This window comes from Arvicola amphibius, chromosome 5 (assembly GCF_903992535.2).
Source record: "Arvicola amphibius chromosome 5, mArvAmp1.2, whole genome shotgun sequence".
Lineage (NCBI taxonomy): Eukaryota > Metazoa > Chordata > Mammalia > Rodentia > Cricetidae > Arvicola > Arvicola amphibius.
The window spans coordinates 128,045,139-128,117,227 of NC_052051.1; the positions used below are offsets into that span (position 1 = coordinate 128,045,139).

Genomic DNA, 72,089 nt, shown 5'->3' on the forward strand with positions numbered 1-72,089 from the left:
GTCATGGAACTCAGTATTTGTAAAGGCACCGAGAGACAGCATTTTGCTCCCAACAGGGCCAACATAGGCACGTCGTGAAATGTGAGAAACATAACTAGAGACCTGTGAACTAATTAGAAGGCAAATCTAAGGCTGTGTCTCGTTGACTCCACCGCGAGTCATTGACATCTTAGCTGCTCTTATGTCACATTAGGCCTGAGCATCTAGGTGACTACAGGAAATGTATCCAAATTCGAAACGCTCCAGTGCTGATAACATCCTTCAGTGTCTGTGGAGGATGTCGCTATTCATTTTCCAAGCATTATCACAAATTATTATGAAGGACTTCATGGTCCAATGGGATCTTTATGTGTGGAGTTTGCAGTGACCCCCAGAGAATGAGCAGTCCCACAGATGACTAACTCCTCTGGTTAGTCTTGTCATTCTGACACACCCAGGAAGAGGGAACCTCAACGGAAGCATTGCCTTCACCAGACTGACCTGAGCCCATGCCTGTGAGGCTTTTCCTAACTGGTGACTGAAGGAGAGGGCCCAGTCCACTGTGGGCAGTGCCATCTTTGGGCTAGTGGGCTTGGGTTACATGAGACTATTCCAGATGGCAAGCAGCTTTCCTCCACTGTCTCTATTTTGGTTCCCACTGCCAGGTTCCTTCCTTGAATTTATGCCCAGGTTTCCTTTCATAATGGGCTGTAGCTCCTCCCCCACAAATTAGCTTGGGTCTGAATTTTATTCTAGTAACTAAAAAGCAAAATAAGACACATACATACTCCAGTTATCTTCAAGGCAAAATAACTGTATATTTATTTCCTCATCCCTAGCCCTAGGAAACATTAATAATATATTCTTTTATCTTACCAAAATGGGTAATAAGGATAAACAGCTTGGTATGTCTTAAACATGTACATGCATACACCTGCTTGCACACACACACACATACAGTATGCATGTGCAGAGTGTATTGAGTTTCTACTCTGATGTTAGTAGATTATTCCCCCCTAGGAATAGAGGTGTGCTTTCCAATAATTATAAGCTCTTTCCAACTCTCAAGTTTTATGCATGAAGAACATTCCAGTATAGAATGGTACTGTAGTTACCTTAATATCTCTAAGTTCTTTTATACATGAAAACACATTTTAGATCTTTACTTCATATATATTTTTATTTTTATTTTTATTTTCGAGACAGGGTTTCTCTGTAGTTTCTAGAGCCTGTCCTGGAACTAGCTCTTGTAGACCAGGCTGGTCTCGAACTCACAGAGATCCGCCTGCCTCTGCCTCCCGAGTGCTGGGATTAAAGGCGTGCGCCACCGCCGCCCGGCTCTCATATATATTTTTAAATGTTGAAACTGAGCTGTGATAGCACATGCCTTTGACCCCAGCACTCAGGAGGCAGAGGCAGGCCGATCTCTGAGTTCGAGGCCATCCTGGTGCTCAGAGCCAGTTCCAGAACAGCCAGGGCTACACAGAGAAACCCTGCCTCAAAAAAAGTTAAACTTAGTTTTTAATGTGATTTAGAACATACTGTAGGACATATTAGAAAAATAAATTAGGCATAACTTCTACGACATCGAGGCAGGGAACTCCTTTTGAAAAACAGACAGAATATTGTGTGTGGTGGATGGGGCCTATTTTATATAGAAAACCCTTTCTAATGTCTAGATAAAAGGATTAGTAGTATAACAAGCAAATGCTGGGGACCTTTACTTTGCCAAAGAATAAGTTGTACTTCCGCATGAAAACCTGTGGCTAGCTCATCTCCCTCGGCTTCCTGGTGTTCAGTATTTTGGTCTAGTTCCAGGAGAAAGTGAAGGTCCAATCTACTCCTGCTTCCTTCACTCCTTGTTTTGGAGTCTACTGAGCAGTTGCTAGAGAGCCTGTCCAGTCCCTTCTGTTGACAGGTTGCCAGGATATATCCAGGCAACGGAAGTCAGGTGCCTTTGATGCAGCAACCGTGCCTTCTAACTCTCAGTCCCGCAAGGGAAATGTGAGTCTTGGCGTTCCCAGCTCTAACACCATCCTCCCTGGATCCTCAGAGGCGGTTGGAATGCCACAGTAAGGGCCAGACATCGAGTGGGGGGCAGGTGCTACAAGGTAAGCCTGTTAGAATACACGGCTCTTGTCTCAGAGCACCTCAGTCTGAAGCCTCACCCAGTCTTTAGTCATTGCCTTGATTTCCTCCCCAGCATCTTTTCCAGTGTGCAGTAAATATTTCTTTGTGAGAGAAAAGAAATTAAAATAGAAATTAGCCCTTATAAGAATGATATTTCTCAAAATAATATTTTACTTATTGTTATTTACTTATTATTATTAAATGCTGAGATGATTAAAAGATAAGCACATTTCATTTAAAAACACAGTCTAATAATTTTTTCAAAGTTAAGTATGCTTGTGACACTAATGCAGTATTAAATTTATTGACCAGCTTATCCACAATAAAAAAAAAACAGTGATAAAGGGTTCAGTTACTCAGATGAATTAGATTTTTTTTAAAAAAAAATCAACTGAGTAAACTATAATCAAACTGAGGTCTAAATTTTAAATTCCTAAAATCAACTAATTTAATAGAATACAGTCACACAGAAATCCTCTCAACCAAGGCAGGGGCATTGGTGGACACCATGACAGAAACCATCCTTATGTCTTTCCAGCCTGCCTTCCCTCCATGGTGCTGGCTTCTGTCACCAGAGAGTGATAAACCCTCATGAACTCTGTGTGTCTGTAGTCGTGCAATGTGTGCTCCAGCTTCTGCCTCCTGTGGAGGTGGAGAATGTTTCTGGGATGTTCTGTGCGGCTCTGTGTGCTGCTGGTCAGTTCTTTGATGTGCGAGCATACGCTGTGCTTGTTGTTGCACGTTTGCTTAGCTAATCTACCAGCTGGCGTTTGGTTTCTCTCCAGTTTGGACCTGCTGTAACCAAGCAGCAGTAAACATTCCTGTACAAGTCTCCTTTTTGCTTCAATTGCACTCCTTAAGTCTTCCGGCGTCACTGAGATTCATCTGACAAAATATCCATGCATTTAGGGACTATCAGGTGTTTTCATGAAGTATGCAGCAGGAAGTGATTGCCAGATTCGATCAAATTAAAGTGTCCATCACCAGTGTTCACCACATCCGACAGCGGTCTTGTTTGCATTGTCCTTTTTTGGTAGAAGGAATGCTTGTGATTCTCTATCTTGGTGCATTTCGGAGATAGACTGAAGCATCGTCTTCCACCAGTGTGGTTTAGATTAGGTCTCCAATAATGAAACTCAGCAATCTGGATCCTTTAACTGTGATCTTTCCTTTACTCCCAGGCTCCAGCTGCTGGTAACTACCACTCTACTCAAAATGACTGACAGGTCTGAGGGAAAAATGCTAAACATCCCCAATCATCAAGTGTCTGTCATAAATATCTACTTTGAGCCTGAAAATGGAAACAATACTTTGTGTTCTCTTTCCAACTTAGATTGTTTTAAATTAGTTGTGCTTCCCTGTTTATTTCAGAGCTTGAATCCCATATAATTGCCTCTAATAGAAATTTGAAAACAATAAAGAATATATACAGTTCCAGAACACCTCTCCTGAAGGAGTGGTGATGATTCCTTCAAGGTATTAAAGACATGGGGAGGTGTTCTCCAAATGGCAATAACATAGTACAGCAATGCAGGCAGAGTGTAAAAAGGCAATTTGCTAATGGGACAAACATGGTGACAAACTGTAAATTTTCTGTGCAGGGTTCAAGGAAGCCAAGCATTTATTTGAGAAAAGGCCAAGAGGATCCTGGAGAGAGTTGTGCACAAGCAAAACTTGATAGCGACTTGGTGTATTTTGAGTATGATTTTAAAATTCACAGTTATTAATGACTGCATGCTTCGCTTAAAATTTATCCCCAAGCATGTGCCTGCGTGAACATTCATGCACTATGTGCATGCGATGCAGAGGCCAGAAGAGGGAGTCAGGTCCTTTGGAACTAGAATTACAGATGGGTGTAGGCACCATGTGGATGAGGACTGGGAACTGAATCTAGATCCTCAAGAAGAGCAACAAACGCTCTTAACCACTGAGCCATCTCTTCACCCTGGACACTTCATTTTTAAATAAAATTCCATGTGTATGTTCCCATGCAGGGAGCACACATATTTCCCAATTATGTAAGAGTTGTAAACAATTTAGCTTTATAGGCCATAGAGTCTGCCATCATAAGGCGAAAACCATCAAAGACAGATATGTAAAAGAATAAACATAACTATTCTGCAATAAATATTTATCAAACAAGGCCAGGTTAGGCAGCTGGCCAAATCTGGCTTATGGTCTATAGTTTGTGCACCCATGACCTAATGTCTGAGTGACTCTGGTGAATTATCTTCCTCAAATCATACATTAAGTGTGAAAGTCTGTCCTTCCTCTGGGTATCAAGTACTCTGAGATCTCTTCAGAAGAGAAATGACTTTCAAAGAGAATTAAGTTTGAAATTCCTAGGGACCCATAACGCTTAGGTATAAAAGGGACTATGGATAAAGAGTTTCCAGGCACGAAAGAGAACATCCCTTTTGAGATTCTGCTTGAGTATGCTGTGCCCCGGCATGCTGACTAGCTGGCATAGGGCCACTCTTAGTGTCTCTGTCACTACCATCCTCTAATCCACTCTGGTCAGTCATTAATTTCTGAACAACTCTACCCTGAGGTATAGTTCTTGGTCTGGTACCTAGCCTATGGCTGGGGTCTTATTTGCCTTGAATTAATTATAGATAGATATCTCAGCCTAAATAGAATAATAATCCCTTTATGAAGAGGAATTAACAAGATTTAAATGCTCAAGTATTTCCAAGACTTAAAAAAATGCCACAAAAATCTTCATTTCTATTTTCTATTTAAATAAATGCCTTGAGTTCTGTTGAAAACGTAACGTAAAATAAAGCTAGTCTCATTCCACATAGGGTGTGTTTTGTCAGGCCTGGCAACAGGCCACGGGCTGTCAGTCCGACTGTAGAGAGCAAATAAGTCCCCAGTGCCTTGGAATCCATGTCCAAGTGAGGGAAATGGATACCACACGTGCAAACCCAAACAAAACCACATGTTGTACATGCAGTTCAGAAAACAAGCTGTGATTATCACTGAACAGAACTGGGGGTGGCAGCTGCAAAATCTGTACGTGTGTGCGCGTGACTGGCACGCTGGTGTGCGTACATGTGGTTGTATGTCTGAAAGAAAGTGACAAGAGCTCACAGAGGAAAAGCAGTCGGGGATGGCCTCGCGGGCTTATGAGATTTGCAGAGAGAAGTGAGGAGAGAAATGAGAAAGCCAGGCAAGGAACCAGAGGAAGGTTTTAGGCAGGGGAATGGTCACACGCAAAGCTATGCTCCAGCCACCACCGGAGTCTGTCGAGGGTGAGAAAGACGTTGCTTGTTTGAGGAATTGGAGGTGAAGTGAGTAGGGAGGAAGGGAACAGGGAACAAAGGTAGATCAGGGAGGGGAGGTTATAGGGATCTCCATGGTCTAGAGTCTGAGTTCTATTTTGAGAAAGGTGGGTAATTGTAAGCATCTAGTCTGGGTGGGGACACTAGGTTCTGGCTGTCATTTACTGAGGTAAATGTAGTTGCTAGGAAAATAAATGAATTTGAGGAGTCAAGGAAAATGCGGTCCTTCAACACCATGGCTGACACGGGGTATGAACGGTCGGACAGCTTTCTTGGCCGTGGGCTTCTGAGCGTAGGCAAACATTCAAAGGCATGTCTGGACATGTGTTAGATGTGGAAGTGTTTCCTTTGAGTGATGCAGTATCATAAGGTTTCCTATATCAGGTGGGTGGAATGGGGACAGAAGTGACATCATTTGAAAAAGGAGACACACCCAAACTCAAAAAAAAAAAAATGGACCACACAAAAAGTTACGCTCTTTCCTGTGAATTTAGTAGAAAATCCTGTAGAGGAGAAAAACTGTGGGTTTTTTTTGTGTGTATTGTTGTTGTTGTTGTTGTTGCCTTTTGCTTTTCTTTCTGTGTTCTTCTCATTGGTCCTGTGTCTCTCACACAAACCATGGTCAGACTGGGACTCTAACTGGAGAATTAGGACAAGGGAGAGCATCTTATCCAAAGTGAAAAAGCATGTCAAAAGATCACTTCAGAAGTTGTTGTGATATGAACAGAAAGAAAGAAAGAGAGAGAGCGAGACAGCGATCTAGAGATAGAAAAAATAAACAATTGGGGAAAACCTCAGATTTTATGTTTCAGCCAACAGCTGTCTTTGTTAGTACTGTGTGACCCGGCCACAACCCAGAATACCATCTGTTAGGTAAGAAGGCATCCTGGATCAAATAATTGCTAAACAAAGGTCAGAATTATTATGACCTCATTGCTTTACCTAGAAGGCATATGGAGAGGGAGGTATACATGTGTGGATAGTATGTGCTAGCAGCTTAGGAATTCTGTATTCCAAGAGGGGCAATTAACAGCAGAACACTCAATGATGTGATAATAGATATAAACAATAAACCTTTAGCTCATTGCTAGTCATATATATTCATTAAGGTATATAATAAACACAGAGTACTCATAAATATGTAATAAAAAGTTAATATACTATTTAACTCAGTTCATGGCATTTTCCCCTCGAAAATACTAGGTGATTGTGTAATGTTACAATCAGATAAATCTTGGATTGCTTTATCTGTTTATTTCCAAGTTAGCCATCTTATATATGAAACACATGACATTCAACAAACCACAATTAAAACCACATTTTCCTCATCAGTCAGCCATTCCTATGTAAAACACATATCAAGTGGAATTTAATTATCCTAACTATTGGGGCATGAATGAATGATAAGGCATTCCCAAATAAAGTCTTCTGCAGAGATTTCTGCGAGAAACTTATGGCAAATAGCAAGTGCTGTTTTAAATTAAAGTCACTTGAATGGACACTATCCATTCCTTCCCTAAACAAAATAGGTGGTGTTGTGGTACACTCCCAATCTGATTACCTCTAGCATGCCCAAATTAATTGTATTATTAATTTTGTGGCTGAAACTTCACAGTTAACTGAACTAATCGGGATTTGAAGCCTGAAAGTGTGCCATCCTTCATACGTTGTTTACAGGATAAGCTTCTCGTGTACCGTCTCGAACACTGACTCCAGAAAGCCTTGAGATATCTCCAGACACTCTATGTATGCACTCTTCCCATATAATGTGAAGCTTAAAGCTGCTGGATCTTGGATGATGGCTCTGAAAGCAGGTACCATGCTGGCATGAGGACTTGAGTTCAGATCCCCCAGAAACCACAGGCAAAACAAAAAACACCACGAGGGTGCTGTAACCCACCTACAATCCCAACTCTCAGAAGCCAATGTGAGTCCTGAATTCACGCCTGAGAGCTATGTAGCCACGCACCATCGAACTGAACTCAGATGAAGAGCTAGGTTAGATGTAAGATTGAAGATACTAGGATGGGTCCATCTTCTGTGCATGAAGAGAGCGGAGAAGATCATCAAATATCAGCATAGCAAGAGCAGACTCTGCAACCCTGAGAAGACTGTGGCCTTGGTATTGCTTAGCTTTTGATCACCTCCAGACTTTCGGCTTTGATGAAAAAGATACACTTCTATTTCCCTAAGTGACTGATGTAGATTGTTTTTTTCTTTTTACTTATGGTTACAAACAATCCTCACAGATACAAAATCAAAGTAACCATATTGCAACAATTAGCCTGTGAACTCATGAGTGGAAGGGTTGTGTTATTACGAAATAACTTGCAGTAATGGTGACAAGAACACAAAAGTTATGCCACAAATGCCTGCTTGGGACTCCACTACCTGAGGAAGGATGCTGGATGAAACGAATTCATCCCTAAATCCAGTTCCGGGCGCTCTCACCTGCCACAAGTGTCCTCAGATGATGGGACACATATCATCAGGGAACAAGCACAGGAGGAAGTCACTGGGGACTCTACTGCCAGGCTCAGTTCAAAAGTACACAGAATACCTGTGTTAGGGGAATTCTTAGCCTGAGTTCAGAGACTTGGTTCTCAGATCTAAAATCCAAAATAGTTCTTCAACCATTGCTCATCACTTTCAGAGGGCTAAGAAGCAAGCATCACTGTTGCTGGTTAGACTGTCAATCATACATTGTCCGTACCGATTTTCAACTCTATATTTGTTAAAGTCTCTTGATTGAACCATTTAAAAATTCTGAGCAGAACTGGAGACCATCCTGAGCCCCATTGAAAGAAGGGTTGAGAAAGGCCAGTTCGCAGCCAGGGGCTGTGAGTAAGCCTGTGTCCAGTGCACAGCGCTGTGCCAATCAGCTGCAATACGGGGGAACATGGCCACCTAGAGCCAGCTAACAGGGAGATGGAACAGTGTCCTTAGCGAAGGGAATGGGGATGGCAAGCAGGATTACAATGTACCATATGGTTTGGATGAGGTTAGAAAACACGCTCATGTTTCTCTAGAACTCTCAGTATTTCCAGGACTGTGGCTGAGATGTGTTTTTATTGAATCTAAATAAAATGTGGTTTGAGTTAGCTGGAGAATGAAAACTTGGGAACTTCTTGGGGTATTTTAATAAAAAAGGAGAATAATTTCAGAAATGTCACTAATTACATTTTCCAGTCTGCTGAATTATGTATAAAGCTGTGATCAAATATGAAGATGGCATTAGAAAGAGTTGTAATAATAATTGTGATATGTGTGTGTGTGTATGTGTATATATATGGCATATATATATGGCATATATGGCATCTGACAGCACTTTATCTTTCATTTAATCTTAATAAAAACCCTTCCAGGTGACTTTTACATCCCACAAAACAGGAAGAAACAAGTCTAGCGATGATAAGAACTTCACTTAAAATTCCACAGCCAATAGGAATTTTGGATCCATGCTACAAACTTAGCTTAGTCCAAGTTTATGTAGGGGTACTAAAACAAAACAAATAAAAGACAATAACAATGAAAACTATGCACACTAGAAAAGAAGTATCGATTCTCGAAAACTTCTTTTTTTACTTTTACTTAGAAAATTAGACCTTACCTAAAAGAGAGCGAGAGCGAGAGTGTTTTTGTGTGTGTGTGTGAGAGAGAGAGAGGGAGAGAGAGAGAGAGAGAGATAGAGAGAGAGAAAGAGAGAGAGAGGGAGAGAGAGAGAGAGGAGAGAGAGAGGGGAGAGAGAGAGGAGAGAGAGAGAGAGAGAGGAGAGAGAGAGAGAGAGAGAGAGAGAGAGAGAGAGAGAGAGAGAGAGAGAGAGAGAGAGAGAGAGAGGAGAGAGAGAAACAAGCAAACTTTGGACACTAGAGAAGTTTGGATGGTTTGGCAAACCACTTGCCCTGCTTTTACTTAGAAAAATTAGACCTTACCAATATATTTAAACAATTTGCTTGGCTCTGTCCTTCCTCCCTACGAATGGTGACAATCCAATCACAATTAAGAACCGAGAGCCTGCAGAGATTACTCAGTGGGCTGAGTGTTTGCTGCGCAAGCACAAGGACCTGGGTTAAAAAACTCCATGATCTATTTCCAAATATGAGAGCTCTTGCTTATAACCCCAGCATTTGGGGTGAGCAGAGAGACAGACAGATCCCAGAGCTTGATGGCAGGTTAGTCTACCAAAAATAGAAGGCTCCAGGTTCGAGGAAGGTCTCTGCCTCAAAAGTTAAGGCAGAGGAACATAACCAGCAGAGAAGTAAATGGAGAACTATCCTGACTTCCTGTCTTAGGGTTTTTATTGCTGTGAAGAGACAGCATGACCACGGCAACTCTTATAAGGTAAACATTTAATGGAGGGACCTCACTTACAGTTTCAGAGGTTCAGTCCATTATCATCATGATGGGGAGCATGGCAACGTTCAGGCATATGTGGTGCTGGAGCAGAGAATGCTACGTCTTGCAGGCAATGGGAAGTTGACTATCACACTAAAGGAAACTTGAACAGAAGAGACCTGAAAGCCTACCTCCAGAGTGACACACTTCCTCCAACAAGGCCACACATCCTAAAAGTGTCACTCCCTTTAGGGGTCATTTTCTTTCAAACCACCACACTTCCTAACAATATATTGTTAATAATGAATTCTCCCATTATCTAAGTTCTGTGTAAAAAAGTTAAAGCAATAGAGGAGAATAGTTCAGAGGCATTTGCCAAGATTTCAGCAAAAATAGGCATATGTTTGCTATGAGTGGCACAGGATAGGACATGAACTGAATGGTTTATTATATATTATACATAGTCTCAGTATTGGGAAGAGCATAGAAGTCTTAGTAGTTGAGTATGAGTTGTATTTTTGCAAATTATACTAAGTTCTTTTCCAGCTGCAAGTTTTCTGTTAGAGAAAACTGTAATACATGTTTTCAAGAAACTGAAAACTTGCTTTACCTTGTTCTGAAAAGTTAGAAGCTGAAGTCCTTCAAATTTCATAAGTCATGCACTTTTTCAATCTCATGTGATAGGAGATATATATTTATATATATACATATATATATATATGTATATCTCCCACTAACTTGTATCCACCTACACACTCACCCACTCACACTTAATTCAATACTCACATTCATCCACTCATGTCACCATCTTCTCATGTGCATACACACACACTTAAACTTCACCTTGACAAAACCTCATACGTAGCATACAGAAACTTGCCTCTGCCTATAAGTCAAGCCCTGCCATTTCGCAAGTATGATATGTTTTAGATACTGGTATCTTTGCACACTCAGCTGCTCCAATGACTAAAATTATCTTTCCTTCCTCTCCCGCTATCTGATTTCTATTCATCCTTCAAAAATAACTTCAGTATTTTTTGTCATAAGAATGAGCATAATTGCAAAACTGAAATCATCCAAATTGCACTTTAACAGTAAAGCAAAAAATGATATATAAGTAAATTCCTGCACTATGCAACAATTAAAAGCAGCAGATTATTGAAACATACAACATGGTTGAATCTTCAGGAAATCATGCTAAATGAAAAAAGTCTATATACTATCTAAGTTTATTTATGCAATATTTTTATGTAGAAGATTTTAAGAATGAAAGATAGATTACTAAGAACAAGCTTACTGGAGTAAGTGGTTACTAGGAGTAAGAGACGGAAATTTGAGAAAGATAAAGGAAAGAAGGTAACTAGGAATAAAAATAGAGACCTTTATAGTATTTGGAGTCATATGGTACCTTGCCTGTGGTAGTAGTGGATGCTTACATATACAGTAAAATTACATAAAGCTTTACTCATACACACAAAAAATTAAATGGTATTCTGGATTTTATTTATCTAGTTCCTGGGTGAGACACTATACTGTAGTTTTGTAAACTGGAGGAAAGGGAACAAATGAGCAAGGGATCTTCATATTATTTCTTTCAACTATATTGAATCTATAATTATCTCAATAAAATTACGATTAAAACATAATTATAATGCTATCATCACACCTACAAATTTAATGCAGTTTTTAATATTCGGGCAGCAAGATACATTTTAAAGGGCTATGGTATGAAAAAGGATAACATGAACCCTTGCCAGTGGAAATTCCCTAAGTATATGAGAACAGTCAATTCTGTCCCACGCAGAGGGGAAACTTGGCACACAGCAAGCCATATGGCCGAAACTGGGATCTGCAGGCATGATGAGAAACAGAGACCAACCGCTCACCCAGACCTGAAGCACCAAGCTCTGAGCAGATTAACTGTCCATATGCTTTTTCACAAGGGGGTACACAGCAGGAAAACAAGGGACTCCCACTTTGGGGATGGCTCTATCATATTAACACCAAACATTTTTCTTTGTATAATCCTTGTTTATCTTTGGAGAGGTTTCAAATATGATCCACTTAAAAAATAATCTCTCAAGTATTAAAATGAAAAGCATTTTTTTTCTGAGTATCACAGGCAATACTCTCCAGTGTTCTTATTGTACAGCATACTACAGCTTTCATCCGTGGTTTGCCCATATTTATGCAACTTCCTCATTGAGTATGAGCTGGGTGACAGTGATACCCACGAACACCTGATGCCAGGGGTTGCACAGAAAGGCTACACAGGGGGACTGCGGATTGGAGGACCTATATTATTCCAGAACTCCAAACAGAGAATGAATGACTCTACAAACCAGAGATGTATTTTCAGGTCAGAATCAAAACAGAAAGTGACTCTCCCAATGCCACAAGGCCCAAGCACCTACGTCCAATTGCTAGAAAAGGCTGCTTGTAGTGCCCCCCCAACACTGTTGCAAGAAGAAAGGAACTCTGCTATGCAGGGGACACCATCATTAATGAGAAATGCCAGGAACTATCCAAAAGCATGTACATTTAAGTCAAGCTTCTGCAGGATATATGCTACAGTAATTTTGTTATGTCGTGGTCTGTTGTCCGATTGAAGGCTGTGTAGCCCTGTTTGGAACCAGAAGAGGAAGGGTAGCGGGTTTGTCGTGGCCGTGGTTGACTGTCTCAGGTTATTATATTTGTCCCCGAGTTTTATACTATAATAAACGGTAAAAGAAATCCCTTCAAGTATACTTAATGATGATTCTCTCTGATAAACATAAGCAATGCAAAACAAATAACGTATTCAAAGAAGACAGAGAATTATGAATGGGAACCAGAAAGACATAATGACCTCAGTAGGGGTAAAATAGAATCAAAGTTGGCAGGCTCTATGATTAGAGATTCTCACCACCCTGGAGAGTGGCACTAAGACTACTGAACAATTTCGTATATTTGTTCATCTGTTATTATGGAGTGATTTTATTATAGCTCATTCCAGACAACCAGCTGGGGCATCTCACCAGGGCCGCACCCGTGTGATGGAGTTCTCCACTGAGCTGTTACCTATGCATATGGCTTGCTTGCTGTGCCATGGAGTAAAACTCTAGGGTAAAGTACGGACAAGACTAGTGCAATGATCTATTTGCAGAAGGCTGTGGCATTCACAAAACTGAGCTCAGTTTTTTGAGATGGTTTCATTTCTTATTATGTTGTAAGTTACCATAAAACCAATGGTTTAAAAAGCACAAATTTGTTATGTGGCAGTTCTATGTCAGAGGTCTAGCAGGGACCTTACTGGGCACAAACTGTGACATTACTAGGTCACTTGAATTTTCAAAACCCCTTAGAGAGAATCTGTTTCCTACTCTTTTTAGATTCCAGAGGCGACCCACACATCTTGGCTTTTTTTTTCTCTGTCTTTTAAGTCAGCAAATGTTTGTTGAGCTCTTTTCATGCTTCAAATTCCTTCCCTCCCTGCAGCTTGGGGACAGGCAAGGCTCTTCCCCTTCCCGTTTGGGACTAGAAAGAGCCCATCACTCCTGATATCCAACAATCTGCTTTCTGTAAACTATAATTGAGCTAACACTTAAGTTATACATTTCCCTTGGAAGCTTATTAACATAGCTTTTATCATCTGAGCCAAATTATGACAGCCAGAGAATCAACCACTGGCTGCCTCATTCTTTATTCATTTCCTAATTCCGTCCTTGTGGCACTGGGTTGTTCTAGATGAAAGGATTAAGATAGTGCTGAGAATGATAAGGGATGATATAGAATGGGAAATACAGAAAAAGAGCCAGTTGAAAACACAAACAGAACAAGGCAAACACCTCAGCCTGTGCCATCTTCTGTGTAACTGAAAATATACACGTACATCTTCCTTCTCTTTACTGCAGGGGAGTAGGGCAAGACAGCAGATACTCTGGCGTCCATGGTGTTTGACAGTAATTCAGCACTGAGTGGCTGGAACCTTCGGTACATTGTAGGCCACAAGATATCTAAGCCATAGCTATGGGGTTTTGAAGAAAGAGCTGTCACCACATTTCATGCTTTGCTGGGCTGGCAGGACACAGAGAGGAAGTACGTTCCTCCCAGAGAGAAGGAGATGAATTCTGGTGATCTTCACCAGCAAGAGACATCTTGCGTGCGTTTTTTTTTTTTTTTTTCCTGAGAAGGGAAAAGATGTGCAGAGAATTGTGGGTCATCAGTGAGTTCTAACCATAAGGTCTATGAAAGAGTGTCTGCACAAGATGCAGTGATATCAAGCAGAATGGCAACAGTCTTGGGGTGGCATATCTGCACAGCAAGATCCTAGGACCACAGCAACGAAAGCCCACGCTGAGAACCAGTGTTTAGCTTGTAGGCCCAGGTGAACTACCAAGCCTCTAGACTCACTCCCTGTCAGCTAACGAATCAGACGATAGAGCCTCCCTCATTTGTGGATTGGCACAATAGAAATCCAGCCTACCCATAGGCCCTGGTTTGCTTGTTACTTACTGTCCAAGGACTCTCCTCAGATACAGCCCTGGGTAAAAAGAGCATTGTTAACAGTGTTGAGGCCAATAATGAATGTTCTTAATAATCAGTTTAAGAGTTAGCCAGGCTCCTGGAGACTCTGACCTCCTGGAAGCAGATAGAGCTAAGGCACAATGCTGTGTCTGTGATTAGGTCAGTGGGGGTATGATTAGAAAGGTCACTCTGGCATGCAGTGACAGCTGTCTGTCTTTTGCCAATCTACCCTAGCCAAGGACAGCCATATGCATTGTTTTCGTCTCTACCTGGACACACTAGTGCAGTGACTTACGCTTCAAACACTGTCGCCCTTGACTTGGCAGCCTATGCACCAAAAGCATTGCACAAAGCAACAATGTCCCAAGAAGGTTACAACAGTGGAACTCTGTCAGGCACCCCATGTGATGAGGCTAGGAAAACATGCATTGATTTGAAACTCTTTTAAAATTTGAATACTGAAACCTGAATATTTTTCCTAATTTCTTATGATAATCAATTTAAGATCTCATTCTGGGCCGAGAAGAAATTACAGTTTTGTTCTTCCACGTTGTTAGTTTAATCTAATTTATACTCACTTCATGACAAAATAGTTTGGCAGAAGAAAAAGTAGACCAAATTCTTAAGTCCTCTCTAATGAGCGATTTTCAACCCAAGTCCTGAAAATTCTACAATTGCTTTTATTGTTAGTAGATTATTTGATTCTTTCATGACTAGTTCTTTAGAAAGAAGATAATCAACGTCCCTCATAGGAAAAACATTGAGTGGGAAAGCAAGATCCATTGACTCAAATAGGACAGTTCAAATTGAATGCATTGATAATAAAATGTGCAAATAACTTCAAATGTTCAGATAACCCCATAAAACACTTCCCCCTCACCCCGCTATTGTTTCCCCAATTCTATTGTCCTTGTTATGGGTTTTCTAAATACCAGGTCCTTTCCCCTTTCTTTTTCAAATTACATGCTTCATCATTCTGACCCTCCCATAACTTCTAGACATTTCTCCTTATGTCATTGATTCTTTTCTTCTTGGATCTTCCCCCTCATTTCTCAAACCATGCATTTCATCTTCAGCCCACTTTCGTTGGCAAGATTCCCTCCTAAATTTTTACCAATAAGTATGTTGTGACTTTAATCGTCATATCTTTCAGAAAAGATATCTTCAACTGGATTCTAAAGATTCTGAAGAGTTAGGATTTGCAAATCCTTGAAGTAGTTTTCAAATATCCATTTCAGAAGACTGTGGGAAAGGGTCAGTTTCAAGAGAGGTTCACAAGCAATCTTACAGACTCAAGTGGCACTAGGGTGAAGCCTGAGCTATAAATTAGCAAAGTGAACCGACTGGGAAACTTTAGAAGAGCACACACTGGCTATCTGACCCATGGCTTTCCTTGCACTTTGGCTTATATTGGTCGTGTGATCGGAATGTATCGTTAGGCTAGATCAAGTAAATGCAAACAAGGATTCATGTGACATCTCTAAATTTAAATGTGGTGGCAAGTGATTCATTTTTAACACTTTGAATGCTACAATGAAAACATATGTGTAGGCACATTTGGTCTCTAAGCCAACCTCTAGAATAGAATCATATGAAATATGAAGAAACATGGTATGTGAATGCGCTGGTTAGTTTGTGGTTGTTGTTGTTGTTACTGTTAGTTTGACAAAAGCTATAGTTATCCTCCATCAGATGGCCCTGTGGCAATTTTCTTGATTGATGATTGATGTGGAAGGGCTCAGCTCCCTATGGGAGGTGCCACCCTGGGGCAGAAGATCCTGGGTTGTATAAGAAAGCAAGCCAAGGAACCAAAAGGGAACAAGCCCAAAGCAGCATTTCTCTGGGGGATCTGTTTCAGTTCCTGCCTTCAGGTTCCTGTTCCCAGGCCCTTGCCTTCAGTTCCTGCCCTGATTTCCCTTGACATGTTAGACAATAACCTGTAAGCCAAGGAAACTCTTTCCCTTCCAAGTGCTTTGGTCAGTGTTTTATCCCAACAATAGAAAGCAAATTAGGACAGTGACATTCCTTGACCACTCCTTACTTCCTAGCCTGAATCCTCCCTCCACCCTCTTCTCTGTTACTTCTCTTTCCTCGTCTTTGTATTTCTATACACGGCAGGCCTCTAGTGTGGTTATACTGGTGGTTTCATAGTCGTTTCTCTACTACGCCACACATCAGTCTGACAGTTACATGGCCATACCTGTGTAGCATTTACGGCTTTGTACCTTGTGATTTGGGTACTCAATATAGAGTAAAAAGTACAGGTTGGATCTAATACTAGCTTCCAAGGGGTGATATTATGAGCCTTTACAACATAAAATGTCCACGCAGAAGGCTCTACTTAGAGGGATAAAATGTTCACTTCTCTCCTTTCCCTGTAGCTTGTCTAATACCACAGACTCTTGTGCCCAGACCTGGCAGTTAGGTGAATGGATATAAAAGAGCTTTGGGGCTAAATGTCTTTATAGTGGAAAAAAAAAAAAACGAGGAAGGAGATCTCTTTAAAAAATTAACCATTCAAATTCAAATTGGAAATACCCCATATTCCCTCAAAGCCACACCTCTGACTGCATGACTTTCTTTAAAGCATTCCTATACTTATGTCTGAAATACTGTTCTTTCAAGCTATACAGCTCCCAGGCCCCAGCTGTTCTCATGGGTCCTGGTGTCAGTTCATATCAGATTTCTTGAGGACCACACATATTCTCTCTAGTTCTTCCCAGAAGAATACTAGCCACCCAGAGCTCCCGTCAGCCCTTCTGATAATCCTTGGTCTCTGAATGGGGTGGCTTTACTCTTATTTTTATATATAGCAGGAATGGCCTCACAACTGGATGATCAGTAGACGCAGAGAGTCATACAAAACCAAAGGAACTCTAGCTATTCCTAAAATGACAGGTTTTCCCTTATGGTGTAGTTCAATTAGTGACAGGAAGAGAAGTGACATTTTCTAGCTCATAACATCATTTAGTTGAAGTTACAAAACCACATTTTCAGGGTTCTGAGTGAGTTTTATGGTTGAGGTAAGCACCCTAATTTCTAACAAGTTACGAAAGAATTCCTTTACATTTGTACTTACTGCAATGCTAAAATACCGTGTAACCCAAACAGCATGATTTTTTATTACTTATTCTGAATCTGTTTGTAACTATCAGTAAACAAAAATCATATAAGTTATTCGAGCAGAGGGAATTTGTCCAAAGTGCTGTTGATTAGCAATGAAGCTGTTTCCTAAGTAACCAACAGTAAAAGCAAACAACAGAAGGGAGGTGACAGCTCCATTCCTAAGACAGGAAGATGATAGGGAAGACACCTCCATTATAAACACTTAGACACTCAGAGGAGGCACCTAAAGAGCCAGGAACCAGAGCTTTCAAGTACCAACTGGCAACTGGCTACAGATAATGTCCAGTGGAAGATAGTAGGTCTTTCCAAGCGTTATAAGGAAAAATGGGATTCCACTGTAGCTACAGGTCAGAAGTGAGATGCAGCATAAAGAGGAGTTGCTGGAGAGATGCTCACTGCCTTCACAAGCAGACCAGAAGCCATCAGCAAATAGCACATTGGCTCTTCCTGCTTCCTGGAGTTCTTCCATTGCAACCACTGCAGAACACAGCATGGAGCCCCTGAGGGCAGTGCAGGCTTGGGGAGAGAGTTTCAGGAAACATAGTAGAGAAGGAGGTTGGGAGGACTGATATTAATTCAACAATGGGCTCAATAACTGTTCCTTAGTCAGGCAGTAGTGGCGCATACTTTTAATCCCAACACTCAGGAGGCAGAGGCAGGTGTATCTCTGTGACCAGGCCAGCCTGGTCTACAAGAATGAGTTCTAGGATAGGCTCCAAAGCTACAGAGAAACCCTGTCTCAAAAAACCAAAATACATAAACAAACAAACAAACAAATAAATAAAAATAAAATAACCATTCATCTACTTCTTTAAGAAACTCATGGGAAAAGTAGCTTTTGTTTTCTTGAAGAAATGGGTCACTACATTTTTTTTCTAAAAATATCTCTAAGGAATGAAGTTGCATGAATAACTTTTTAGAAAAAAAACATTGGTTTGATATTTATAGTTTTAAGTATTTCACATCTGATTTTCAGGGGAAAAGTTACATATTTTAGCAAGTCAGCTTTGCTCTGAACATACACTCCCTGAAATATCTTATTAAAATAAGAGTTTGATTAGAAAGATTGTGACTAGAGTTTACTTTAAATAGTATTTTTTATTATTTGAAAATTTCATACATGTATACCAGCATTTTGATAATACCCACCTGAAATCTACCTCTCCAATTCCCCATGGACTCTCCAACACATCTCCCTTCCAACTTCATGTCCTCCTCCTCATCATCATCATCATAATTATTGTTATTTTAGCCCTGAGTACAGTTAGGACTGCCCATCTGTGCCTAGATGCTCATGAGGCCATCCACTAGGAGCTTGGGCAACCTACCAGGAGTCACACTTCTGCAGAAAAGTTGCCTCACACCGCACCCCCATGTCTGCGTTCAGTGCGCTGGCACCCAGTTACTGAGCTTCGGGCAAGGGGCAGGAGGTTAAAATACACAGACACACACAGACAGAGAGACAATGACACAGGTCATCCTTGAATTCCCCAAGAATGCCCTCTTTATTGTGTTCAGGGGCAGACTATATAGAGATAGCCATGCCCCAGCCAAACCCACCAGAAACCACTCTCCTGCCATCAGGAACGCCTGAAGGTCTCGTGCTCAGAGCAGCTGTAGGCACTTAGATCAGGGGATTACCAGAAATTCAGGATCTGGGGTCTCACTGCTCCCAACAAAAAGTGACCCTCCCTCCCTCAACTGCCAATAGCTTCACAGATAGGGTGGGGCCTTGGTAGTGTCTCCCTCCTCCATCTGGAATTTGTATCTGGCTTGATCGCGTATAGGAAACCACAGCCGCTGTGAGTTACATATTCAGCAGTCATGGTCATGTCCAGAGGACAGCATCTCACAGTACTCCCCTTACCCCCAGTCTCCAGTTCTTACATTCTTTCTGCCTCCTTCTTCCATAGTGCTTCGTGAGCCTTGACTGGGGAGGGGGTAGGTTGATATAAATCTAACAGCGATGGTTAAGCACGTCCAGTCCTTTATACAATGAGCATTCATTTTGTGCTGTAGCAAAGGCCATTGTTAAATTACTAAAATATCTCAATTACTATTAGGTTTTTACGAGTAAGTGACCGCTAACATATACAAGGAGACATTTGTCTCATGGGAGTAAATTCTAAGAAAGGCACCTTTTGCTCATGCAGTGTGTTTTACACTTAACAGAGACCCAAGTTCATTCCAGTCTGTGCCTGTCATGTCAAGTGTTACACGGATGTAAACTCGTCCAAGATGGCTCGGGGGTTCCAGATAATATGTGCATATTCTAAACATGAGTGCACAGCCAGTCTGCAATCTGTGCTAAGGGCCTGCCTCAAAAGAAAAAGAAAATCTTTCTCGAGTTCCACCAGTATGTCCACTAACTCTAAAAAGCACTCATAGACTTTCAGCTAAAAACATGCCCAGCTAAAAATTAGGGCTGCCTTAGCCAGGGGAGTTGGGCAGCATGACTTTTGGTAAGCAACGAACTACCTCTGCCAGACTCTGGGAGGGATATTACCTCATTCGCCACAAGCCTCGGTGTAAGTGGGGATATTTGCTCCTTTTGAAAAGCAAGCCTTCACAGGTAAGAAAGTAAGAGATTGTATTAGGAGACCGTACTCACAAGAGAAGTTAGGGAAAATAGAGGTTATTGAAATGAGGTAAAAGAAAAACACAAAAGACAAACCTTTGCCTTTGAACTGTGCTCATTCAGAATGAGCTTCCCCTTTTTTCTTCTAGTTTTGTCCATTTGAAGAATTTGGGCTCCAAACTTAGAAAAAAAGGGGCTGCCTCGTGTGCTAACCGTGTTTACTTTAAAGGACTAAAGCAGTTTTGAAGGACTTGGCTACACTTTTGGTTGCATTCAATGTTTCTTCTTTTAAAGAAACGCTGTTCAAAAGCAAAATGGGCTCTGGATTCCCACAAGAGTTACAGTCAAACTTGTGCTTGTTTCTCTCTTCCCACGAAGAGAAGGGCATAATCCTGATTAAATGTGAGCCCTCCCAGGTATTCCTTAAAGTTTCAATTTGCAAATATGGGTCTCCACTGATGGTTGGGTAAAGCCGACTGACTTTACAAAGTGCTTCTCTTTGCTTACTAGCAACACTGTTTCACGATGATTCTGAGTGACAGGCCAGTTTCTTCATGTGAATTAAGGATATGCAGTGAGGGTTTTTTTTTTTTCTTTTAGCACTTTTGCTTTTACAACCAACTTCCGGGGTAAAATAACCAGCCATCCTTGCCCCGGCACACTGCCATGGCAGAGTCTGCAGCAGGGACATTAGATGCTACTCCCCAGTGCCCCCAAAGTCTACTCACTTCTAGGCACCTCATCCCTTTTTAATTTCATGCCTTCACTTGTGCTGAGAAATATTTGTAGGAGAGGGGTGCAGCAGCAGATCAAACCCAGAATCTTAGGACGCTTCCTCCTCCTGCAGGGACTGTTCACAGCCCACTCAGGTGCTCCTGCTGTAAAGGCAGTGGCGAAGCAGCTGCAGACCGAACGCCATTCGGCCTCATTGGTCTTCACAATCACCCCGTGTCTATCGTAAAGACACACTAAACACTTCTTACACACCTCTACCCCACACCCAGCCCCTCCCCTGCCCAGTTACTTGAATGAGCCTGAGGAAACTGGGAAGTTCAGAGACAGGATGTGTTGCATCTCAACCAGACGAAACTTGTAACAAACTGTCTTTACGAGAAAATAAAATGACCCCTTCCCAAAAGGTACATCCTTGTCTTCGGAAGCGCTGTCTCCTTATTCTGTTTTTCTCATCTGGGCTCTCTCCTCCCACTTCTCTTTGCCTCTCAGGAAGGGAACACAGAGGCTGGAGAGAGCTTTGTCGCTTGCCCAGGAGGCAGATGAATAGTGCATTAAAACAGGGTGGAAAACTAATGGGAAGCCACTCCGAGGAATTCAGGCTGAGGGGATAATGGAAAGAGCCGCACACTGGAGCCAGCTAGAACTGGAATTGAACCCCAGTTCTGTCTTGGGCAACTTACTTCTCTTCTCTGACTTGCAGTTTGTTTATAAGATTGAATAATGATATCTGCCTCGCCATCATAGAGGAATTAACTGAATTATGTACTTAGGAACATGAAAACAAGTGCAATGTTTGGACCCAGAGTTGACATTCCCTAAATCCTAGTCCCTTCCATCATGGGAGGTGGGGTAGAGGAGTTGTTGGGGTAGGTAATAGAGTTTTTCCTTGTTCTACTGAGAATTGTCTGTCTATCTGTCTGTCTCTGTCTCTGTGTGTGTGTGTCTCTCTCTCCTCTCTCTCCTCTCTCTCTCTCTCTCTCTCTCTCTCTCTCTCTCTCTCTCTCTCTCTCTCTGTGTGTGTGTGTGTGTGTGTGTGTAAACGTGTGTAGGGAGGAAGGGGTCATAGACCAACACAGACAGATGGAGAAGCAGTTTGAGAGACGAGAGCCTATTTTATTGCCTTGAATTTCCTAAAATCTTTCACTACTTCACTGTCTGTAACTTCTGGTATCAGGGAAAATGGATAACTAGGTCAGAGCAGTCAGCAGAGCTGGGACTGTTACCCACATGCTGATAAAGGTACTAAAAGCTCTTCTCCCCGTGTCCCCCAGCCCACTTTTCCCATCCTCCCCCTCTCCCCCAGCCCAGAGTCTTTTCGAAGGGTACTGAGCGTGATCCATTTTTCTGAGTTTCATTTTCTGTGCCGATCACTCTGTTTGGGGCCAGCACATTCTTTCGTTGCCACGTGTGAACATCGCTGTCTCAGGAGCTGTCAGAATGAAGAATCGACTCCTTCTCCATGCCAGACCTGAGTTGATCCTCTAGACTACAAAGATTCAGGCCTTTTGGCACCCAAACACAGGACCTTGGCTCAGATCTCACAGCCCTTTTTATCCCCCACAACGCTTATAACTGGGGTTTTCATGTTACGAGCCTAATGTCGTATATTTGCTGACAATGCCGAGCCTCTGATCAGGTGCCTCCCTGGGACCTAAAAAGATGCTCTTAAGCTCCAACCCTGACTCAGTGATCCGGGAAGAGAACGAGGCCTGAGATTTCTGAAAACAACCTTCCTCAGAATTAGGTTGTTAACCCACAGTGAAATATACTCATGATTTTCTTCAAGATAAAAACTCCTTGTGCTTCTGCCCATAGCAAGATCTCATTATGTTATCAGTCTTTCCTTCTGGTTTATTCTTTTATTTTAGAGAAAACCAAAGATCATGTGTTTCTTTCTTTACAAAAACTGGTTGCTGAGCATACACACATAAAATAAAATAAATATGATATGTAATAAAAGAACATCAATGCCCAAATATCTTAGTCCCAAGGAAGGTATGCAAGTATCAAATGCTGGTTCCATGAATATTCAAAAAGCTAATGCATAGTGTCGCCAACAATACTTGACACATTTAAACGAAATTTGTTTCACTTGTTAAATAGTAAAACGAAAAACAAAAAAAAAACATATTTTTTTTGCTTTGTAGAACAGTCTGAGTGTCACCTAAAATATTTGACACATTCCAACAAAATTTGTTTGACTTTTAAATAGGCTTAAAAACAAGGTTTTTTAAAATTATTTTTAAGAAACATTCTGAGAAGGCTGTTGTTTTCGCAATTATCAAAGGGGTCTCGGGCACCAAAGGGTTAAGACTCTGAAGGAGGAGGTCTGTGGGATCAGGAAGGTTTTCTACAGGGTCTGTTGATTCCTTTAATTTTTGCAATTTACTGTTTTCTCTTTTGTGGCAAAGCCATCCTGTACTCGGCCTGTTGGTACCTGTCATCCGTGTCTATGGGAGGTCACTTTCAAGCTTCTTTGTGTATAATTTTGCTCTCCTAGTTTCAATATCCTGCCTGCAGTTTGTAAATCAATTATTCACATTTGTGTCGGTGTTTCTTGAATATTTATAATGTGCTGGTTACTGAGCTAGCCAAAGAAACCACTTGGCCAGTTTAAAAATACTGCATATTGCCTTTTATCAGTTTATGATCTAAGGTGTGTGTGTGTGTATGTGTGTGTGTGTGAGAGAGAGAGAGATAGAGACAGAGAGAGAGAGAGAGAGAGAGAGAGAGAGAGAGAGAGAGAGAGAGAGAGAGCATATAGTAACTTCTTGATTTATGCTCCTTACAGATCCTGGAGACATCTGAGGCTTGATGGGGACTTTCCAACATTCCAGACTGCTGTCCTACAATGAAGCTCTGAGTCATTGACCCAAGTACTGGCAACAACGTGGAAGCCCAGGACAGTCAGCGTCATGCACGGTCAGTCTAAGCAGCAGCCTAGAGCTAGCGTGGCCTAAAACTCCAGCAAACGCTAGAGAAAGCCTCCAGTGTTCATGGAAAGAGAAAAGGAAAGGATTCCCAGCCAATCTCAACAAACTTTCCACCGCTCCAAAGAGCCCACCTTTCTTATCCATCAGGGTGCCCTGCCTAGTGACTCTCACTTGACCCTTCTGCCAGAAACACAGTGTGAAGATCTCACCGAAAACATAAAGACCAACACTCAGAAAAGGAGACCCGGAACAGCGATACTATCAAAACACCCAAATAGAATTATGTCAGGGAACCAGCCTAGCCCTCCGGTGATCCCATCCCGCAGGCCGGGGTTCCGGATATGCTACATTTGTGGCCGAGAATTTGGTTCCCAGTCGATTGCCATTCATGAGCCCCAGTGCTTGGAGAAGTGGCGCATTGAGAACAGCAAGCTGCCCAAGCACCTGAGGAGGCCAGAACCCTTCAAACCACAGCCCATCGGTGGCAGTGGCTCCTACAGCCTTCAGGTAGCTAACGAGGAGGCATTTCAGAGTGCGCAGGCTCAACTGCTCCCCTGTGACTGCTGTGGCCGCACATTCTTGCCAGATCGTCTCCTGGTTCACCAGAGAAGCTGCAAGCCAAAAGGTGAGAATTCCAGAACGCTGGGCATGGGTGGTCCTGATGCTCCTACTGGTCTCAAGAAAGCTTCCAGTGGCGTTCCAGCCCGACCAAGGACTCTCATCTGTTACATTTGTGGCAGGGAATTTGGCACACTGTCCCTTCCTATCCATGAGCCCAAATGCTTAGAAAAGTGGAAAATTGAGAACGACCGGCTCCCTAGAGAGCTGCGTCGGCCACTGCCTGAGAAGCCCCAACCTCTTCCAACTGCACAGCCCAGCCAAGAAGGGGCAAAAATTCCAGATTCGAACTTAGAAAGGAAAGGCGGCCCAAATGTACCCACCAGTTCCAAGCAACAAAGGAACATGGCGGCCCCGAGTGAGGATAAGGTAACTGACGTCATATAAGATGAAGGAGGTGGACTGGGGACCTATTGCATCTTCAAAAGGGATGAGAGAATTGTTCCGAGCCCGCCACCTGAGCCCCAAGAATGGTTTCTCTCAAAGTCTTTCTTGTGTTTTAAGGTGGTCTGTCCAAGTGGATCTCCTTTTGGACTCCAAGGGTCATGTCTCTTTTGGCAAAGTAGACCTAACAACAACACACTTGCCTGATTGGTTCATAATCCTCTTCAGTCCTACGGCCTTAAAGAGATGGACTCCCCCCCCCCTCTGATCCCTCACCCCAATAATCCCTGGGAGAGACTGTTACTGAAAATGAGTCATTAATGCTGTGTCTACATTACAGAGATATAATTCCCATTCCAACAGCCAATGTTTATTGCTGGTTTATTTTAGTCATCTACCTTAGGAATTCAGTTTTGGCAATGCTGGGTTATGCTGTTTGAGTTTATCTTACTAAAATAGAATCTGTGTCAAAAACCCCAAATGACTTTAGCAATAATTAAACATTGGGGCGCTTGCTAAGTCTATGTGCTCTGCAGATGCAGTACGGTTTTGTTTAAGGCATACATGTTATAAGCGGTGGTGGGGGTGGGAGGGTGTTAGCCCCAGGACGGATTCTGAAACAACTAGCTATGCTTGCCTGGATCCGGGAAGTGCTCAGTTCTGTGCTGTTCAGTACCCTTTATGGAAACCCTTCATAGGGTTGGGTCCCCCAACTTCAGTCATTCTAAACAAACATGAACTCAGGTATTAGCCAATACAGTGAAAGTCCTGGGCATTTTAGTTGGGGTCTCACTACCAGTGGGATTGCATGGGGGTCCTTATGGAGGTGACTGAGTGAACAAAAGAGCATGGTGTATGCTCTCTGTCCTACCATTAAATCGTGACACTAGCCTGTCACATCTTACGTGTCAAACCTGTAAGAGATAGGGGGTAGTCTTTTCTCACGGCGTTTTGAATTCCAAGAATGCTCCAAGCCCCTAATCACAGCCTCCTGACAGCAGCCTTTGGCTTGATAATGTTTTTAAATTAAGTAGTTTAAAGGGAACAAATGTTATTCATACTGAAATTAAACTGGAGTCATAGAGGCACATCTTTTATTGTGATCTAGTTTCTCTTGCCTTTGCTTTTTTATTATTTTCATTACTTTGAGGACTGTCTAGTCTTGCTCCTAGTTCCCATGACTAAAAATCATGAACTTACTGGTTTTGAAGATTCCATGGCAGTGATCCTAAAGCAGGGAAGTCCGGTTAACAGACTAGGCAGCTTTTCCAGTGAACATTGAAGAGAAAAAAAAAATCAAAACGACTAGGTTCTTTGCTTGATGAAAACCCAAATGCTTAAGTGTGGCATGGGCTCCAAGTGGGTTTCATAAACCCAATCTGCTTTTTCCATTTCCTGCCTACTGCTTTTCTTCCAATATGTGTGGGGTCTGGAGTCAGAGAGTAAAAGAGTCTGTGCCACCAATCAACACAACCCTTCCAGCATTCTAACGTAGAGCCTGCTGCCTGATTGCAGGCATTTACTCCGAACATTCTCATTACAGATCTAGAGCTAGTGAGGACTATAGGCAGGAATCGTGTGCGTGCCTATGGTTGTAACACATACATTGTGCTCCAGACTGGCGTCAACAGGCTGAGCACAGCATGCTTCCCCTGTCACCGCTGCTAAAAGAGACTGACGGGGCCCCATGGTGTCACAAAAAGACACCTTCCTTACCCACCCAGTTCTCTGGAGGAGTAAATGTCAGCAGAAGCCAGTGGTGGCTTCTCCATGATGCCTGTATGTATGTGAGGGTCCAGGGAAGCCCCTGGAGGACTAGATTGTCAGTGCACACCCAAGCCCTCCAAGGTCTGGCCTTGCCATGTGTCAGTTAAAAAGTAGCACCTATCACTATTGTCGAGGACCAACTTTGACTGTATTCACATGTTCCAGGGTAGGAGCGTGAGGATTAGAATTATTAAGCAAAAAGGAATGGCGATAAGAGAGAAATGAGAGAAGAAACACAGAACAGCATGGAGATGCACATTCAGTGATAACTGAACCGGCCTGGTTTATTTTCTACTTGCTTACATACAGCTCTCCAAAAGGGGAGAGGGGTGCAACAGACTTCATTAACATGATAAAAGGGATAAACAGAGCATCTCTGACCTTTGGCCAAGATGGAGCTGATACATGTCTATACTCAAAATACTAATTAGCCAATCTAGGTCAAGATGTCTTGTTTTGTAGCCACTTGTTGTCAATAACTTTGAAAGAGCAAAACAAGTCCGGACTCTCTGACCTCTAGTCAAGGTGGAACCAATGCACATCTGTGGGACCTGACACTCTGTTACCCATTAGCTGGTATATTTAGAGCCTCAGTGAAGACGCTGAAAGATCATCTAACCAAAGGTTCATATTCAGTTTTAAATCAAGCTTGGGTTCATTAAAATGAAGCACATTTTAGATTTCACTAAAGCACAAGATCTTTTGGAATTGATGGATGTTATCTGAACCCTCAGGCACTGCTTTCGAAGTGCACTCAGAAGGAAACCTTTCCTGCCTAGTGAACCATGCTTTCTTGGTTTCGTCTCTTGAAAGTTTAGCTTCTTTCTACCATTTGCAATTTCATACCATGAGTCACTGTTTTCCATAGAACGCTGACCTCTACATCCTTAGATTCTGAAGTTGTATCTGCCCAGGACGGCTGACGGAAGTGTATGTGCCTTGCTTTGTGCAGCCTGGATGCCTGCTTCATCTTTTTGCTCTTGTCAGTTGCAGCAGAGTTTTCCTTTGGAATTCTTGATCTGACTTTGGAGTCACATCAGTCATCTTGCCTGATAGTCTCAAGAGGCTCAACCTGAATTCCAGAGAGGAAAAATAAGTTCACAACAACAGTCATGGTACTGGGAGCACAATTTGCTCCAACTGGGTGGCAGTGACTTTTTCTGGCCAAGCGTAGTATTGCTCAGAACATTCCTCTGCTGTAGACTGGTCCTGCCTTCCCTTAGGATGCAGCTGCTGTTGTTTACCTTCTAACAAAGAGAACAAAAATCAATGCCAACAAGAGAGAGATCTAAGGTCTCCCGGGAGATCTAAGTGGGCATCTTGCTTTGTCCTTATATGAACTCAGATTCCCTTGCTACGTATGATCTGAAATACAGAACCAAATCTATGTTCTTTGTGATCTCACAGAAAAATTGTGAGGTGCTCTAGCAACGTTTAAGAGGAATAAAACCCTGTGTGGAATGATGGAGAAGCGCGATGTCCTGCGGCTGTTGTCTGCCTCTGTAGTAACGAGCACCACTGTGGTTGTCCGGGGTCCATTGACTGACTCTGTGTTGTAACGACCACCATTGTGGCATTTCCTTCCTCCAAAAGAAGAAAAGTGTGGATGAGCTACACCTAGTTTAAAACTGTTATTGACTTCACTTGAAGTTTTGATGCACAGTGTGGAAAAATACAGATTATTATTTTGATTTTACTCTCGTGTTTGCTTAATCAAGTATTCTGATCGTCATTTTGTAAGTGATTTTTCTAAGATCTCTGCCGAAGAGTAAGGTAGAAGCTATGATTATTCCTTATGTTAAAACGGAAGGAGGAAATGTCAACAGTTGGGATCCTTTCAGAAGCTGATTGCTACAGCCTTTCAGTTAATTGGAACACGGGATGCTAGTTAAACACATAATTATAGACCCAAACACAGTCTTTGCCCAATGACTTTCACTAGGTAAGGCTGGCTGGGGTGGGGGGTTTTATTGTTTTAAGACTTTGCTGATAGTACATGAACAGTTTTTAAAAACCCTGCCTTTACTGCCTTTTCTGCAGAAGACTGTCTCTCTGAATGTGGCTCTGGGTACTTTTGGCATCCCCAGGGCTCAGGTTTCACCCGAAAGCTGCTCAGCCGTGCCACTAGCATCTGGTGCTGCCATCTGCTGTTTTCTTTTAATGTCGTCTGCGCTGTCAAATATGCGACTGCCTCTTTCTCCTTTTAAAAAATATCTATTTTATTATTTTTAACTACGTGGATGTGAATGAGTGTGTGTCTGTGTGTACATACGTGTATCTGAGCAAAGGTACCCAACGAAGCCAAAGGGGTTCAATCCTCCCTGCAGCTGAAGTTACAGGTGTTGGTAAGCTACCTCCTGTGGGTACAGGAAACTGAATTTGGGCCCTCTGTGAGATCAGTAAGTCCTGTTAACTGCTGAGCCATTTCGCCAGCCGCTACTCCTCTTTTTTATTTTGTGTGTGTGTGTGTGAGCATTTTTCTTTCACGCATGTTTACCTGGTTTGCTCAGAGGTCAAAAGAGAATAGCAAACCCCCAGGAACGGAAGCTACAGATGGTCGTGAGCCATCATGCACATGCTGGGAATCGAACCTCAGTTCGAACAGCAAACAAGAACAACAAATGACCTTAACCACAGAGTTGTCTCACCAGCTCCTCCAGCCCCCCTCCCTTTTAAGTTCCAAAATTTTGAGAAGGTACCATTGTAATACAACCACAAACTCCAGTTATTTGGTTCTATGATTATATTAGATGTGAAGTTAGAGGTGCTGTTTTCTGAGGCAAGTATCTCACTCCTTGGAACAAAATATCTGATGGGACCGTCACAACAAGGAAGGCAGAGCAGAATTCTCATCTCTGTGAATGCGCATCTGTTAAGCAGAAAGAATATGGGAGCTTAGGGACAGGAATGAAAAAATATGAACCAATTTTATTCAGTATTTTATGTATGCATCCATGTTACTATGACATCTGCCTGAGACAGAGTCATTTATGAAGAACATTCATTCTCACATTCTGCAGACAAGACAGTCCAAGATCAAGGCACCAGCAGCACCACTGTCTTTAAAAGAATGTTCTCTGTGTCCAAGATAACGCGGTATGCCGCTCCTCTGGAGGGAGCAATGCTTGTCTTCACAACAGGAAAACAATGGAAGAGCGAGGAAATGTTTGCTGAAACTTCAAACCCTTTTGTAAAGGTGTCAATATTATTCTCAAAGATGGAGTCCACATGGCCCAATCTCCTCCCACAGACTGAGCCTCAGTATGTGTTCCACTGAGGATGGTGGGTCAATCTGACGTTTTAGAAGGGATACAATCACTCAAACCATTGCTTTTTGTGATTAGCACTCTGTATCTTTGTGTGTATAATCTGCTTTACACTTTCTCTCATTTTCTGGTGGGAAGTTTGGGGTTAAGCCATTGCCCAGAGTTAGGTAGCCAGTTCAAAAGTGGGTGCTAGAGCCAGGTCTAAATCTGAAGGAGCACATCTGTAAAAGTAAATGTCTCTGTGAAGACCATCGGAGTGATAGAAGCAAGTGTCCAGAGGCATGGTGGAACTCGGTGGTAGGGGACCTGGGGTTTCAATACCAAGTATGGAAAGGAGGGAAGGGAACATGGTTGCCCTGCAAAGTCTGAGCAGTAGATAAGACAAAGAAGAAGGAAGTCTGCTCACCTACCAGTATCCATCATTAGACCTTGGCCCAAGCACTAAGTCGAAACTCATTCAAAAGAGGATAAACCCAGCTCTTGGTCCTAGGAGGAAATGATAGGAAAATTTGAAATATGATCATATGGTATCATATTTTGATAGCACAGTGTGTTGTGGTAGGAGGCCACATGTAGGGCCTTGGCTAGAGAAAACCTCTAGGGAGGTACTTCAGCTGATACCAGCATTAGCCAAACAGGTGTGGAATGAGGTTGCAAAGGGAAACCACACTCTGACCTAACCGTGGAACTAAAGTACCCCCATGTGGCTGGAATCTAAGGGGGCAGGGATGATGGAACACAAGAGGAAGCTGTAGGGGCGGTATCAGGGCCATGGTGATCCCTCAAGCTGCCCTCCACAGAGCAGGACCAATGTTTAGCTATATCAGGAACCCTGTGATTGGTCGCACACTTGGAGATGATGTCTGATCGGCAGAGCTTGGTGAGAGTTGAAATGTGGAAGGCTGAGGACGCAGGCCGAGGAGAACACCCAGCTCTTCAGCGGGAGCACTAACTTTAGTTGCACCATGTTCTAGGAAGGGAAGGAAGCTCTGGGGAGCCAGGATCAGTAGTTTCATTCTGGAAATGCCAAGTCAACATGCTACTGAGATATTTAAATAACTTGACCTGGGCTATATGAGTGAGTCTGGGACTGAGAAGAGAGGCCAAGGCTGGGATGTCCATTTGTTGGTTATTGGCATATATAGAAATCTGAGTGAGTATAGGAAAAGAAACACAGCCTGAGGGTCTGGAGGGATGGCTCAGCAGTGTGGAGCCTTTGTTACTCCTGCACAAATAGAATAGAGTTCCGTTTGTAAGATCCACATGGTAGCTCACAACCATCCATGGCTCCAGTTCCAGGAGATCTGATGTCCTCTTTTGACCTCTGACACCCAAGTACACACAGACATATACATACATACATACATATATATATATATATATATATATATATATATATATATATATATAGGCAAAACATCCATACACATAAAATAAAAATAAATAAATCTAAAAAAATAAAAATAGAAAACCAGACTGAAGCTGGCCCCTGAAAGATAATGAATATGCAAAGATATGACCACTTAGAGTGTGACATACACTAGACAACTGGAGAGTGTGCTCGCTCTTGAAGGTGATAACTGAGAAGCTGTCAACAGAGTAGGGACAACAGACGGCACGAGGAGAGAGCTAGCCGAAGCAGGACTGAAAAATAACTTAATTTGGGCATAGAAATTTAGCTAGGAGCCTTGGAAAGAACATATCCATTTGGTTGGAGTTGTAGAATTATAGGGACGTTTTAAGAAATTTAGCTCTCCAGCCTAAGAAAGACACAGTGGATTGGATAAAAGTCAAGGTTTCTTTCAACAGTAGGAGCTTTGAGATTAAATTTGAATGACCAAAATAATAATTCAATGGAGAGAAGGAGTGGACCGAGGAGATAGGAGAAGGCAAAGATGCTGTGGAGGAAGCAGGCTCCAGGGCCTAGGATCACCAGTGTGTGGAAAGAGGACTTTCTAAGAGGGGGTGCTTCCCCATTCCAGTAGGATGTTGGATGCAAAAAAAAAAAAAAACCCACAAATTTATCCACTGACAGTAGGAAGGTGGAGGGGGCTTCAATCTGCTTGTATGTTTCCTCAATTAAACACCAGGCAGGCTTAGCTTGCTCTTCAGTCCACAAGAAAGAGAGGGAAGGCTAGCTCTAAGAGTCTTCTTAGTGCTTGACTCTTTGTGCCTTCTGTTAAACTGAGCTCCTGAAGTCAAGACCAAGGCTCACAGAACCGTTTGCCTCTGTCATCCCTAAATCCAAGAGTGTCATGGGATGGTTTGGAAATGGTAGTGGCCTAAGGTTCTCACACTTAATCTTCTTCAGTGGCTCTAGTTCACCTGCTCAGCAGTACTGATGTCATGAAAGCCAGCCTGACCTCATAGAATGTCCTTTGATGATGCTGCCAGCTGGGCTACTTAATGACCAACTCCACATGACATTTGATCATCTTTCCTTGGGGCCAATCATGCCCGAATATCAGGGCAGCATCCTAGCATCCTGTGGCTCTCAGGTGTACAATGAACAGCAATAAGGTAACACTCCTAGCTCTTTGCTACACTCTTGACTCTGAAAGCTAACCCAGGCGAACCTGTGGATGGGTATGGAGATTGTGAAATCCTGGGGTATAGGGAAGAGTTACACACTTTTAACAACAAACTTACTATATAAACATTTCACATAAAATGCCAAGGATGATACTGATAGAAATTAATAATCCTTCCAGGAATTCGCACTGGGACACTATATTTTTGTTTGCTGCTTCTTTAGAAGGACAAATGCCAATTATTTGTCACTTCTGTGGATAGGATCACATATTCACAAGGCAAAGGCTATTTAAAATAAGTTATAAAAATCAATAAAACTATACAATGGCTATATTTTGGGCCATTGAGAAGATTCAGGGGGTAAAGATGCTTGCTGCCAAGCTTGGAGTTGTATCTCTAAGACACAACTGGTAAAAAGAGAATCAACTTCTACAAGCTGACTTCTGGCATGGATATATATATATATATATATATGCATGGATATATATGATAAATCAATAAATAAAACCCAATAATAAATATAATAAAAGTGTTAGCCAATCTTATGTTTTCATGAGCCTGCTTCTTCCCATTACCCCATTTTCTTACCTCCAGCCCCAAATGCACACATCTGTGTTTCCTAGAAATATACACTAAAGACTTTATGATTTGGAACATGATTCCTACAAATCCAAATCCCAGCATCAGCTCTAACTCCATCTCTACATTTAAAAAAAAAACACATCAAATGTAGTTCACCATATCTTGGCATGAGTCCTTCATGAACAGGTGTATCACTGTTCTATATGAGGCACAAATCCTGCTTTATGATTGTGCAGGGAGCATCCAGAGAAATTTACTTGAGCCTTCATTGTTCTTTTACCATTTGTGATATATAAGCACCACTTCTCCTTCTCCCTTCTGGTATCTTTTTATAGCCTTTACCAGTATATATTCTCTACCATATGATGTACAAGTTGTCAAAGGCTCAATACAGGAATTCGATACATTTCTAATAGTCATGTCCAGTTACCTGCCTCCGGTGCAATGATCCCATTTTTACAGTCTCCGAGGGACATATACCTCTTAATCAGAGTACAAAACCAGAAATGTATTGCTCCTAACATCAGGACTGAGGAAAATAGAGGCGCCAGGGGGAACAAGGACAAGTCACCATCATGATTGGAAAATTTTAAAGCAGCTTTCCTCTTAAAATTGGAATTGTTTCTGGCCTATCTAACATGATAGCCGTTTAAACATGAAAATCCACTTCCAACCACACTCCTGAGCTGGAAATTTTTGCATCTAAAACATAGCAAATTCATCTTGGGAAACAACTTCCTGCCCTAAACTCAGGGGGCACCATCCACACTTTTTGTTGCTCCCACAGTGGTCACTGGTTGAGCTCCTTGACTCTTGCCTGTGGGTTTCTCTCAATGTTCCTTTCTTGCTAGATTTAACTCTGTGACCATGAGAGTGAGACCGGTTGTCCAACAGATGAGCGCAGAAACCGAACATCCCAACATCCTCTACCAATTTTATTCCAGGAAAGTCCTTTTTTTGGCAAGAATATGTTCAAAAAATGAATACCCTCTAAGGCATCAATAGCAGTGGCAGGGTCTTTTTTTTAATCTCAAATAAGAAAAGAAAACATGAAATAGGAAAAAGTGTTTAACCAAGAAACCATTCCTTGGCTGGGGAGATGGCCCAGGTAGCAAAGTGCTTGACTTGCCAGCGTGAGGACCTAATTTATTATCCAAAACACCACACTTAAGAAAAAAAAAAGCCATATGTGGTGATGCAGATTTATAATCCAATCGTGGGGGAGACAGAAACAGGTGAATCCCTGGAATTCATTGTGGTCAGCCAACCTACAATGATCAGATTGAGAAATTCTCTGCACTGCAATGGGAAAAGCAAGAAAATCTCTTGAGGGTGGAATCCCATGCCTCAGAGAAGTCTTCATTTTGCAAAGAAACAAATTCATTTAAAGGAAAAGACTAAGATCAAGGTGATCTCTGCGCCTCAGAAAGAAACTGTTTGAGGTAGTGCTCCCCGGGGCCAGCACACTGAGGCTCATGTATCTACAGTCCCAGAGGCAGCAGGCTACATCTTGAGCTGGTATAAGAACTTGGCAGTGTTGTACACATGCTGAGATTTCAAGGTAGCTGTGGAAGCAGAACAGGAGCACAAATGGGGGATTTGCTGGTTTCTCTCAAAGCCAAAGACTGACATAGCAGCCAAGCAGGCTGTTCATTGACTACAGATGGTTGAATCAGATTGAGTTGAATTAGGATCCAGAGATACACAACCAAGTCATGGTTTTCAAGTTTGCTACTGAATTTGCCCCTTATGTAGCAGTTTCTTGTGCCCAAGGATGGCTTCAAACTTCCCATTATATTCGGCTGCAATTGAGATCATGTTTCAGGTTACATTCAGTGTAGGCAACCCAATGATTAAGACTGGAAGCTGTACTAATTTATGGATATTGCGATATGTATTTAGGGGGCAGTTTGATAATAAGTCTACTTCACAAAATAATAGTGGGTCCACCCTTAGGACCTTTGAGGACTCCCATCCAGCCCCAGCCGTGGATTATTGGCCAGATTTACACTACCAGGCACCAAGTTTCCTCCTGAGCAGGCATTAAGTTCAATAACAAAGTGTTTGGCCACCCACATAAGATCCATGCCGTTGTTGCACCCATAGATAATTTTAAAGGGCTCATTGCTGCTTTAGTTTTTATTGATTTCACCACCAGAGATCCAGTGTTTTGAACTGGTGACTTTTAGGAGACTCTAGGTAAAAACCAAAGTTACTGGGCAAGTAGCAAAGCTTTCTTGGCCACTGACATGTTAAAGCTCATGTCCTAGAAATTAAACATAAAGACAATTACTCTTCCCAGAGGGATCGAGGAAGGGGGAAACAGGCTGCTTAGAGTCACACTTCAAATGCTTTCAAGGCCACAAAAAGTCTAGCAGTCTAGAAAGCTTCCTGGCCTGGAAACCAGGTCCCAAAATAATCAGTCTGAGCTCACATATATCAGTGGGCAGAGAAGTCAAGAAAACATTGCCCCCACTCAGCAGAAGCCCCTCTTTGCTTGTCTTCTCCTGTTTCTTGAATAGTTTCATCTGTCATTAGCTAGGCACAGGCGAATGGGGTTTCCACCAGCCTGATACTTGCTCACGGGGAGAGCTAAAGAATATTTCCCAGGAAAAGTGGGTTAAGTGTGGTTATTCCCACTGCTTAGGGCCAGTTCTTGGTGCTGTGCACTGTCCTAGGCCCGACACAGTAACAGCAACTTCCAGAGTGACAGCATTTACACTGCCACGGAGTCACTGAGAGATGCCCTGGCTTTTCCTCCTTATATGTCCCTCGGTGCAAGTCTCATCTGAATCAGCCACAGCTGTGCCTCGGGCAGATGACTCTGCTTAGTTTCTGCTCATAATACATTGGCACCATCAATATTTAGAATACCATTGTCTTACTGGCATTTGTGAAATTGAGAAATAGTTGATTAAACCCAGATAGTCATAGACTAGCTGGGCCTGTTACTAGCCAGGCTCCATCTGAGAGACAAAATACACACAGATATAGGGGGATACACTCTCAATCCAGTTTTGAGACATGTCATGTCTATCTCGTTCATGGTCACCACTGTTTTGAATTTAAATGTTTATACTTGTATCATTGCAGATCAATGATTACAACCATATGATTGGCTAACACCTGAAAGTAGGCGTGTCTTTTGCTAATTTGCTGGGAGTTGTGACTTAGGCCAATGTTCTACTTCCCTTTTAGGATGCTTTTTCATTTCTGGTTCCCTTGGTTCTTCCTGACTTTTAGGTTTATGAATGATCTCAAGTGAACACATAGAATGGGGTTATTTTGATACAGGGACGTTATGATGCAATCCCTACACAGGGATGGAAAAGCTCTCTGTTTTTAGGAATATTTCCAAATAACATAAGTCATGTTGGGGGAAAAATCAGGTATTTAATCTAAGTACAGATTTTAGTAATAAGAATATGATTTACACCATGATGTGGTTTCTTTGGCACAAGTCTCACCAAAATGATCTTCTTATAAAGAACAGATAAAATGCCCCAGTGACAAGCAGTAAATCTAGGCCTGGTGACGGAGCTTTGCAGGCAAAAGGTGCTGACCACCAGGCTTGACCACCTGAGTTCCATCCCTGGGACCTGCACGGTGGAAGAAGAAAATCAACTCCCATAAGTTTTCATTGGACCGCCACGTGCTGTGGCATGGCATATGTACACAGTGTGGACTCACAGCTCACAGGAGGCTCTCTCTCTCTCACTCTCTCTCTCTCTCTCTCTCTCTCTCTCTCTCTCTCACACACACACACACACACACACACGAGTAGAGTTCTCTGTAATACCCTGCAATACTGCCCCCTGCCTTTTCGAACTGTAACTGTTCATTTGCAGTCACTGTGAAGCTGATGTAAGAATTTAACAGGTCGAGCCGGGCGGTGGTGGCGCACGCCTTTAATCCCAGCACTCGGGAGGCAGAGGCAGGCAGATCTCTGTGAGTTCGAGGCCAGCCTGGTCTACAAGAGCTAGTTCCAGGACAGGCACCAAAAGCCACAGAGAAACCCTGTCTCGAAAAACCAAAAAAAAAAAAAAAAAAAAAAAAAGAATTTAACAGGTCGAATAATTTTGCTCTTTATTAAAACCACGACTACAGACTTTCATTTTGATTTTTTTTCAGTGCTTCTTCATTGAGATTCACGTAACGTTGTTCTTATTTTTTCCCCTTTGGAACAATGTCTTCATCTTGTAGATGCTCTTGCAAACACACACGTTTCACCATGGTTTCCTTCACACTGAGCCATGCCGAGACTATCAAGAGATGCTTAGCCCCCTCTCAGGGCTCTCTGAAATGACTATTTATCGCCCCTTCTAGCAATGATTCTCTTAATCTTTTCCACCAAACCATTTTTCTTATCTTTTTTTTCTCTTATCTTCATGGTGCTGTCAGAACTGTTAATTTTCATTGTAAAAATGAACCAATGGGGGCAAGTTATGTCTACATTGAATGTTCAGTTGCCTTCTGTGTTCACCAGACTTGCCCTAACCCATCCAACACCAGGTGCTCTCAGTGGAGACCAACAGAAAGCACATGAACAAAAAGAAAGGATGGTACATGGAAAATGATATTAGAAGTCCACCAGTGGCCAGTAAAGAGATTGAAAACATATGAACAGCTGGTGGATTCACGTTCGAGAAACACCTAAGAGCTTTCCCTAGAGCATCTCTGTCTATAGTCAGCCTGAATTGTCTGCCTATATTCCCCCTGAAAGAACCAGAGGAGAGCCTCAATGAGCCAACAGACACACCTACCTAGCAAATATTTCTTATTCTTGTGAAGCGCTTCACTCTGGATAGCACTCATGCAGAACCAGAGATTTGCTTTTTCAAAGGCAGCTCTACAAAAACTATCCGAGATGTTGACAGGAAAACTAGATCTAATCCTTTGCTCTCTACAGAGTTCAGCCTTGTGGGTGGCTCTTTGCCTTCCTTTGATTTCACTCGCAGCAGCTGGTTGGCCCTGGCAGGCTCCATGTGGATAGGGTTGCTGCCCTCCTATAACCTCTAGGGCGGCCTCCCACTGTTCCTGTCCGCTCTGCTGTGCCACGTCATCCAATGCTGTCTGTCACGCATTCAGCAAGAGGGGGCATGCTGCTGCTGACTCTGTCAAGATAGGGTCGTCCCTTCCTGGCCATGCTCTCCAGCTCCCCACCAGGCCATTTCCGCCTGTAAACACTGGAGAAAGAATTCAGCTAGTAAATCTTTGCTAATCAGGGTAATGACGTTGATCACAAGTCACAGATTGCTCAATGAAATTTCTGACTAACATTCGTGAAGTTAATGAAAAATAAAGTTATCTTATATCATTGTTCAGACCCACCCGGGAGCATTTTCTCCTCAGCCACAGTTGGCTTGCCTACACACCCCTAGAGTACGCCTTAGCAGGGAGATGCTTAAACCTAAGAGTATGGAGTACGTTTCAGGTCAGCTGAAGTTCGACCCCAAATACAGAACATAGGGGAAGCTCTCAAAAGACTAGTATCCCCTTTTATGGTGGTAATTTTCTCCCATGTCCTTTGCAGTTGTCTGCAGGGTGTTTTGGGGCCTCTGGGTCAGCCTGTTTGCTCACGACTTTCCCTTGCAGAGGAATCTTTATGACAATTTGATGTGAATGTCTTCACTTAGGAACTATGCCACTTAGTTTGCCTGTTAGGCGTGGTTAAATGCTGGATTTCCGTAAGGTTCCATACAGAATCTTAACAAATGAATTCTCCTCGAAGTAAAATGAACAACTTCTTATTTTTTCAGCTGAAAAACCCGCCTTTAATGAACCTTCCAAATGAATTAACATAGAAAGGAAGCATAGGGAACTTCGAGGTATCTCAAAAAGTTTGGCTTCTGCTTTATACTTTCTTGTATGTATTGAATTCCCTGCCTTCCAAGTTACTTCGCATGGGCTGTATGATTCTGCACGGCATGAACACATGACAAACACGCACCGGTTATTTCGATAAGCACAGTCTGTTGGTATCATTTACGAGTCAATAAAAATATTACACCTCAAATAAAATCCACATTTCTGGAAGGCGCTCTGATTTCACTTTTAATTGACCTCTTAATTTGCTGTTTAGTCTTCTAGGATCTATTTTGCTTCTGGTAGTCAGAAATCATAATGGTGAGTTTTTTTTGTGATCTTGTTTTGTGTTTTTCCCATTTCAGTAGACTGGCCAATAGCTGTGGCTAAAGGCAGGTTGATTCTAAAACATATATATTTTACGATGTTTTATTTTCTCAAAGGATAAAATAACATCCACTAGCCGGGCGGTGGTGGCGCACGCCTTTAATCCTAGCACTCGGGAGGCAGAGGCAGGTGGATCTCTGTGAGTTCGAGGCCAGCCTGGTCTACAAGAGCTAGTTCCAGGACAGGCTCTAGAAACTACAGGGAAACCCTGTCTCAAAAAAAAACAAAAAAAAAATTCGTTTAATTTGTTTCTATCTTCATTCCTCCTAGTCTTACTAACGAACATTTTGTTACATTTTACAGAGTGATGACTGCACCCTGCTAGAAGCCAAGAAGGAGAATTTCCAAAATTCTGGACAGGTCTTTTCTCTCCATGCCTCATTCCCTAAAATGAAAATTTGAACCTTTCTCTGTATTTTTTACCTAGAGTTTCATATCTTCAATATTCTTATTACGGACACTCGTAATAATCTAATACTCTAATCCTTTTATCCAAAATTTTCCTATTCAAAATATCCTTTTCTCTGTGAATAGTTCCCAAATCTCTTAACATTGAAGTGCAGGCCTACATTTCCTGTTTTGGCTGGGTTCACTGAAGTAAAATTCTATGGATAGGTCAGTCTCCTCGGGTCCAGAACACAGTGTTTTTCTCTCTCTTCAGTTTGCTATTGCTCATTTCTCCCTTTCTGTCCCTGGCTGTCATCTTGCAGAATAAAATATTGCCATTTCTGGTCCCATTATTTCCTCAGCTACAGAACAGTCATTTATTGGCTCTCAGTCATATTAGCCTGGTAGCCACAAACTACCAGGCTAATATCCCTGATGCACAATTACAGCTTAGTCAATGCTGAATGACCTGGATCACAGGAAAAATCCAGATCTCAGCATGGCTTTTTTTTTCTGGCTCTCCATGGCTCTGCAGCTTTTGCCTATCTGACTCAAGCTTCCTACACTGAACATAAGACATATCAGCTTTCTTTCTCTCAGTGGTTACACAGAATATTTTCCCCCATTCTTGCATGTTTGTGTTCATAGAAATGTGTTTCTCATAATACAAACTCAAAGTTGGATGTTGTTTTATTATCCAGTCTGGAAAATTTATCTCTGTTACTTTTATTCTAATTTTTATTCTTCTGGCTTTTGAGACAGAGTCTAGTTCTTTATCCTAGGCTGGACTCAGCTGCATTAGTAGCCTGGACTGGCCTTGAACTCACGGCAATCTTCCTATTTCAGCCTCACAGTTACTAAGATTGGGTGTGAGCCACCTTGCCCAGCAACATGTCTATTAAATGTGTTGTTTAATCTATTTATATTTACTGTGATTGTTGATTTCTTTTTCAGGGGGAAGAAAAAGACTTATTTAGATATACTGCAAGAGGCAGCAGGGTAAGCGGTAATAAGAGTACTTCCCCTAGCCAGTTATCGTATTTGACCTTATTTCTACATGTCTTCCTGTCTTCATGCTATTAATCACCACATTTTGGTGGGCTGGTGTTTTTGTTTCTTTTTTATTATTCTTCCTTCTTTAGAGATCAGGTAATTTATCACATCTTGGGTTTGTTGGCCATTTATCTATTAATTTTAGTTTCTCCCCTAGTATACCTGTGTATAGCACTACTGGCTACTATATACATTAAAATAAATACTTTGATTCATAACATAAATATTCAAAAACTATTTTAAGAAAAATATAATCAAATTAATAACAATTTTGATTTTTGTTCTACAATGTTTCCTTCCTTCCTTCCTTCCTTCCTTTCCTTTCCTTTCCTTTCCTTTCCTTTCCTTTTTTCAAGACAGGATTTCTCTATAGCTTTGGAGCCTATCCTGGATCTCACTCTAAAAACCAGGCTGGCCTTGAACTCACAGAGATCTGCCAGCTTCTGCCTCCCAAGTGCTGGGATTGAAGGATCTGGCTCACACTGTGCTTTTGATGACTATAATTTGTTTCATACATATTTACTACAATTCTGCTTTGGATATTTTGCCTCAAGCAGCCCCTTATCTGAGAGACTTAATATTCTATACAGCAAAGCTATGAATATTCCAAAACTTATTGACTGACCTATTTGTGCTTTATAGTATCCCCATTGTTCCTTACAGAACTAGACTATTTTCTGTTATTTCCTTTTGTCATTTAAAACTCCCTGTAGATGGAGACTGTGCTTTGTTTCCCAGCTGCCCAGACCCAAAATAATTTGACAGAAACTATATTAATTTCAACACTGTTTACCAATAACTTAGACATATTTCTAGCTTGCTCTTACATCTGAAATTAACCCATTCCTATTAATCTATGTATTACCATGGGGCTGTGACCTAGAGGTAAGGTTCTGGTGTCTGTCTCCTTTGGCAGCTACATGGTGTCTCCTTGACTCTGCCTATTCTCTCTTTATCTCTGTTTGGATTTCTTGCCTAGTTTTACTCTGCTAAGCCATTGGCAGAAACAGTTTTATTCATTATCCAATAAAAGCGACACATATGCATACAGAAGAACATCCCATATCAACTTCTCTCAAAAATTTTGACTCAATAAGTCTATAATAAATTCTTAACTGTTCCTCTGGTCAAAGACACCTTTATTTAAAGTTTTGAAGACTATTTTTACTGGAGTGAAATTTCAAATTGACATTGTCTTATAGTAGGATAATTTGTTTTGTTTTCTCTTATCATTTAAAAAAATGTCAGGTCATTATTTTGTGACCTCTGGCGTTTTTGTTTGTTTGTTTTTGTTTTTGTTCCTCCTGCAGAGAATCCTTGGAAGGAAATAAATGAAAAAGAAGGAAGCCTGTATAGTAATCAATAGATATGGCACAATTTTACTAAGGACTTCTGGAAAACTATATTAAATTAACCTTAGTGAATTATTTATTCACCCACTCTCATCTGTATTAGCTAATCCTGTTGTGATCAAATATCTGACAAGAAGCAATTTAATGGGTTGATTTCGGCTAAGATTAGCAGGTACCTTCTTCACTGACACACCCAGGGGTGTGTCTCCTAGGTGATTCTAAATCCAGTGACGTTGACAGTGAAGATTGTCACACAACCCTCTGCCAACCCAATACTGAACGTGTCACTTTCAAGCTGTGCCAGTCCACCCCGGCCTCAGGGGCTCTTACTTTTTCTGTGACAAAGAGTCACAGCAGCTTCAACACTGCTCAAAAGCCAAGTCTATGAGAGATTCCATAATCTCTTAACTGTGAGTCCTTGTAAAATAAAGCCACAAATCTCTAATATACAATGACAGACTACGCAGTCCTGTTCCAAAAGGGAGAAATGGGAATAACAAGTGAAGACTGGGCCAAAGAAACACTAAAATAAACAGGGCAAATCCCAGTCACTACAGCTCTATGTCCTGTCATCTAGAGATTATTTACTCTTACTTATTTAGCTTTTATTTATTTACGTGTGTGTGTGTGTGTGTGTGTGTGTGTGCCACAATGTATATATGAGGGTCAAAGGACAGCTTGTAGGAGTTGCTCCTCTCCTTCTAATGTGTGGGTTCCAGGGATCTAACTCAGGTTCATCAGGTTTGGTGGAGAACCCTTGTATCCATTGCGTCCTCTCGTCTCCCACTCTGAGGCTCCTTATGATGTCGTATGAGATGCCAGACACAATCCAGATTTAGAGTGTCTTCCCTCCTCAGTGGAAACCCCTACAAATACATTCTCAGAGGTGTGTCTCCTGGGTGATTCCAAATCCAGTCGAGCTGTCAATAAAGACCACAGTGAAGAGGTTGGGTGTGTATCTGCCAACTTGATCCAGTAGTTTTGCCTGTAGTCACTCTAACTCCAGACTCAGAAGCAGAGGGGGAGGTACTTACAGTAGAAAGAAGCTGACGTGAGAGAATGTGCTTAGGCCTAAATTACCTGTCCTCTGATGGCACTTTCATCATCAGTTATGCTGGCACATTAGATCCTGGTGTTACTGAGAGGAGAATTCTAGCCTCACTTCCCGTTGCATCTCCCAGAATTATAATTCAGATGTAAGGGTTAAAAAATTCATCTTATGCCGGGCGGTGGTGGCGCACGCCTTTAATCCCAGCACTTGGGAGGCAGAGGCAGGCGGATCTCTGAGTTCGAGGCCAGCCTGGTCTACAAGAGCTAGTTCCAGGACAGGCTCTAGAAACTACAGGGAAACCCTGTCTCGAAAAACCAAAAAAAAAAAAAAAATTCATCTTATAAACCACAATGAAAATGAAATTACAGACAATACACTATGAAGACTTCTGGTTGGCCCTTTTTTATTCCCTTCTAAACTCATATCCACTCATGAAACGGCACAGTTTGATGTCTTTACTGCCAAAGATGTGAAATTCACTAGAGTTTTCAAAAATGAGTTTTATTTTTTATTTGTGTGTCTGTGTGTGTGTGTGTGTGTGTGTGTGTGTGTGTGTGTGTGTGTGTGTGTATGCCTGTGGAATCCAGAAGGTGTTGGCTACACTGGAGTTATAGGCAGCTGCGACTTGCCGGGAACTGAATTCGGTTCCTCTGCAAGAGCAACAAATACTCTTAACCACTAAGCTACCTCTCCAGCCCTGATAGCTGGAATTAAAAAAATTAATTTTCAAATAAAATGTCCACAACTATCCTTTATCTAATGGGTTTTGTATCATTTTCAGCCAACAATGACGAGGCGTCCGCCGACAGTTGTTTGTTACATATGTGGTCGTGAGTATGGGACCAAATCTATCAGCATCCATGAGCCACAGTGTCTGAAAAAATGGCATAATGAGAACAATTTGTTGTCTAAAGAACTAAGGAGACCAGAACCGAAAAAACCAGAAGTAAGAGCCATTACGGGTAAGTTCTTACAAAAAAAAAAAATCAGAAACTTAACCATATTTTCTTACTAGTTCTGTCATCTGAAATCAGCAGCACTTACTATCCTAAACGAAGTGGATTGGGTTTTTAACAGACATTCTGGAATATCTTTCCAGTCTTGTTTTCAGAGGCTGAGACATAAAGACAGTATGTCCTGGCAACACCTTGGGAGAGGGACCCATGGGAATTTACCATGTTTTCTTAGAGTTATTTTTTACATATTATCACACATCATATTTTTAAAATCATGACGCTTAAAGATGCTTGGGACTCCTCACAGCCTTGTTTTCATTTATAAATGTGTCTTGATTTCCTCGTGGCGCAGGAGTCCCCAACTCAGCTACTAGGAGGGTCTACTAGTCAGGTTACAAGGCTGCAGAAAGCGTTTCCTCCACGAACAAAAATGAAAGGCGCCCTCATCCAGCTGCTGCTGTCCTTGAGAAATGCAGCCCAAGATATCTGTGTTTTCCAATACATGTAAATGAAACTAGAAATCTAGACATCTGGATGGAATGTCCAGATTTTTTTCAATCAATAATTTATAAATTTATAAAGTACTGTGTAACCCAAGTGAACATGGAGCTGTTCTGTCTCATATGAAGGTCACAGGGTGCTGTGTGAACAGAGTTGAAAAGAAAAAAATTGTATTATATAAATTATATATTATTACATATAATAGTATATATTATATGCTATTTTACTATTTTATATTACATATAAAATACAAGGCATACATACAAGTATAATGTATAATAGTTATATTACAATTATATATTATAATGCCATGATAATATATATTATAGGTTATATATGTATGTACATATGTACGCATATAATACCTATACTTATATATAATTACATATTTACATATAATATATTTCAATAAGTTTAATATAATAATTATACCATATTACATACATATAATGATCTATTATGGTAATATGTATAATTATATGTATATTTATGTTATATAATAGACATTGTATGTTATATAGTATATCATATATATGATGTTTTATGTTGTGTGTGTAAATATATGTACACACTTGCCATGCAAGCTGTCTCAATTATTATATTTCTATCATTAATGTTTTTCTCATTTGATTTTCTCATTCCTTAACAGTTATCTTTTATTTATTTAAGAGAAACATTGTTCAAGTATTTTCCCTATGTAGCCAAAGCTACTGCTCCGGCTGCTTGGCATTGGCTAGATCACGGCACTCCTTAATTTGTGATCCAAGAAGAGTATTACCTTCATAGAGCGAAATCTAGATTGTTATAATAAGTTCTTGTTGCTATTGAAACCCAGCTATTCACAACCCTTAGCAAAAAAGGGACTTTGTATAGAGGTTGGAAAAGAATTCAAAATGAGCATCTTGGGGCTCGAGAGATGGCTCAGAGGTAAGGAACACGGCTGCCCTTGACAGAGGACCTGGGCTCTCTTCCCTTCATCCACATGGTGGCTCACAACCATCCACAACTCCAGTTCTATGCGTGCTGACACCCTCCTCTGACTTCCTGAGGCATCACGAACACGTGTGGTACACAGACGTACATGGAGGCAAAACACCATACACGTAAAGTAAAATTTTTTAAAAAGGAAAAAGAAAGCACCCGCCCACTGAAATAATAGTATTTGTCTCTAGAGAGACTACGCATTTCACTGCTTCCCGAGAGCTTCCCATACGGGATCCAAAGTAACTGTTCCCAGTGCTCTGCATCATCTTCCTCTGCTGATCTTTTGATCACATCGCTAGAAGTGAGAATAGCTTGAAATTCCCTGGAAGGGGCTGCCTCACTGCTGGCCGCTGTTGACAGAGAGAAAGGGTAGATAGGTCCTATCATTTCATTCGCCTACAGTTTCCCTCTTGGCTTCATTTTTATCTCTGAAGGTGCCCCTCTCCTCTAGGTAAGAGAATTGACTTCCACTCGCACACACTCAGTGCAGTTACAGAGTTCAAATCACTCTTTTCCTGGATCCGCAGTCAAAGCCCTATGCAGAAGCATTGCAATGAGTCAGCGCTACCCTTTCCTCTACAGGGTTTGCGAGGCACTCACAACACACATTGATGTGCTGGAGGGAGGACTCAGCCAGAAGGGCACATGCTGCTCTTGCAGGGGCCCTGAGTTCACGTCCCTGCACCCAAGTCTAGCAGCTCCCAGCTGCCTGTAATTCCAGCTACGGGGCATCCAGTGTCTCTAACCCCCGAAGGAACCTGTATTCATGTGTACATACCCACACACGGATACATACACACACAATTAAGAATAAGAAGCCGGGTGGTGGTGGCGCATGCCTTTAATCCCAGCACTCGGGAGGCAGAGGCAGGTGGATCTCTGAGTTCGAGGCCAGCCTGGTCTACAAGAGCTAGTTCCAGGACAAGCTCTGGAAACTACAGGGAAACCCTGTCTCGAAAAACAAAACAAAACAAACAAACAAAAAAATAAGAATAAGAGCAAATCTTTAAATATGCATTCATAATCTGTATAATAGCGAGACTTGTTTTATCTAAAGGTAAAATGCACTGGGTTGAAATCTCCATGAAAAGGAGGCATGCTAAGGATCTAAAGGTTTGTTATGGCTGTGTGAGCCATTAAGATAGAAATCAAATGAACATAGCCTAGTGTTTTAATGAAGTAATACATTTTGAGTGCCCGGCCACATTCGCGGGGCCTATTTTGGAAGATTCTAGGACACAGTCAATTTAATGTACTAAAGTCATTCTATTTAAATAAGGCTTATTAAAGTTAAAGCCCACATTGTTCCTCTAAAGCAAAGCCATATGCTTTTTCTCTTCCGTACCCAGCCAAAAATGATTACACATTTCTCAGCTCTTTTTGTTTTCTTAAGGACACTTCTTTCCCTCAACTTGTTTGCATTCTTCATTTTAATTAGTGAAAAAGAGCATCTGAGTTTATGACCACGAAAGGATGATGTTTTTTAGGGTACAATTCATTTTAAACTCACTTTCAGTTTGTCAGTTCGGGCTCTGCAAACCTTCCAGCAAAGATTGCATAAGATGAAAACACAAACATGCCCGCTGCAAGCTTATATTTAGAACCAACAGAAAGAAAGCCAAACGTTGTATTCGCAAGATAACAGCATATAAGCAAGGATGTTAATGATTAGTGAAGAGTGCGTATCATAACAAGAAACTATGCCTTTCCATTTTCATATCCAAAGCGTAAAAAGCCTCCAGTTCGTAGCTAACTCCTTTCAACCCCTGCAAGAATGCTCAACACTTTATTTACTGTTATTAATTTCTGCCCGAGTCACATGATTTGCTTGCAAGTGCCAGTCCAGAGGTATTTCCTGCGACTGGTTTCCATAAATAGAAGAACATGTTTCCCTAGAATGGAAACTAACACATTTTACCTTTCCATTCTACTTTTTAAAAAATGTTTCCCTTCTTCCCTTCCTTTTTGCAGCCAAAGGGTTCTATGATCTTGATGCCTTAAACGAAGCTGCTTGGACAAGTGCCCAGAGCCAATTGGTTCCCTGCAACGTTTGTGGGCGGACCTTCCTGCCAGACAGACTGATTGTTCACCAGCGATCTTGTAAACCTAAAGCCGCCAAGTAAAGCCCTCCCCTCAGCACTGAGTTTACAGGAGTGAATGCTTTCAGAGGGGAGGAAGGTTTCCTAGGGAGGAGAAGAGGGAGGTGGGGAGAGGATGCACAGAGAACTAGAGTTGAGGGAGTGCTGGCCCAGCCCTGAAGGCCTAGCTCTGGGCAGAGGCAGCCAGGTTCAGTCCTGCCTTTAGAGGATCATGTCACACTTTTGTCAGGCGGAATTACTAGCAACTGGCTTATCATCAAAATTGTTGCCAGTTTTCTCCCATTCTAGTTTCCTCAACAAGGTTGTTGTTCCTCAGAGTGAGGCCTGTACCGGGCAAATGGAGGCTGAAAACGGCAATTCGAGGTGACTCTAGGTTGTAGGCAAAATACATTTCCTTCCTCGTCCCTTGCTTTCTGATCCAGGGATCCTTTTACACTGAGTTACTGATTGAGAAATTTCTTTTCCCTCTAGAGTCATTTGACAGGATACATAAGCTTAAAGGGGCCGAGGCTATAAAAGGAACCGTATTTAACTCTTCCACTGATTTTAACAGCAAGAACAGCTGCTGAGGTACTGCCTAGCCAATAGCGTCAGCATCATGTGTCAGGAGACCTCGGCTACACAATTCGTCAGAAAGGGTGGAGGCTAGCTCCTTCCTCCTGCGGAGGTCTAGCAAGCGTTCTTTATGCCTTCTTTGGGTTTTATAGGTTCTTCATTGTTGATTCTAAAAGTCTGCCAGGAAGTTCTCTGCCTCCCCACCCAGGCCCACGCACCGTTAAGTGGATTGTGAAAGAACTTTGTATTTTAGAGTCCTTGAATGTGTTTTAATCCAGGCGGGGCTCCCCTAGAAGGAGGCCTGTGGCCAGAGAGGTGCTCTGCCCAAGAAACTCTGCTCTCCCAGGCAGTGTGGCTTTGCCTAGACTCCCAGCATTCTACTTGGGATCTTTGTTCATGATTGGGCTGAATTCCAAGACCAGGAGGACCCACCGGCTTCCTGCAATCCCTGCCTTCATGAATTTAAAAGCAAGGCCAGTTAGAAATTCATGGGCAAATTCATTCAACCTAATATTTTGGTCCTACATCTACTTATTATCTGGGGTTGGGTAGTATAATTGTGCTAATCGTTCTGTTTTCTTTTCTGTCTGCCAAAGGAAGCAGATGAACTTTTTGAAAGGCCCAGAGATCTCTGAAACAGGAATCTTGTGGAAGAGTTGGCATTCAGTGATTCATAGTTGATGGCTCCTTTATTTCAGCTTGTTAACCTAACTGAGGGAATGTGGCATAGTTGAGCATTCTGTGGGGACAGGAACTGTGTTAAGGGCTTTGTATACTGTGGCCTATGTACATCTTAGATCAGCTCCCACAAGTAGATGGGAGTTGTGTTTATTTTACAAATCGGAGAACTAATACTTAGACTAAACAGCTGATTTGGGAGCGCACTAAGATTGAGTTAAGCAACCGAATAAAGAAACAAACTTGGTTTTTGTTGAGCTTTCGAACCTATTGCTGTTTATGACAAATATCATCACCATAAAATGATGATTATCCATGCAAATATAAATGATCCAACAGAGGAGACATTTCTCTCACAGTGTCGAGGAACTAAAGCAAACAAGAATCTTGGCACACTTGGCATTCTCCTGCTGATCTGGATTTCTCTTAGGTGGAGGTGAAGATGAAACTTCCAAGTAGGTCACGCAGAGATTTCTGAAAGATATTTTGGTGTTTTGCTAATGTTCCAGGAATAAAGCGGGAGGGGAGCATAGGTAGAGCAAGCATTCTGGCCTCGACTCTGAAGGGAGCTTCAGCTAAGCATCATAGAGAGATTCACGGGCAGAGCCAAATAACAGCAGCTGTTTCTACATTTAGACGAATTAAGTCTGTGAGTCTCTGAACTGTTTGAAAACAAAGGGCTCATCCAGGCATTATCGCATCCTAAGAGACATGTGAACAGGCTTGAAAAGCCATCAAGGAACTTACTGTGAGGATTCCACATATGGTTTCACCTCAGCTGGTCCTCAAATGTTCCATGGAGTTAAACACAGAGAAAGCTCAGTTGTAATGACATCATCCTCAGGTTCTGGTCCATTATGAAGTCAAGTTATCAAATCTCCCCATGAGTAGGAATGAGCTCACCAGATCTCTGCCAAATAGCCCCTCACTCTGGTAAGTTCACATCTGTTGAGGATCTATGAAGTTCTCAAAAGAAAATTGCTTCTTTAACAATGGTTGGCGCCTTCACGACTCAAGAATGCGAACCTTGATATGGTTTCCATGGTAATCCCCTACATGCTGAAGAAGAACTAGTAGATAAGGATACTTAGTTCTCCATTATCCCAGGTAGTTTTTGATACAAGCTACAAGTGCCTTCTTCACTCTGTTACCTAGTGCTGTATAAACTTCATTTGAATAATCTTCTGTGAGATCATGGGGAAGATTTCAGGATTTCTTGATGATCCTTTACATATCAAATTTACATAAAAGTTACAGGTCTGTTCTACCAAAAGGTAAATGACAAGTGTGTTGTCATAAGGGGCATCGCTACTATATGTAGCCACTTAAACCCTTTATATCCATTATAGGGGCTCTGCAGGCAGCTACCTCATAGTATTTTTGTAACAAGTATTTCCAGATGATGTTTCAAGGTGATTCCCTGCTATGTGGCTTTGATTTGAGGAACACCGGTCTCAGTTCCTTTGTAGAAAAAAGAAGCCCTGTCCACAGTTGGAGCTATGAATAACAAAGAGGTATCAGAGTCCAGTGTCTTCTGCTTCCTGAAAGCAGGCCTTGAACTTTCTGTTCTTGCCTGTTTCTTCTTTTTGCTTGTGTCTAAGACCAACTGGTATGGCTTGAATCTCCTATCGTGTCCAGGCAGGAAGCTTAGCCCTTTCCTTCCCCTACCCAGAGAGGTCCTTCCCCTAGCTTGGCAGCAAGCCATCTTTTCTTATCACTTGCCTTTCGTACAGATTTGCTATCTGGCTCATACAAACAGTTGGCCCTGCCCTCTTTCTGTAGCAAGAGATAAAAAGTAAGGCTTTCCCTGCACTTGGAAGAAATAATCACAAATGAAAAGCAGTTGGGCTTCCAGCATTTCAGACAATGCACCCTGATCATACTCTCTTCCCATTTCTCCCAGATCTGCCCTCCAACCCTTGTGCTACCCTCCAGAAAAAAAAAAAAAAAAAAAATAACAAATCTAGTTTTTGTTACCCATATACTCACTGGAATATGGTCAAACACCCAGTGGCCCCGTTAGAGAAAACGGAGTGCTTCCCCTGTCCCCAGAAGCCATCAGCTGTGAAGAACTTCACTTCAACATCTTTATCATAGTTTTTAAAGACTCTCTTCAATCCCCTCTTGTCTGCATGTTTTTTTTTGGGGGGGGGGGAGGAGGGAAACGAGGAAGTTGTCACAGAAGTCTTAAACGTCTCCTCAGTTATGAATCTGCAGCCATCCATAACACGGCAAAAGACGCTTCCTTGCCCATAGCAACCAAAGGCATTTTAGGGCACGGACACCAGTCCAGCGTCATGAACATCCACATGGCTTCTGGCTGCAGTAGGGATCTTGGATACCACAACATGGCTTCCAGAGGCAGCACAAATCACAGATAATCTGCACAGTGGCACGGACCATGAAAACCTTTCCAGGAGGCTTACTCCAGAAAAATGAACCATCCTTCATCTTGGGTGTCTTGTTTTTTGTTCAGAAGCAGTGGCGTGTGCTGCATGGGTGGGTGGGTGGGATGTAGGGGAAGGATGGTCAACACCTGTGCAGGTTCTAGGCTGGCCTGTAATCTCCTGCAGCAGCACAGCCGTGCAAGCAACCCCAAGCGGCCACAGAGTGGAGGTAAAGCCCCAGAAATGAGGTGAGGCAGGCCCAGAGGTGACGTGAACCTCCCTGCCGCTGCTCCCATACCTGTCACTGCCATGTTGTATTTCTAGTTCCCCTTCTCTCCCTAGTGCGCAGCTCCTTTCCGCCATCTTCTTTTCAAGTTCCATAAAACCACTCTTTAAAAACATCTTTCCATAACCCCTGCCTTTTAAAAACTGTTCCAGAGATATTGTGTACTCTGCAGGCTCCCCACAAAGCCTCCGTGGGTCTCTCAGGCTCCGTGGAGCCGTCCCAAGGCTTCGAGGCTGCTGGATGTTGCCACCATCATGACTCTCCCAATATCTGAACTTGGTCCTTAGTTGGTGAAACTCACTGGGAAGTGTTAGGAGGTGGAGACTTGCTGAAGGAAGCATGCCACTAGTGTTAGGATTCCTTCCGGCATCTGTATTGGCTCCTGCTTGGGGTCCTGACAGGATACTTCCTCAGCTGTAGCCACTAAGAGCACCTCCTGTGCAGATTCACTATGTTCCGTTTTAAAAAGTAGGCCTTGCCCACCTCCCATCTCTCTCCTCTGCTCTCCTATGTTCTCCTCTGTTCTCCTCCCCTCTCCTGTCCCTTCCCCTCCCCTCTCCTCTCCTCTTCTGCTCTTCCTGTCACCAGAGGCCAGTCTCCCCACTCCCCTCCCCCCTTTTCCCATTCCCTTTTTCTAATTTAAAAAAAAATAAACCTCCATGTGAACATTGTCACATGGTGTCTTTCTCTTTCCTGGCATATTTTAAATTGCAACAGCTGGGGATGTGAGAGCAAACGCTAACTTCCAATTTGCTCTCTCTCTCTGCTTCTCGTTTGTATTTGAAAACGTGAGCACTCAGCCTCCTGCTCTGGCTGCCATGCTTCTCCACCATAATGGGAACTTATCCCTCAGGAACGGGGAGTCTAAATAAATTCTTTCTTAAGATGTCCTGGTCATCATGATGTAGCGCAGCAACAGAAAAGTAAGTAATACAGCACCTACGCAGCATAAGGTAGAAGCCCACGCTGATCTCTCCAATCCACAAGGAAGAATCCTCTACTAAGAGACAACTAAACAACACTCCCTGGGCAGAAATGCAGGAACTGCTGAGTGGGCAAACCATCAAAGCAATTTGAAGGATACGGAAGGAGTGGACAAAGACTGCAGATTTGTTGATTGATACATTAGCAAGCAGTAAATTTACCTTGGGCATTTCACTTCTGTGTCTCAGCTTTGAAGCTTCCCTCTGTGGCCCCTCCATTGTTCTCACCAGTGGCCCCACTTCAGCTGTGTACTCCACAACTGCCCAGACTTTGCTTTTGTTGGAGGAAAATATAAATACTCCATGCTCCAGGTATTCTTCCGTATGAATTCTCTGTGTAGCTGTGAGCTAATTATCTAACGGAACCATGCAAGAAGGGGGATTTATTTGGACTTCTAATGTAGGGGCATTAGAACATCAAAGCAAAGAAGGCACAGAGTTTACATCACCACACCTAGGAAGCAGAGGAGATGGTGAGAAGTGTACAGGAATAAGAACTCACCCCTAACGATCTGCTTCCCCCACCTTGACCCCATGTCCTAATGTCCTAACATTCCCAAACGTCCCGAAATAGCCCAGCTACCTGGGAACTATACTTTAGCAAGTGAGGCTGTAGGGGCAACTCCATATTCAAATTATAACATCCTTCCCCCGGCCCCCAAAGGCTCTCCTGATCTCATCTCATAATGAGCACGGTCTTAACGATTCCTCTGTTGTTCAAAAGCTCAGATTCAAAGTCACTTCTGAGTCTCAAGACAAACTATTACCTGTAAGCTTCTATAAAAATCCACAGTAAAAATACCCATGGCACAGAGGACACATTTCCATTTCAAATGGGAGGAGCGAGGGCATGGTAAGGAGAAATGGGACCAAAGCAGGGCTGGAAACCAGCAAGGCAACTATCAAATCAGATAGCTCCATCTGTGGCATGAAGACCATGTATTATCAGCACTCAACCCGGAAGGAGCTTGTGCAGCCTTGTCTCTGACTGGACATTCTCAGCACATATATCCTCTCTTCGAAGACGGCTGTGCTCATTGCCTGTGACCATCCATGACCCATATTTCTAACCTCTCTGATACTCTGGGGTCTCAAATAAAAGATTTCAACTTCACAGCTTCATCTACTGTCTTGTCTGGGGCTATGGACAGGAATCCTAACCCTGGCAGAGTGCTGTGATTCTCAGCCTCTTTTGAACTGGGCGTGAGAGCATCCATGACCCTATAATTCTCGCATCCTGAACAGGTGAAGAACCAGGAGCACACATTCTGCCTTCAGCTTGTGCGCCATTTCACACACGTGCACCTGCCCAGGCATGGCTGCTGTATCTTCTGTGTAGAGAGGACACGTGGTAGCGCTCTCTTCTCAGGGAAACATCTTTTAAATGAGTTTATACTTTATTCATGCAGCCTGTAAGGAGTGTTTTCTAGCCATTTCCTGACATGTTTCCAAGGCATCTTTTCTATTGTCCCAGTGCCTTTTAAAATTACTTCCCTTACCACCCCTTTGTGTGTCTGGTGGGGAGGGGGCACAGAGAAAGAGACTATTGTGTAGCAGTTTCCTCCTAGGTTAAGCTCTTTCATCCTGGAGGGAAGCTCCTTAAGATATAGGATGTTCACAAGGAGGTAAAACAACAGAATATTCTAAGGGGAAGGTGAAACATTCCATCTTACAGGGAAATCTATTAAGTTTATGAAGTAAATAATTCAATGGTTTCAGGAAGTCTCTGAAACTGACCAACTTTACTAGGAGACACAAGAGAGAGAGAGAGAGAGAGAGAGAGAGAGAGAGAGAGAGAGGCAGTCAAGCATATTTAAGTTGTAAGGACTGCGGAGAGACAGATTCGATGAGTTAGCATGGAAGAGCCTCAGAGAAACTGAGCTATCTAGAAAGGCCACTCTCCACGCTGCTGAGCTGCCTGCATACTGTGTACAGTGCTCCAGGTTTCTAGCTCTCGTGAGCTTCCACCAATGCAGGGATAAGATTTGGGCCATTTCTGCTTCCAGTAGTAACCCACACATATACCTGTAAGTAACCCAATAAAGCTCAGTAGTTCACCAAGCTGAACTTTAGTGATATTCATACTTTGGTTTGTCATTAGTTTTCTGTCTGGGGCGAATAGATGTTAGTTCATGTGACTGTGGGAATAAAGTCACACCTGACCATGGCATGGTACCTGTGTGGTGGTCATGACAACTTGTAGATGTTGGTATTACCCATCACATCCAGAGCTCCCACCCGCTGTCAGCGTTCAGGCAACCATTCAAGGCATTAGCACGTCCAGGTCCTATGGCCACACATGCACCATCAATGTTCAGGCAAACTGCCTAGCCATCCCAGGGCTTTAAACCCTACATAATCTACATGGCGTGTGGTCATGTATGGGGTAGCTACATAAGCCCCTGTGCACATGTGCTAGACGGCCTTTAAAAGCAGACATGCCCATTCCATCTCTCTCTCTCACCATGCTGTTTCCAGACAGGACTGTTCCCTATCCCGTTTTCCCCTTCCTCTCCCTCTGTTAATAAAACTCTTAAAGTGGGTGTTGCTGCATATCTTGTGATGCATTCTCATGCCCGGTAATATCAGTAGGGAGTTAATTTTCTCCTACCACATGAGGCCCCAAGATTTATACCTAGATTATCAGGTTCAGTGATGCATGTCTTTCCCAGCTGAGCCATTTTACTGGGCCATTCCTTTTGATGGTGTTAATCTCCTTAATAGCCACACCCATCCCTACAACATTAGATGCATTCCCGCCCCCCCGGCCATACTTTATTTTATTCCCATGTTTTAACTTTGCTATTTGCTCCCAATTCTCACTATAAACCAAGTTAAAAAGCATTCAGCAACAACCACCCCTTGGCAAATACTCAGCTGCCTTGCCTTGGAACGCCTTCTGCCCAATTAGCCCTTCCCTTTGGAATGTGGATTCACTCAAGGTCACAGGACATGAAGAAAATATAAGTTGTATTAGCTACTACTTTTCCTGTGATAAAATACTCTGATAGAAGAAACTTAAAAGAGGAAGGGCTAATTTCGGTCAACAGTTTGAGGGGACATCAGAGCAAGGGGGAACTTGGGGTAGCTGGTAACATTGCACCCACAGTCAGGAAGCAGAGCTCACTGTAGAGTGCTAACTTTCCCACCTCCTTGTGCAGTCCAGAAAGGAAGTCTAAGAAATAGTGCTGATTATTTTTTATGGTTCGTCGTTTCACCTAAATTAACCTGTGTTGGTTAGTTCATGTCAACTAGGCACAAACTAGTGTCATCTAGCAAGAGGAAAACTCAACTGAGAACTGCTTCCATCAGGCTCATCTGTGGGGCATTCTCTTGATTAGTGGTTGATAGAGGAGCCCATTGTGGGTGTGCTGCTCATAGAGGGTGGTCCTGGATTATATAATAAAAACCCAAACTGGGCAAGCAAGGGAGAGCAACCCAGTAGGCATCTTCCAGCCACAGTTCCTGCCTCTGCTCCTGCTTGAGTTCCTGTCCTGGCTTCTCCCAATGATGGGCTTTGAGATGTGTGAATCAAATACATCTTTTCCTATGCAAGTTACTTTTTGGCATGGTGTCTGTCAGTGCAACAGAGAATTAAATGAATACCTCACCCAATGGAGAGAACCCCTTATTGGTGTGCCCAGCTGCATGTCTCCTAGGTGACTGAGTTCCTTAAACCCTCTTACACTGATTACCAACCACTACAACCTGTTACAACATCATTACTAGCCATCATACATATTATGAGAACAGTCATTACTTACTCCGCATGCCTATCAACAGTATGACCTCCGAGTTTCTATCAGGATGCCCATGATGCCATGTTTAGGGAACTCTAGGACTTATCTGTCTTGACTCTTCAAATGCTTCCAAACTGTATCTAAACTGAGTTCCAAAGGCTTCCTTGAGCTACATTATTAGAAAGCCGCAGCAATAAACCCCCTTCTCTGCTACCAGCTTTATGTATCAGTTACTTTTCTAGTTGCTATGAAAAAACATCCCTAAGACAACAAAGGAGGGAGGATTTATTTTGGTTCACAGTTTCAGGGATTTCAGTCCATAGTGAAGGCAGAAGCATGGTGGCACAGAGTAGTCCATCCGCAACATGGCATCCAGAAATCGGCGAGAATGGCAAAAAGTGTCTAGTGATGAAGTACCCCCAAGAACTTACCCCTAGTAACATGCTTTCTCCAGCAAAGTACCACCTCCCAAATTTCTAAAATCTTCCAAAATAATGCCACCAGCTAGAGACCTAAGCTTTAACACAGGAACCTGGGACTGGTGGATATTTTGTATTAAAGACTTAAAATCACCCACCTTTCTTAATTAATCCTTCACACTTTTCTGTTTCTCAACTTTAAAGGATTTTTGTTTTTTTGTTTTGGTTTTTGTTTTGTTTTTGGTGGTGGTGGTGGTTTCTTGAGAGGAGTTTCTCTGTATTCTTTGTGTAACAGCCTCCAGGAATCCATGCTACAGACCAGGCCGTCTTCAAACTCATAGAGATCCTCTGCCTTTTAAGTGCTGGGATTAAAGGTGTACACCACCACTGTCTGAATTTTAAGGTGTTTGATTTGAAGAAAATCTAGAAGCTCATCTTTACCAAGCTGTTTCCAGAGAATCAGCTGACCGAGTTATTTCATTGATATGATAAAGTTATTTTAAGAGAACATTCAGGGTAATGGTGTAGGCCTGGGCATCATAGTACACTCTGGCAGTTCTAGCTAGCATTTGTAGAATCGTTGCTAGTTCAAAGCCAGCCTGGACTACATAGTGAGTACCTAGGCTGCAATGTGAGACCCTATCTCAAGCAAACAAATGAAGATGGGGGAGGGGTAGGAATAGGTTTTTAATAACACAATAATAGTTTTCTCCACTTATAGAGTAAACCAGATCAAGCTGAATTGAAAAAGTAAAAGAATGGGTGTATTTGAGCAAAGCAACTCCAGGTGAGTTCTCCAGTCCCAGAGATGGAAGCAGGAGAAGTCAGGCTCCCAAACTAAAGCAGGGAGCTTATATAGCCTGTTGGTGAGGGGTAATGATGTCTCTGGCATAAACTGGGTTTGTGCCCAAGTATGGTCAAAAACTAAGTACTTTAGGTGGGAACTTGGGCTTCCCTAGCCGCCAAGAATGTGAAGGTGGGATTTCTGGTGCCTTTCTTTCTTGGAGATTCTCTGAGAGGGTGGGGTTTTGGAGAGAGAGATCATACAGGAGTGGGCTGGAGGAAAGTGGAAGCGAAAGAAAGGACAAAAGAAAATGTTAGATCTTTATCTAAAGTAATTAAATTCATGCAGCAGAATTTTAGACAAATATTGAGATGGGTGTAAAGAAAGCATGAAACTGGTGTTCTTCTTAATTGTTAGTACCCATTTCCCTACCACATACACCTCTGCTTACTCTAGGACAAAGGCATCTCTGACTGTTAGGATATCCATTCACAGCGTGGACTGAAGTAAGGTATTTAATATAACAAGCAGACCTAATACATAGTAATTGCTTAAAATAAGATCAGGGATCATTTCTTGTTCTAAACAGCGCACTGAGCAAGAAAGCAGTTTACTGAGGTATATAAGATTTCAAAGAATCAGAGGCCCCAGACTGATGAATATCTGCTATTTCTAGGTCTCCAAAGTTAACCTGGGGTAGGGGCCTCTTCTCTCAGTCTTGCAGCACAAATTCTAATTGGTATTAATAATAAAACCCAGAGTCAGATATAGGAATTAATGCTGAAGATCAGAGAAGCAAAGTGGCCAGCCATTGAAGAATTCTTTTACTTCGATTAATCCTCAACCAAAGGAGCAATCTTGTCCTCAAATTATCTCTTCAGACTTCATCCTCAGACTGCAACTGTCTCCTCCAAACTGCAGAGGGCACTGAGTTCTTGTCTCCTCCTGCCTAATAGTCCTCTTTCTGCCAACCCACGTCACTCCTGTCTCCACCTCCGTAGTGCTAGGGTTAAAGGTGTGGGCCATGTGCTGGGATCACCTTTGTGTGAGCTCTGTAATCTTTTTTTTTTTTTTTTTTGGTTTTTCGAGACAGGGTTTCTCTTTGGCTTTGGAGCCTGTCCTGGAACTAGCTCTTGTAGACCAGGCTGGCCTCGAACTCACAGAGATCCGTCTGCCTCTGCCTCCCGAGTGCTGGGATTAAAGGTGTGCGCCACCACCGCCCGGCTCCTGAGCTATGTAATCTTGCATGGTCCAGGGTGGCCTTGAACTAACAGAGATCCCTCTGCCTCTGTCTCCAGAGTCCTGGGATTAAAGGTGTGTGCCTCCACTCTCTGGCCTCTAGTGGCTCAGCTCTACACTCTAATCTTCAGGTAAGCTTTATTTGTTAAAACATAAACAAAATATCGCTGGTTCGAATTCCTTTAATCCTAATGCAGAAAGATGCAGTCACAGATTTCGGTATGCATCATTGGCTGAAACAAAACCTTATAAATAACTTCAGCTTAAATCAGATGTTTTGATAATAGCTTTGAGGTGAAAAAGAGAAGACAATCTAAAGTTTTATAATGGCTTGTAGTTGAGTGAGGAACTCTTTAAAGTCAGGGAACAGGAACAATGCAGCCCAATTATTACTAGCTGATCCACTTTCCTTGCTAGGACTGGTTGATGACCAAAGGTGATGATTAATTAATTCCTTATATCCATTTCTGTCCTCAATCTCCTAATATAGAAAGCTATTGAGGAGTGAGTATGCACCCTAAAGATTCAAAGTAAAACAGACTGATTCTTTTTCATATATAAAAGTTTAGGCTTGGGATTCCTTTAAGATTCCTTGTAAGATTACCTGTCAAGATAAGTAATAAAGTAACTGGTCCTTTGTTACTGCAAAACACGGCCTGCCAGTAAAAGACCTGAGAAGAATATCTTGCTTGCCTACATGGATAACCTATAACAAGTTGCTTGGGTATGAGTGTATGTGGGTTGTTGGGATAAATTGTTTTTCATGTGTAATATGTAAAATGTTTAATCATGTAATGGATATAGAAAATGCTGGGGTTTTTTTTACTTGTACTCATTGTAATAATTCACTTGAAAAGCAATGTGACCACACTGTAATTTTCATATTGCCTGAAAGAGTTTGCTGGGGTCAATAAGCTGTAAGGGAAAGAATAAAGATAGAGTTAAAATGGGTTAGAAAGAAAGCATTAAAGAATGAGAGAAAGAATAGAGAATGCAAAAGAAAAATAAAGAAAAGGTCAATTAGAGAGAGGGGGGAGAGTCTAACCCCCTCAGATAAAAATGTCTAATATGCAGACTCTGGATTCCCTTTCAGCCCTGTGCTGCTGAAGGCTGGTGATAGCCCTGCAGGCTTAAAGACAGACAGCTGGACAGCCCTAGAGGAAACCTACAGGAACCTGGGCTCCTCCAAGAGTTGCAGGCATAGCCGTCTTTTGTTTTCATTTTAGTTGCCCTGGTTTGGTTAGTCTCTCTGGTGTTTACATTGAACTTCCTGATCATTTGACAATTTAACTTGTTGCCGTGTTTTCTAGAACGCGGTTCAGCTAGACGGTGCCTGCTGTTGGTAAGCTAACTCATCAGCCCTCCAGTCCTCCAGACCTTCTTCCAGTCGCACCTGCTTCTTGGCTCAAGGCGGCTTAGTTAATTCTAGTGTACAGGACCAGTAAATAGCTATGAGGGAAACTACAGTAGGAAATCCTCTCACATCTATCTTGCGCAGAGACAAAGACCACCAATGTTCTAGACTGTCAGGTCAGCTTAAAGCAAGTTATCAGAGTTAATGCTGTAGTTAAGTCTTAAAGCTGAACCATCTTTCACGTGCTCGTGTCTGGGCCTTTGTCTCCAGCGAGCAGCGCCACTTTGGGAGATTGGGGAACCTTTGGGACTACTACCTGAAGTGATTCTCTAGGGTCAGGCCCTGAAGGTGTGACATCTGCTTCTAGTTCTTGGTCCACCAAGGTGCTCTCCAAGCCATGCCCTAAGTCTCCCACTATTACAGACTGCGCTGCCCCAACCACCATGCCTTCTTTGAGGTAATAAACTTCTATTCCCAGAAACTGTGAACCAAAGTGTATTCTTCCTCCTTTTAAATGGTTTCTGTCACAGAAACAAGAATCATAAGGAATAAAAGTTATTTGCTCTGGTTTAAGTTACTATGCCTGTTCAAATCATTTTTTTAACATCTGTCCTTTCCAACCACTAGTACAAAAACAGACCACTTCAGACTATAGGAGTACTTAGATTCAGAAGGAGACAAAAAAATCCACACTCCTTCTAGCAAAGAGGAAAGAAAGTCCATACGTAATGGGAGAGCAGAAAGGGTTCTAGGGTGTCTGCTAGGATATGGCGGTTACCTGTGAGAATGGCAGAAGACAGGAAATTGGAACAGCTGGGGCCAAGGGTGAATGGTAGTATCCAGGAACACGTGTACAGGAAGGAGAGGGGCATCCACAACGGGAATATCAGTTGTAGCTTCATGTCTCCCAAGGACCCAGCTTTCTGTAGATATTTAACACAACTTGGACAAATTGTATGACTTGCCAGTTTCCTTTCTGGAGAGTATTTGACAAGATTACTGCAGAAGTGGTGTAGGGAAATGACTTGAGAGGCCCACAGGATATAAGTATGCCTTTCTGGTTTTATTTCTGTTTTTCTTAACTTCCAATCCCTCACAATATCATGCCCACCCCTTTCTATTTTCAAAGGCAGGAGCTCAAATAGATTTGTTAATAATAGCACGTTCTGTCCAGAAGAGGGCAGCATTTAGAAGCAATCAACACAAATCATTGGGCAGCATTTACAAGCAATCAACATAAATCATTGTGGCCCGGGCATAGAAGTTCCAGGCCAAGAACTGGTTCTTTCTCGTTTTGTTTATTTGTTTATTTATTTATTTTGTGCTAGTAGACTGTAAAAGGGACTTGCATTTACTCCTGAAGTAAAATCATGTAACCCTTTCATCTCTCCCTTCCCTGCCAATTTTCTGAAGGAATAACCGTAAATATTTAGAGTATAGATTTCAACTTTGCTTCGTGACAGGCAATGTTTTGGCCAGTTTTCTAACAAAATGTACACACAACATAAAATGTATTATATAGATACATTGATCAGAAAGAACATAGCAATTCAGGCAAAAATATTTTTCTTCAAGTGTGCCTGCTTTTAGGCGGTTAGGCATGTCCCACACCTCTTTATTCCCTAAATATGGCAATTTATTAGCTTTTCCAACACATTGTTACTGAGAACAAGTGCTGCCTGTACAGCGGTGTGACACACAGCAGACTGGGATATGTTTGAGTTTGAGATACATAGAAACTAGGGCATGCTTTACATCTATGAGTGGATACAAGGGACCATGATGTCCCGAGAATCTTGAATTTCTGGTTATACTTAAGGTACACTTCCAAGGAGATATGACTGATGGTCTATTAGAGAACATTAGTTCATAATTCCTGACTAAAACTTTTTTCTATGGCAAGGTAGAGGTTCTGGGAGGAGGGAGGCTGCTCTGTGGGTCAGGGAGGAGGAATAACGGATGAGGTCCAGTCTAGAGCATGAAGGTCTTCACTTAGGTTCAGGCCACTTGGTATCATCATTCACTTCTTTCCTGCGTTCTAGGGTGAATTGTGGTGGAGGATTAAAGACTTAATTTAATTTAAAGAATTGTGGTGGGGCCTCCCTTACATCTCTCAGTAGGCATACTGTGTGTGAAGAAACGTTCCCTAATTAGAGGTCTCACGGCAGTTCAACATTTCAACACAGTAAAACCCTTGTTTTCTGTCTCAGGCATGTGATGACTAACTTAAAGAGTTTTACCAACATCCATTTCCAAACTGTATAGTCATTTATGTTTCTTTTAGCAATTTTACATTTAATTCTTAATTCACATGGAATTTTAATTATCATACACAGTAGAGATAGAACTTTTTTTTTTTTTTTCGAGACAGGGTTTCCCTGTAGTTTCTAGAACCTGTCCTGGAACTAGCTCTTGTAGACCGGGCTGGCCTTGAACTCAGAGATCCGCCTGCCTCTGCCTCCCCGGTGCTGGGATTAAAGGCGTGCGCCACCACCGCCCGGCATGAGATATAACTTTTATACCCAGTAAAGTTTACAATCATGATTTTAATTATCCTCTATATAAAGGGGTCCATCTGGAATATTCTATTCTTCCCTAATCAGTTTCTCCTTATCTGTGGCATCACATTACATATACAACCATGTCCTTAAAGTATACTCTGAGCAGGTTCTATTCTAAATGTTTTCTTAGTCATTTCCACTTTTAGCTAAAATTTGAAGTCAAACTTGTAAAATGATATAAACAATTCTGCTAGGATATTGACTTCTGTTGACTCCAACTGATCAACTATTCAAAGACTTTCCAGCTTACGCGCAATAGGAGCCCCTTCCTTTCGGGGACACAGCTTGGGGGTTGTGATTAAAATCATACATTTTCCAGTCTTACCTCTCTCTACTCAACCACGCTAATTTGTTGAGTACAAAAACTCAACCATGGCTGTTGCTGAGAACATGAGCGGAAGTTCAAGGATAGTAAAAGCTTCTTATTCAGACAATTTCCAAGTACTCAGAGCCTAGGTTCATTTTTCAAATGAGTGTTGCAGGTTATTGAATTTTTATTTTTTCAAATGCTCTAGGAAATACTTGTGAGGCTTCCCTTTAGACCATGAATGTAGTCTTAGCCCTATTTCCTGCATATAAACTAAGGTATAAAGGCATATGAAATTAATAGTAGATGTCATTGTAAATTGATATGTAGTTGGAAATGCACCCCATTTCTTAAAAAAATAAAATAAAATAAAAAGGAAACTAGCACCCTTAAAATATCTATCTGTAGAATATAGATAGGCCCTTTAAGAAGGTTTTAGACAGCTCACTTATTTACTGTCCTAGGCTAATCAAAGCTCATGATTAGTAATACATCACTGCCCTAAAATTGCATCCTGGGAAGTGTTTTCACTTAGCTTTAATGAAAAACACTTGGCGACCACTAAGCCTTGTGGAGAAGTGGTTAACTATTATCCTTTTTTATGAAGTAGGATGAGTTAAAGAGGAGTGAGTGCTGAAGGCTCAACTCTTTGTTTCTTTTCCATCCAAATTGAAATTGAAACATTGACAAACGTCAGCAAGCTAAAGTGAGCTGACAAAAGAAGCCAGAGGCAGAAATTTCCAACCAGAGATGGCTCAGCAGATAGACTGATGAAAGCACGGGGCCCAGCAGGTGGCAATAGAGGCTCTTTTCTTCCCTCCCTGTCCGGGCTTTTCCGTCATTCGGCTACTTAACCCATCATCAAGGCAATCTCTTGGTTGTCATGGAAATAAGGATGCAAGGAACTGGGGTTGGATAGGAAGAAGGCGGTATGTAAAATGTAAGCCCAGGAGTGCTTGTTTCACTTTCTCAAGTCACTGAGCCCACCTTTGCATAAGCAACCCAGGTAATTCAGTGGTCTCTATACAGGCTAGACATCGTAAAGACTTTTTTTAGTTGGGGGAGAACAGCAAAATTTAATAAGAAATAGCTTTCTGCTTAATAGTTAGGTTCAGCTTATTACTTCAAAGGGAGCTCACTCAAATGTTTGAGCTACTAATGACTGTTTTTTAAAAAAAATAAGTGTTTTCATTCAAAGAGAGAGAGAAAGCAGGGAGGGGTTTCTCAGGAAACAGATTTAGCGGAGGGCATTCCTATGATAGCATAGAGAGGCATTTTCGGGTCACCCAAAGTAAAAGAAGAGTTTATCTGCAGGATGTTTCCCTTGATTTGTCTGAGAAACAGGCAGGCGTTTCTTCCAGGGCTTTAAGTTTTCGTTTCCTTTTTATTTTAAAACACTTGGGTGGAAACAAAGTAAACTTTGGAGCTTAAAGCCTGAGATTAAACTCGCCAGCCCCATCCATGATTATGTGTGGGGGTCCTTAAGAATGACTCATTCTTTCTGCGGCTCAGTTTCTGGAACCCCAAAGCGTTTGCCTCACAAGGTTTGTAATCAGTATAAAGTGCCCAGAACAGTGTTTTTGCAAAGAAATAACTCAACTAATAATGAGTATTGGTGAAGAGACCACTATTGTCCTTGCTTTTTTATTTAGTATCTATCTTAGATTTCCCAGGTCCTTAAAAGTCCACTTAGGTCCGTGTGCCTGACATAGCCTTTCACATATACTGAACATAACAGAGGACTGATTGGAAGCTGAAACAGTATGCACTAAAGCCCCTCCTTGACTTGGAGTGCACACGCTCAGCTGGTAGGTGGAAAGGAGCCACCAAACCCACACCAGGGTGTGAGGAGGGTGACAGAAATTTGTGTAAAGTCCGCTGATTGTAGAGTTCTCCCTTTAACCACAGCCAGCACAGCTAGAAGGAAGATGTGGACTTTGAAATTTTATTTGGCTTTCTTTGACTATTGTTGTTGCTAGATAATGACCTAGAAAATGTCTAAAGGAACAGCAGAACAACTTCTAGTTCTTGTGCCGAGAATGCTTTCAGCATAGGGACTTTGTCTTGCCATTGAAACCTCAGTGCCAAGAAACTGCTGGCACAGAGCACACGCTCAAGAACATGTGTGCGGGTCCTGTGCATTTTCAATATGCCACAACATTCTGCATGTATTGCAGAGTGTACTAGAAAGTCAAAACATGGTTTTGGCCCTCAAGCCAAAGGAAAAAGACAATGTACTTTCGTCAGCTCCTACCAGTGAGGCATGCAATCAACGGTGTTAATGCCGCAACCAAGAAATGTTATATTTAATTGCTAATTAATGAAACGGAGTTTATGCATCTCCAAATGAGGACTGCAAACAGCTGGGAGGAGAAGAAAGGAGAGCATGGTAAATTAGAGAAGAGAGACCCAGGCCAGCTAGTAGTGGAAAAGCCAGTGAAATGACTATAATAGTTAGATTTTAAATTAGCTCTTTACTATATTCCTCTATTCTTCTCTCTCTCCCTCTCTCTCTCCCTCTCCTCTCTTCTCCCTCTCTGTCTCCCTCTCTGTCTCCTCTCTCCCTCCTCTCTCTCTCTCTCCTCTCTCTCTCTCTCCCTCTCTCTCTCTCTCTCTCTCTCTCTCTCTTCTCTCTCTCTCTCTCTCTCTCTCTCTCTCTCTCTCTCTTTCTGCATCTCTTTCTTCTGTGTGAACAAGTGTGCTATGACTGCTATGTCAAAGGACCTTGCATTAGCTGGTTCATTTCTAACTCTGCCATGTGGGTCCCAGGTATCAGGTTATCATGCTTAATAGCAAGTGGTTTACCGATTGAAACATCTTGCTAACCTTATAATTAAAAAAAAATATTAAGTGTCCGGATATAAATTTTCATGAGTGTCAATACACATACATGCGCAAAATACAGTTCTCATCTTAAAGAAAATAAGAGAGGCTTACTTGGGAGCCATTTTGAGGGAACATGGCCTGGGATCACAGATTCAGGTTACCCCCAAATTCCATGTTCCAATGTAGAAGCAATGTCAGGAAGTTTCATAGTTTTGCAGAACAAAGAGAGTCCAAAATCAAGGAAAGCTTAAGATACATTGGTGAGCACATCAGAGCAGTGGCTATGGGAAGATGGAGGAAGTTTTTCTGTGGGCCTAACATTCTATCTAATGACAATCTTATCTTTTGGGTTGGTAGAAGCCATGGAGGTCTGCTAAGTAAATAGATTCCTGTCAATTCCTTTTTGATCAGTAGTCACATAATGTTAGTTCTGACACACGGGCAAGGAATGACTGCTCCAGGATCTAAAGCTAGTTCGAGAGGAAGTAATCTTCTAGACCTGCAATATTCCAATCCTTCTTTGTTCTGGAGTTCTAGCCAGTCAGTCTCTTCAGCAAAGACTTCTTTTCAGGAGTTTTCATTCACACAAGACAAGTAGTGTTGTAGTTTGAATGTGAAAACTCCCCTACAAGTTCAACTGATAGCACCATGGTGGAAGGTTCTGGAACCTAACAGAGATGGAGTCTTGCTAGAGGAAGTGGATCACAGGGGTCATTCTTGAGGTTTTTATAGCTGGGCTCTCCTTCCTGTCTTCTCGCTGCTTCCTAACTCAGAATGTAATGTGACCAGAACATAGTAAGACAAAGAAAAACATCTTCTACATATCTGTAGAGCGCATTAATGCAATTCCACAGTCTATACCCCAGTATTTCTGTCTGGAATGTGTTTACTCTTTAAAAGTCTGCTTAGGACTCTGAACTACAAACACCATGAGTAACGGGTGAAATTCCTTCCTTGGCTCTATTACAAGGGGGATCATTAGGTTAGAGATGGATTTGATAGGACGGAAGTTAAGAGTAAACTCATGCAATCATGAAGAAAATCTCAGTATTTTGCAACCTTTTACAAAATAGCACTGAGTCTCTGAAGAAAGGAGCATTGGGAGGAGAGTCTCATTTATTCAGGACAAGCTGACCACAGGTAATTCATTCCCACCAGTCAGGTCCTAGCTTTCAAGGACAGTATTGGACCCAGAAGAGCATAGAAGCTGACAGTCATATTCTGTTGAGGAAAGGGGGGAAACAGGTGGGAGAAGGGGGTAGAGGAAGAACTAGGAGAATAGGAGGAAGAGGAAGAGGAGGTAGTAGGAGAAACCGAAGTCAAGACAGCCAAGCATGGCTTAAATAGATGTAAGAACTGTAGTGAAGATTATCACTGGATTATTACTGTTTGATGTGATTCCAAGACACAACTTACATACCATACATGAATTTTCTCTAAACTCATGAGACATTTCTTCTTCCCAGCATTCCTTTGATTTCTTATCTGTTGTCACAAAGGTGTTTCTAATGATCTGGCACTGAAAGTAACAGCATATCACCTATCACAAGCCAATCACTACGACATTGACGTTAACTTGAAAAAAATCACTTTCAGATCTACTGAATGCTTTTAATGGGTCTTGGCAAAGGATGAGGTCAGTCCTGAACAATTCTAGGATTACTGGAGCACACGAGACATTTCAGCGTACTCAAAGAATCAGTCTGTCCTAGATGCAGACTGCTGAATGCACATCCCGTAACTATCTCTACAATCTCGAGAACTTTGCAAACGTTTCTTTAATGCCTCCAGCCGTTTCTACAACTGAACAATGAGTTTAGTAATGCCACTCAAGGAACTGTGGCTAGAAGTTATGACAATCATTCATGTGAAGTGTGGGTACACAGCAAATGGCATTCGAGAAAAATCACTGAGTATATTTTTATATATGGTGTCCTGGTGAAGGAACCAGCATGAGGAGGCAGCACTGGAGAAGCACAGAAACACCCCGCCCTGGAATCTTGTCTTTGCACAAGCTACACCCCTTAGTTCTCCAGAGGATGCAGATGGGAACACACCCAACAAAAGCAGCTGGATCCATTCTTCCCTGGACCCCTTCATCTCACAGCAGGCATCCGCATTAGCACGCAGCCCCTTTCCTCTGGGGTTTGCAGTTCACAGAGTGTCTTGGGGTCTGATACACTGCAGCTACCTTCTAATGAAACCGAAGCAATTATCTTAATTTTTGCTTAGTAAGACTTTGCTGGACATGCCAGGCCTGGACAAATAGTTTCTGATGGATGAAAAAGTTTATAATTCCCCAAGAGCTTTATAGCATTCCTTGAAAATAGGACCTTTACACTTACTGTGTGTGCAGGAGCAGTTGCTGTGTGGGAGGAGTCCTCAGTCTAAACAACAAAAGCAACTAAGGATTTCTTTTTTTAAAAAAAGTCATACATAATCTCCCTACATTACTAAGGATCTCTTTTAATTCAAATGTTAAAACTATTGTTTGATTTAGTATACATAAAAACACAAGACCAAGTATGAGCCCCATTCATACGGTACCCATGTCAGCCTTGCAGGGCCCTTTCATGGATGTTGAAATGGCTTTTCTTGCCCTTTCCCTTACAACTCATGCATGTCTGACCTCTTGTTTTGGGGTCTGGCTTATGAAAATAATAAAGGAGCTGTGTATTAAGCAGAGGTTAAGTAGCCTTTGAAAGTGTTGTTTGGGTTTTATATGATCTAGTTAAGAATAAATGGAAATAAAGAGAAATATTTTAACTTGCTCCAAATGACATTAACAGTGTGACGGGAGAGACCCAAACACCTCTATCCATTTACTCCTTGGTCCTTAGTTTCCATCAGACATGCCAGTGGCAGTTGGAAAAAGAGGTACTTGCTTTCTTTCCTCTTCTTTCTCATCTCATCTTTTGGCTCTAGGTCTTTGTAATGTCCCACCCTCCTGGCAGTAGCATTTGTGAGTCATGTGAAATACTGCGGGACATTTTGGATTTTATTTTTATGTACATGATCAGTTAGCATAATAAAACCCTTGATTTCCCTAGACTGATGTTGAGACAATTCTCCATGTGTCTCCTGTGTCTGTGCATCTGACAAATAGCAGACCTATTGCCCTGTTACCTAGGTTGTGCATTTAAGGACGTTTGTATGGTGACTGGCCCTGGAAGATATGCTGTCTCCCTCCTAAGCAGAGATCAGGGAAATACTGCTACTGTGAAAATATCGCTGAGGTCCCCTGACCTCAGAATCTCTGTTCTGTGCCAACCCACCATGGCTTCAGGAGCATCATGGTTCTCCTTGCATCGACCTGGAGGACTGGGGCTCTGCCATCATCACAGAGATATGTTCTTATTAATGTGTGCAAAAAGATCTCTACCTCTGATTAGGAACCTAAGTCTTTTCCAGTAGTCAAGCACTGTGACATTCAACGGACATGGATGTAGGCTAAAATCTTAAATTTCTCCCCACTTTTTTATGTGTAATTCCCAACTGAAAGTGATCCCAAAATATCTGCTGATGTATAAAAGCCAAGGAAAGCAATCTTCACACATGCACTAAGATTGTGTTTAGGCAAAGGAAATAGGGTGGCACACACTGTTGCTCAGATTTTCAGAAACTGTCCTTGATATTAGTGCATAAAAAGACCTGTGCTTACTTAATGATGCCCCCTTGAATCGTTATTCTGGAATGATTTCAGAATCATTATTCTGGAACCCCTCTTTAAAACTTGCCAACAAAAAGCATTCAACCCTCTCAACCATTTTCTAATGTTATCATTCACCAAGGATTAAATCCAATAAATGACTAAAGCCATTTGTGTTGAGCAAAAACATCAAATGTATGTGTGTTCCCCTGTAAAGAATGACGGACCAGCCTGACTCATTTATTCAGATCAGCTCATGTGCTAACATTAAAAATATCTGTCACAGATAGAAATAAAATAGGCATGTTTCTTGATTTTAGGCAAGTTTCCCCCACTAATGGAAAGTAAATATTAAAAACCATAAAATACAAATTACATAAAATACATAAATACAAATTATGAAGAAAATAAACCACTCAAAAATACTGAAGAAACATGATAGTAAAAGGTAGGGTATTTTACTTTTTTGTCTCAAAACCAAAAGTTTTATATGTTAACATGACTAACGCATTTTTTCTATACATGTTTGTGTGTTGTACCTATGTGTGTGTATCCAGCAACCAAACAGGAAATGAAAGCCGAATCTGAGAGCAGTGAGATGTGCCTGTAATTCTAGCACTGGGGAGCTAGAACCAGGAGGGTCTGGAGATCAAGGCCATCCTTTGGCTACATGAGGAGTGTGAGGCCTGCCTAAGGATACATGGGAGCTTGCCTCAATTTAAAAAAAAAATTGCATAAGAAAGAAAAAAGTATGAAAATATGTGCCCTTCACAACTTTACCCAACCAAAATACCACTTCCCTTGAGTCAAGTGGGTTTTCGGAAAAATTCATGAAGTTTTCTCCAAAGAAAGAAATATTGTCCCACTGACAGTCTTGGAGGAGAACTTACAGTTTGTTGGTTATTACAAGGGAATTAGAAGCTGGAGAGTCTGAGAAAATGAAGAGGCACTTCATGTCTCAAGGCAGCAAAGTAGATTTAAATATGGAAGATTCCTTCACCTTCTCCGGCAGTGTTTGGAAATACTCAGGTGACTGAAGCCTGCAATGACAAGCATTTAACATATTAATTAAAACACAAGCCCATATAAACATGAATCATTTTGAAAACACAGAGCAACCGTTGACTATAACAGTAAATTTTAAAAAAATCAGAAAAGCAGAAACCTATCAAATTTCCTACATAATTGAATTTTGTGTGGATGCATAGATACTACTTTTGTGTGGATGCATAGATACTACTTGAGCCGAAAACTCAATGAGCAGGGTTATCTGGTATTTCAGGACTACTGGGAATATTCTGATATAATCATATCTGTCTCTTTCCCTTTTCTGAATGTTCTTAGAGCAGAGTGTGTCTGTCCCCTTGACTTATTGTAATTAATTTATTTGTGTTTGGACTATTCTACATTATGCCCATAAGTTGATAAAATTTGTTCTTTGGGAAGGCTTTACCATAAAAGCTGAGTATAAAGGGCTATTTTTGAGTGCAGATGAAGAAAAGATGAGATAGAGAAGGATTTGAAGTCTTTTTAGAAGCTATTATTATGCACACGTAGATTAAAGGAACCTAATCCTGTTGAAACTCTTCTTTGAAGGTGGTGCCAGAAAGGAATTTATTTTTCTTTGTAGTAATGCTAGGACTTAAAATAACTTACCTAGTAATTAGTTACTTCATGGGAAAGAAAAGTCTCACTAGTGTTTGTGTTACTAGAGACGAAGGCAACGAAGTCAAGATGCGGTAGACCAAGTTCTCTTCGTCAGTCAAGCAGTGGTAGATGTTTATCTGCTTCTCCTTGATCACTCCATGTGCATCTGGATGAGGCCAAGGCTTTCTGCCAAGAATACAGAACTGATCCCTTGTTAGCCAGGAAAACCATATTGCTTGCAGCTATTGCTTCTGGCTTGATGACCCTCACCATCCTTAGCTCACTTTGAACAATGATAGGTCAATATAAATTTCCTGCTGTTAAAAGGTGACTACAATGCACCTAGGTTTAAGATTTCTGCTTTCCCTTCCTTTCACTATCTCCAAAAAGTCTAGGAGATGAAGCAGAAGGAACAACCAAGAACCTTAACGAGTTAGAACTCTCCAGATGATCAGAAAAGCATTGAATTTTCTTGTAAAGATATGGGAAACAATGGGAAGAATCTGACCAAGGAAGGGCATGATCGTATTTTCATTTTCAGGAAATCTTTCCATCCCGAAGCTTGAATACAACCCTTTTTAGATAGAACAGGAGACTGGGAAATGACCAGCCAGGAGGACACTGCTATAGGTCATTGAAGAGAAAGGTGCGGGGTGACCTGTACCTAGACAATGCCAGTAAATTTGGCAAGCGTAGTAATTTAGAGAGAGAACAGGCTGGATTTCGTGGTGGGTTGTGAGACTTATGAGATGGGCATAATCGGCTAGGATACTGGCAGAGAAACTGGGTGAATTAAAAGTGTGTTTAACTAAGTTGGGAACACAGGAAAGCTGAGGGAGCATCCCAGGTTAACTTTTGAACAAATTAAGTTCAAGAGGCCTGCTTTATATCCAAGGTTGGTCCTACTCCTCTGGAGATCAGGGACGATCAGGGATGAGGTAGTTACCAGGAAGTCAGAGGTTCAACCAATCGCCTCTGCTCTCGTGCCGAACCCTCCCGCGCCCACTGTCATCACCAAGGAAACCAGACGCGATAACCTGCCACTAAAGCTGGATTCATGGCAGACGCTAAGAAAGCGGTTTTGGGGCCGTTGGTAGGGGCGGTGGATCAAGGGACCAGCTCAACACGTTTTTTGGTTTTCAATCCTAAAACTGCTGAACTACTTAATTTCCATCAAGTGCAAATAAAACAGGAGTTCCCAAAAGAAGGCTGGGTAGAGGAAGACCCAAAGGAAATCCTACAGTCCGTGTACGACTGTATAGAGAAAACATGTGAGAAACTTAAACAGCAGAGCATTGAGATTTCCAACATAAAAGCTATTGGTGTCACCAATCAGCGAGAAAC

The 72,089-nt window shown here is 42.0% G+C and overlaps 3 protein-coding genes across 3 annotated transcripts in view; all 3 read left to right on the forward strand.

Moving 5' to 3' along the window:
- Positions 1-23,669: 23,669 nt before the first annotated feature.
- Positions 23,670-24,611, forward strand: LOC119815893 (zinc finger protein 474-like). The gene has a single exon (XM_038332227.1). It carries the CDS (start codon positions 23,670-23,672, stop codon positions 24,609-24,611), a length of 942 nt encoding a protein of 313 aa, XP_038188155.1.
- An 18,966-nt stretch (positions 24,612-43,577) lies between these two features.
- On the forward strand, positions 43,578-47,354 carry LOC119814064 (zinc finger protein 474). Its single transcript, XM_038329351.1, has 2 exons — positions 43,578-43,752; positions 47,203-47,354. The coding sequence occupies exons 1-2, from the start codon at positions 43,578-43,580 to the stop codon at positions 47,352-47,354; spliced, it is 327 nt and encodes a 108-aa protein (XP_038185279.1).
- A 24,448-nt stretch (positions 47,355-71,802) lies between these two features.
- The window catches only part of LOC119815478 (glycerol kinase-like), a 1,650-nt gene continuing 1,363 nt past the window's right edge, over positions 71,803-72,089 (forward strand). The window contains 1 exon segment of the mRNA XM_038331618.1: positions 71,803-72,089. This exon segment is cut by the window's right edge and continues 434 nt beyond it. Coding sequence (XP_038187546.1) covers positions 71,803-72,089 — 287 coding nt within the window.

Coding starts and splice junctions, on each gene's coding strand:
- LOC119815893 (XM_038332227.1), top strand. CDS start 23,670: ATGGAAAGAGAAAAGGAAAGGATTCCCAGCCAATCTCAACAAACTTTC.
- LOC119814064 (XM_038329351.1), top strand. CDS start 43,578: ATGACGAGGCGTCCGCCGACAGTTGTTTGTTACATATGTGGTCGTGAG. Junction 43,753..47,202: donor AGAAGTAAGAGCCATTACGG/GTAAGTTCTTAC, acceptor TCCTTTTTGCAG/CCAAAGGGTTCTATGATCTT.